At 39.8% G+C, this 71,849-nt stretch overlaps 1 protein-coding gene and 1 long non-coding RNA gene across 2 annotated transcripts; both read right to left on the bottom strand.

Moving 5' to 3' along the window:
* Window positions 1–13,065: 13,065 nt before the first annotated feature.
* On the bottom strand, window positions 13,066–52,485 carry DYNC1LI1 (dynein cytoplasmic 1 light intermediate chain 1). Its single transcript, XM_057704756.1, has 13 exons — window positions 52,222–52,485; window positions 51,980–52,053; window positions 28,500–28,616; window positions 27,537–27,767; window positions 25,497–25,666; window positions 23,135–23,228; window positions 20,854–20,989; window positions 20,140–20,251; window positions 17,913–17,972; window positions 17,758–17,802; window positions 16,973–17,093; window positions 15,844–15,999; window positions 13,066–14,018 (listed from the first exon to the last, which is right to left on the bottom strand). Exons 1-13 carry the CDS (start codon window positions 52,365–52,367, stop codon window positions 13,906–13,908), a joined length of 1,575 nt encoding a protein of 524 aa, XP_057560739.1. The 5' UTR covers window positions 52,368–52,485; the 3' UTR covers window positions 13,066–13,905.
* A 7,573-nt stretch (window positions 52,486–60,058) lies between these two features.
* LOC130834563 (uncharacterized) lies at window positions 60,059–65,281 on the bottom strand. The gene is made up of 3 exons (XR_009048687.1): window positions 65,081–65,281; window positions 60,684–60,813; window positions 60,059–60,425 (listed from the first exon to the last, which is right to left on the bottom strand). It is a non-coding gene; the product is annotated as an uncharacterized LOC130834563 (long non-coding RNA).
* Window positions 65,282–71,849: the final 6,568 nt, after the last annotated feature.

Genomic DNA, 71,849 nt, shown 5'->3' with positions numbered 1-71,849 from the left:
CAACACTCTGTAATAACCTATATGGGAAAAGAATCCGAAAAATAGTTACATGTCTCACAGAATCAAGCTGCTGTACCACCTGAAACTAACACAATGAAGTTCAACTACACTTCAATCTTAAAAATTAAAATAAAAATAAAGACAAAAAATTATTTGCAGCTTATGTATCTTTTTTTTCTAGTTGGGGTATAGTTATTTTACGATGTATTAGTTTCTACTGTACAGCAAAGTGGAGCTCCCTATGCTATACAGCAGGTTCTCATTATCTATTTCATACGTATTAGTGTACAGCTTATGTATCTCCTATATTTAACATGTAACATTACAGACTCTGAGCCCAATTCAATAATAAATAATGAGTATGTCAAATTATCTTTCCCTAGACCATAGATGACCCTTCAGAGGGTTTGCGGGACCATGCTATAGTTCAGGGGTTGCAAACTTTTTTCTGTAAAGGGCCAGATGGTAAATGTTTTAGGCCACAAGGGCAATACAGTCTCTGTTTTAAGTACTCAGTTCTGTTGTAGAGTGAAAGCAGCTGTAAATTATACAGTAAATGCCATATGTAAGTAAATGCCATAATGCAACCGTACTCCAATAAAACTTCACAAAAGCAGGCACTGGGCTGGACTGGCCCACAAGCCAGAGTTTGACGATCCCACTCTAGTCTGGTAGTTCTTACCTCGGATTCTCAGCAGAATCACCAGGAATGCCTGTCGAATCACAGATTTCCAGGGCTCCACCCCCACAGTTTTGACTCAGGGGATCTTGAGTGGAACCAGGGAGTTTGTACTAGGGTGAGTCAAAAATGACCCGCACTCTGGCTGTAGAATTTATAGAAGTTTTAATATAACCTGTGTGTGGATCATTTTTGACTCACCCTCATGTTTATATCAAGTTCCAGCGTGCTGCTGATGCTGCGGGTTCAGAGCCAGCTTTCAAGAAGCGTGGCTCTAGTCTGATACATGGCACTGAGAGGGCACTTGGTAATCCTTCTGCCTCATCTTCAGGTTTTGGATCTTTTGTCTTAACAAAGCCGAGATGAAGGACTCAGACCAGGACACATGGTGGTTTCCGTGCCAAAGGGTAGTTCAAGTGCAGTTCTTGGTACCTGGTTTCGGGTATGGATCTGGAGAAGATAAACATTCGGGAAATGCTCATTGAACTGACAGAACCATACAAATGTTCAAGGAAACGGAGTTCCCTGGTGGCCTAGTGATTAGGATTCTGGGCTTTCACTGCCATGGCCCGGGTTCAAACCCTGGTCGGGAACTGAGATCCTGCAAGCTGCGTGGCAAAAATAAAAATTAAAAAAAAAAAAATCCAAGGGAAGAACCTATAGAAAGAAGAAGGATTTAGGCTAGAACTTTGGCAGGCGTGGGAGAGAAGGTGAACAGGAGCCAGAGAAATAGGCATATTTAGAGAGCAGAACACAGGAAGTAGTGTCATGGAAGGTGAAGAAAAAGGTCTCAAGTTTTCCTTGTCGACGTTTCCAAACACCTCAGAGTATTTGGTGTTGTGTTGTGCCAAGAAAGCAAAGTTTGGATCAGAAGTCTCCTAGGGATGATAGTTCATCAACAAGACTAGACTGGAGGATAAGCAAATGACTTCATCAGTCGCCACATTTCACATATACCAGCAGAGGGCTGCACTGCCACAGGAATGCAAGTGATGCCTGCTGTTCTAGGCTTTCTGTGTGGAGTTAATTCCTCAGTGGTATTTGGGGGGAAAAGACTCTAGATGACTTAGCCTCCTTCCTCCACATCAGTTGGGTATTTTAGTTCAGGACAGTCTGATTACTTGGGCGGGAGATGTGATGGAGAAAGGTGGAATCTGCTGACTGCTTTGGGAAAAGAGGGGTGGGGTCCATCTTGGGATTTGAATTACAAGTCGTCTCTGTCATTACAAGCCCACTCTTAACAGGGGCTTGCCTCATACTGAATGTCATTAAAGCTTACAGAAAACAATTAGGTTTCCCCTCATCATCGATTAAATATTAGTTTTTGAAAATGCAAAGCATGAGCAAAGGTTCCAGAAGTAAAAACATACAAAAAGGCATACTTGGGTGTTCCGTCTATCTGTTCCATCTCATCTCGCTCAACCACCCTCTGCAGGTAATATTTCGTTTCTGTTATCTTCCCTGTGTTTCTTTAGTGGAAAGAGATATATACTATCCTGAAGTCGCTGCATGTCAGTTCATAGAAAGCACCTTCGTTTTTTTGTTTTGTTTTGAATAATTACACTGAGTGGCCGGACCTCAGTCTATCCACCCAATTTCCTATGAACAGGCATTTAGATTGTTTCCAGTATTTTGCAATTACAAATAATGTCGCAACAAATAACTGTGTGAATATTTATTTTTAAATTGTCAGAGATGTATCTTTGGGGTAAGTTCCTAGGTAGGTTTAGTAAGTTTAATGAGTTTGTAAGTAAGATTAGTAAGCTTGTGTGGTTCTGTTAAACCCAGTGAGTTTCCCTTGCTAGAGGTTGTACTGTTTTGTGCTCCCAGGAATGGTGACCATACCTGTTTCTCCAACATCTCCCACAAAGTGTATTATCAAGCTTTGACTTTTTTTCATTCAGATGGGGAGAAATAATATTTCGGTGTAATTTTAATTTGCATTTCTCCCTGAGGAAAACTGAACACAGTTACATGTGTTCAAGGGCTATTTTTATATTATGTTTTACTTGTCTGTTCACGTTTTTTGCCCATTTGTTTACTTTCTATAGGGATTTTGGATCCCCCACTTCTATTCTGAGTTCTTCAAAAATTAGGTATACCAGCTGTGATAGAACTACTGTCTCTCAGACTTTTTGCTTTGCTTGCCTTTTGGCTCTGCTTATGGTGCTTTTCGCCATCATGCTTTTTTTTTCCCCCAATTATTTTTATGTCGTTGAATACAAAATTTTTCTTTCATTGCATGTGGATTGAGTTAGAAAGCCTTTCCCCACTCCGGTACAAAATAACTTTGTTTTCTTTTAGTAATTCTATGGTTTCATATTTTACATTTCGGTCTGATACATTTGGAGTTGATTCTTGTGACTGATGTCAGGTATGGATCTAATTTTATCTTTACAAATAGCTAGCAGTTGGTCTAATACCATTTTATACATGTATATGTATAAATATACACATACGTATAAATATATATGTATATATACAAAACTATTTTCTTATAGAAACAAGCATACAAGACAATAGGCATTTCAGAAGTGCTCTAATGATACTAATGTATTTAGAGCAGAAAGCTAAAAATGCTTGAATAATCATGGGACTAGTACTTAAGGAATTTATGTAAATTAAAATTCCCTCCCTGGTGGCTATTAAAATTTGTGTAACACTTCGCAGTTTAGAAAGCACCCCCACATCCTCAATCTCGTTTACCCCATTTGTAACTCTATACCTAAGCAGTTTGTCCTCGACACTACACACATGATGGAACTAAGGCTACAGAACACTAAATGACTTACAGAGCCATGTGATTAGTAAAGGGAGTAATCCAACCCTTCCCCTCTTTCCACGGTCTTCCTGGCACCACAGTTCTTGCATATTAAGATGCTCGTGGCTTTACAAAGTCCATTTAAGGAGGTGGTGGCTAAGACGCTCACATGTCTTGCAAGGCAGGGTTGGATTAAGACTATTTTACTTGAAGGCTAATGCTCTCGAAATATTAAGCATCTACTGAAGTTAGAGAGCAGCAAACGCTTTGGGAGTATAGCAAAAGATGTGGCCATCGCTAGCAATGCCACTCCTGGGTATATATCAGGAAAAACCAAAAACACTAATTTGGAAAGATACATGCACCCCAGTGTTCACAGCAGCATTGTTTACAATTGTCAGATATGGAAGCAACCTAAGAATCCATCAACAGAGGAATGGATAAAGAAGATGTGGTACATATATACAATGGAATACTACTCAGCCATTAAAAAGAAAGAAATTTTGCAGCAATATGGATGGACTTGGATAGCATTATATTAAGTGAAATAAGTCACAGAAAGACAAATACTGTATGATATCACTTATATGTGGAATCTAAAAAATACAATGAACTAGTGAATACAACAAAAAAGAAGCAGACATAGATATAGAGAACAAACTAATGGTTACAGGGGTGAGGGAGTGGGAGGCACAAACTACCGGGTGTAAGATCGGCTCGAGGATGTACTGTACAACACGGGGAATATAGCCAATATTTTGTAATAACTGTTAATGGAAAGTAACCTTTAAAAATTGTATAAAAAATACTTTTAATTTTAAAAAATGTGGTTATCGCTTATAATCTTAATAGTATTTCTCATCTGAGTCGAACTTGAAAAGACCAGAGTACACACACACACAAAACACAGAACAATAGGTGACTAACCCAGTTAACTACAGCAAACCTGTAGCATTAAAGACAGAACACGTATTAGGGACTTCCTTGGTGGCACAGTGGTTAAGAATCCGCTTGCCAGTGCAGAGGACATGGGGGGTTCAATCCCCGGTCTGAGAAGAGCCCACATGCCAAGGAGCAACTAAGCCCATGTGCCACAACCACTGAGCCTGCGTGCCGCAACTACTGAAACCAACATGCCTAGAGCCCGTGCTCCACACAAGAGAAGCCACTGCAACGAGTAGCCCCCTCTCTCTGCAACTAGAGAAGGCTGGCGTGCAACAACAAAGACCCAACGTAACCAAAAGTAAATTTATTTAAAAAACAGAACAACAAAAAAATAGCACCCTTCTACATACTCTTTTTAATTCTATAAAGTTGTTTTGTAGAAAAAGTTCTTTTAACATGTAACGGATTTACTGTTATTTATAAATGAATATTTAAAAATTTTCAGCTTTTATTTATCACATGGCAAATATAGATTAAGTGGCCACATTAACAATAATTCTTTGGGGTTCTTAGTAAGTACAAATATAAATGAGTCCTGGGAATTCCTTGGTGGTCCAGTGGTTAGGACTCGGTGCTTTCATTGCCAAGGGCCCAGGTTCCCCCAGTTGGGGAACTAAGATCCCACAAGCCTCGCGGGGTGAGGTGGGGGGAATGCAAGGAGTCTGTGACCAAAAGTTTTGAAAATCACTGTATTTGAATTTTAGAAAAAAAAAAAAATCTTAACCCAAGATAAGACAGAGAACTGTCACCAACTAATCCTAAAAAGATTTTGGTGATACAATGAGATCAAGGTACTTCTCTGCCCCAAACGTCCGTGTGTATCACTCTCCCTCCCTCTATATAGTCATATTTTGAGAAATTGGAAGCATCATTTTATTTCTAAAAGTATAACTATCTCCATATATTCTCTAATTATATGATTGAGAAATACCTTTTAAAATACCCTTGAATTTCATGTATCTCTTCACATGAATTACTTCACGTTTTTATTGTATGTATGGATTACAGTTTTTCCTGTAATCCTCTCAAGTGATCATGAGCACAGGCCCACTCTCACACAGACAGCGAGCTCCCTGACACCACTGTCTACACGCCTAGGTCAGTGTGCGCAGCCGCTCTCTGACAAAGGCGCTAGTAAGGTGCTACACGAGGGACGGATTCCTGTACTCTGCCAATTTGCGGGTTTAAAAAAACTCAAGTATTCTCTAAAACAAAAGCCCGCGTAAGAACACTGTAATGGATATTACCATTTGAGCTACTGTTAAGTTCCACAATGGGCCTTATAAATTGATATCTGATAGTTTATCCCCCCAACATTTAAAAAAAAATATTTATTTATTGGCTGCGTTGGGTCTTCACTGCTGCACGTGGGCTTTCTCTAGCTGCTGAGAGCAGGGGCTTTTCTTCCTTGAGGTGCGTGGGCTTCTTGGCGTGGTGGCTTCTCTTGTTGTGAAGTATGGGCTCTAGGTGTGCAGGCTTCAGTAGTTGTGGTGCACGGGCTTGGCTGCTCCACGGCATGAGGAATCTTTCTGGCTCAGGGATTGAACCCGTGTCCCCTGCATTGGCAGGCGGATTCTTAACCACTGCACCACCAGGGAAGTCCGTGATAGTTTTAAAGAAGCAAAATTAACAAGTATTACACCAATCTTACATAAACTTAAAAAAAAAATTTATTTGGCTGTGCCGAGTCTCAGTTGCAGCACGCAGGATCTTCGTTGCTGGTGCAGGATCGCTTAGTGTGCCATGCAGCTCTTATTTGCCGCACGTGGAATCTAGTTCTGTGACCAGGGATTGAACCTGGGCCCCCTGCGTTGCGAACTAGGAGTCTTACCCACTGGACTACCAGGGAAGTCCCACAAACTCTCTACAAAGAATACAAAGAGGGAATACTTTCCAACTTGATTTATGATGTCAACATAACCTTGATATCAAATACTGACAAAACCATGAAAATTACAGGCCACTTTTTCTCAGGAGCATGATATAAAATCCTAATAAAATATGAGCTAACCAAATCCAGCAATATAATAAAACTAATACATCAAGTTAAATTTATTTCGGGGATACAAAGTTGGCTGAAAATTTCTAAAAGGTAATGTAACTGATACCTAAACAGAAAAATTATATCAATAGATAAACATTTTATAAAATTCAACACCCATTCATGATAAAACTTATAAAGTAACTAGGAAAGAAAACTTTCTGACAGAGTATCTACAAAAAGCATGCAGCAAATATATTCAACAGTGACATATTTACAGCTTTCCCTCTGAGACAGGGAACAAGGTAAAGACGCTTCCTCTCATCAGTTCTATTGAATGCTATTCTGGAGGGTAGGTGTCGCAAAGCAAGACATTAGTAAAGGATAAAACTCGTTATTTGCAGATGACATAATTGTATGTAGAAAAATACAAAATAAACTACAGATGGTGCACCTTTTAATAGCTCAGCTGGGAGACAAGAGGACTGTAGACTGGATGTGTGTAAAATAAACTACAGATGAACATTAATAAATAGATTTGAGTAACGTTGCTGGATAAGATCAATATGAAAAAAGTGTATTTCTACTTACCAGAAACAAAGAAAATGACACTTTAAAAGGATGCCATTTAAAACAGCATCAAAAAGGGAACTCCCTGGCGGTCCAGTGGTTAGAATCCCATGCTCTCACTGCCCTGCCCAAGGCCCAGGCTTAATCCCTGGTCAGGGAACCAAGATTCTGCAAGCCGCACAGCACGGCCAAAAATAAATAAATAAAATAAAACAGCATAAAAAATTAGCTGGGAAAAAAATTTACCAAAAGAAGGTGCAAGATGATACACTGAAAACTACAAAAACTGAGAGGAGGGACTGAAGACCTATACAAATGGAAGGATATTCCTGTGCATAATTTGGAAGATACTGTAAAGATGATAATTATCCCCAAATTGATCTATAAATTCAATGCAACCTCAATCAAAATGCCACTTCTTTGCTGTAGCAATTGACCACGTGATTCTAAAGTGTATATGGAAATGCGAAGGGTCAAGAATAGCAAAAACAATCTTAAGGAAAAACAATAGGGGAGGGCTTCGGCTGCTGGAGAAAGGCTTTTTTAACTACAGAAATTGAGACTGTAGTACTGGTACAGGTTAGACAAACCGGCAAACAGAAAAGACCAGAAAGCCCAGAAACAGATGCAGGGGTAACTGGACAGTCGAATTATCACCAAGGTGACACTGCAGTTCAGAAGGATGATACACCCCCCAATAATGGTAATGAATTAATTAAATACCACATTAAAAAAAAACTTTATCCCCTACTCCATACCATGCACAGAAATCAATCCCAGATGAATTGATGAATTGTAGAAAAGTAAAATTATAAAGCTTCTAGAAAAAACAGTCTTAGATTACCTTCATGAACTTGAGGGCAAGTAAAGATTTCTCCAAGACAGGTAAAAAAAAAAAAATCAATAACCATAAAGAAAAGCTGGCAAATGGAACATTAAAATCAATTTCTATTTACCAAAAGATAACAGGAAGAGAGTAAAAAGGCCAAACCACAGAATGAGAGAAGATATCTGCATCACAAATCTGACAAGGCCTAGTGTTCTGAATATGTAAAGAATGGGTTAGTAAGAAAACATCGGATGTTTCCCTATTTTTCTGAGGGGGAAACAAAAAAGAACATAAGACTCTAAGATTCTTAAACAGGTACTTTACAAAAGAGGATATCCAAATGGCCAGTAAACATGAACCATGCTTAATTTCATTACTTATTAAGGAAATACAATTAAAGCCACAATAAGAGCCTACTGTATAAATACAAAACCGGCCAGAATGATAGTTAATAGCAAGTGTATGCAAAGATGGAGAGCAACTGCAACTCATATATTGCTGGTCGTAATGTGAATTCCTTTTTAAAAAATTGATATATAATTCACATACCATAATCCACCCTTTTGAAGTGATAAGTTTTTAGTATGCTCGCAAGACTATGCACTATATAACTCCAGAACATTTTCTTCACCCTCAAAAGAAACCCTATACCTATTAGCAGTCACTCATTGCCCTCTCCTCTTGCAACCACTAATTTCATGTCTCAAAGCATTTGCCTATTCTGGACATTTCATATAAATGGAATCATACATTTTGACTTTTTTGTCTGGCTTCTTTCACTTAACATGCTTTCAGAGTTCATCCATGTTGTAGCATGTATCATCCCCCCCACCCTTTTTTGGCCACACTTCATGGCTTACAGGATCCTAGTTCCCTGGACAGGGATCGAAGCTGGGCCCTTGGCAGTAAAAGCACGGAGTCCTAACCACTAGACCACCAGAGAATTCTCCATTCATTTTTGTAACTGAGAAATACTCCATTGTTTGGACAGGCCACATTCTGTTTATCCATTTGCCTGTTGATGGATGTCTGCATTGTTTCCACCTTTTAGCTATTATAAATAATGCTGCTATAAACATTTGTATACAAGCTTCTGTGAGGACACACGTTCTCATTTCTGTTGGGTATATATCCAGGAGTAGAAATGCTAGGTCACATGGTAACTATATGCTTATTAACCTTTTGAGGAACAACCACACTCTTTTCCAAAGTGGTTGCACCATTTTACACTCCCACCAGCAATGTACAGGGGTTCTAATTTCTTCACTAAGACTTATTTATTTCGACTGTGAAGTGGTATCTCATTGTGGCTCTGACTGGCAGCTCGCCAACTACTAATGATATCAAGCATCTTTTCATGTGCTTGTCATCTGTATGTCTGAAGAAATACCTATTCAAATGCTTTGTCCATTTCAACATTGGGTTGTCTTCCTATTAAGAGTTTTTATATATTCTGAATACTAGACTTTTACCAGATATATAATTTACAAATATTTTCTCCCAGGAATGGGACCTCTTATAACTTTGGAAAAACTGTTCGGCTAAACATTTGATATCTGCTAATGCTGAGTATATGCACAGCCTATGAATCTAGCAATCTGTCTACATATACACCCAACAGAAAGGAGAACAAGATTTTTCCACAAGACACATTCAAGACTGTTCCTAACACCGATTCTTAACAGCAATTGGAAAACTGAAAACCACCCACACATCCCGTGGTAGGTTAACTACTGGCCCCCCCAAGGATGTCCACATCCCAACCCTGGAACCTGTGAATGTTACCTTACTTGCCAAAGGGACTCTGTAGGTGTGATTAGGATTTGAAGAGGGGGAAATCAGACTTCCAGATTCTGGTCCACCAAGTAAGGAGTTTGGAAGTCATCTCTCCATCCTAGCAAGTAAAAAGCTGAACTGAAAAAATCAACAGTTCTTCTTAGATCTGTCAGCGGAGTGAGGTCATAGGGCCAATGGCAGTCCCCCAAATTAGAGAGACAGGCAGGTGGACACAGAGAATCACAACTTACTGAAGCAGAAACCTCTAAGGGAAATAGTGCTGGGGTAAGAAAGCCTAAATTATAACTGACAAATTGCTGGAGGCTCAGAGTAGACAAGTCTGTGAGTTAAAAAAAAAAAACAAACCCCAGTCACAAGGGGATCCCCATCGCTGTGTGAGTTTTACCCCCTGGAGCCCTATCAGGGTCTCAAAGGGAAAATCAGAGTAAAATCCCCTGGTGCTTCTGGGAGGGAGAGGAAGAAAGTAACCATTTTGAAATAAGTCAGAGTATTCTGTTCTTAACAAGGCCTGCTCTCAAGAGAAGCCATTTTATCAGAGCCTCCCTATTTGGGGTTTATCAGAGCCTAAACAACCTGGTAGAAGGGAAATACCCAACTCCAGCTCCCTCTAGCTATCCTGTCCCACCTATGCGGTAGGGGGTGGGCCGAGACTGAGCACTTATGAAGTTCACAGCCCAGGGACACAGGTGCACTGAGACCTAATCATAGGACTATAGAATGCTTCCCCTCCCCCATACCTCACCACCACCGTGTTAAAAGGTCTATTCACTGGCATTCCTTTTACCTAGTGCATCGTGTCCAGCTAGCAACAGAAAATTACAAGGCGTAAGTAAAAGACAAAAAAACCACAGTTTGAAGAGACAGAGCAAGTATAGGATTCAGACATGGCAGAGATGTCGGAATTATTAGACCATGAATTTAAAACAACTGATTAATATGTTACGGGCTTTAAGAAAAAAAGTAGACAACACGCCAAAACAGATGGCTAATGGAAGCAAAGATGGAAATTCTAAGAAATAATTTTTTAAAAAGGTAGAGATTAAAAAAAAAAACAAATGATAAATGCTTTCCATGGGCTCATCAGTTGATAAGACATGGCTAAGGAAAGCATCTCTGAGATACACGACATGTCAACAGAAACTTCCAAAACTAACAAGCAAAGAGAAAAAAGACTGAGGGGGTGGGGGGAAGAGGGTACAGAATATCCAACAACTGTGAGACAACTATGAAAGATGTAACATATACATGAGGATGCCGGGAAAAGACAGAAAATGACAGAAAAAGTATTTGAAGCAGTGACTGAGAATTTCCCCCAAGTTAATGTTATTGATAATTTCCCCAAGTTACTGTCAGACACTAAGCCACAGATCCAGGAAATTCACAGAACACGAGAAAGGATAACCATTCCCCCACCCCACCCCAAAAAACCACACCTAGGCATATCATATTGAAACTGTATAAAATCAAAGACTTCAAAAAATCTTAAAAGAAGCCAAAGGGGAAAAACACCTATGGAGCAGCAAAGTGAGAATAACATCTAATTTATCTTCAGAAACCATGCAAGCAAGAAGAGTGAAGTGCTGAGGGAGCTTATACTGGATTGCTCACGTGGGCCCAAATTTAATCCCATGGATCCTCACATGTGGGGAAGCAGTAGGGTCAGAGTGAGAAGCAATGTGATGGAAGCAGAGTAGAAGATGCTATGCTGTTGGCTTGGAAGATGGAGAGGGGGCCAGGAACCAAGGAATTCAGGCAGCCTCTAGAAGCTGGAAAGGAAGGAAACAGGTGCTCCCTGGAGCCTTCCAGAGAAGCCAGCCCTGCTGACCCTTTAATGTAACCTAGTACAGCTGATTTTGGACATCTGACCTCCAAAATGGTATGATAATAAATCTGTATTAAGCCACTAAAATTTGATAATTTGTTACAGCTGCAATAGGAAACTAATGTACACCCATCAATAGCACACTGGAAAAATTACAGTGCATTTGCACAATGAAGTATTATGGTGCAATGAGAATGCATCACTATTGCTATAGGCAACAAAATGGAGGAAGCACAGCGCACTGATTACGAAGGCTGACTAAAAAATATAAAGGTAAGATTCCATTTATATAAAGCTTAAAAATAAGTGAAACTTCTCTATGGCTTTGGAAGAACAGGCAGTAGTTATTTGGTGGGTGGGAAAACTGACAAGGGGGCACACAGGAAGCACCTGGCATACAAACAACATTGTCTTTCTTGATACTGGTGCTGATTATATGTGGTCACTCTGAAATTTCAAGCCATACACCTGTAACTTGGACACTTTACTGTATACTTCAATAAAAAGTGCTAAAAACCAAAAAAATTTAGTTTAAAAACAAATTTCCTTGCAAAAATGGGGGCAAAAATTGAGACAAAAATAGGTTTAAACACAGTAAACACAAGATTTTCGATTAGTTAAAACTGAATCCCATATAAAGTGAACAATTACAATTACTCCAGGTAACAATGTAATTCTGAGGATTTTCTAGTACATCTCCAATGTCACACACACAAAAAAACATGAGCTGGTCTAGACATGCAAACACAGCAGACATACCAAAGTCACAGTATGCCATTCCCTTCATTAGTTTCACTCACGCCATCAAGTAGTTAAGAAAAACTGGCCTTTACAACACCGATTGCAGAACGCTTTCGAGACTGAAGATTTTATCAATGGCGTTTTTCATCTCATAGTTTATCAAACAAAATGATTTTGCAAATTAATTTTACCATGCCCACAAACATCCTAAGTTTCTCCCACACTGAAACAAATTACAACCCTCTCATATATTTTTAGTATTTACATTCAACCATTAGGAGCCAAATACTACTATAAAACTAAACAGATTTTAAAGTTCTAATGAAAGAATGATGTTTGAGAGTAGAGGTACTGTCCTCAAATATTTTGTTGAAAAAAAAAAAGTCTTTGGAATATATATATTTTAAAATTACAACAAAGACCAATGTAAAGGGTAGTAACCATTTCCCCCCAATTATCTGAAATTACACAACAGGTCAAATGTATATGTGTTCTTTAGTTGAACTTCAGTAAGAAAATCAAACTGTTCTTATGAAGGTTCCAAAACAAGCACTGAAAACTGAGTATTGAAAAGGCAGAACTACCACCAGGTGATCTCACCTGTAAGGGAGCAGCTATGTCTCAGTGCACTTGCCAAACTTTTAAAACAGCTTCTGTGCATTAAAAAATGGTAAAAGGCTCTATTTTTTTCTATTAGGAATGCTGACATAAGTTTCTGTAGTTCAAGACATGCTGATGGGGGAAATGTATTGATCAAAGTAAATTCCTGATTTAAGGAGACTTACAGGGTAATGAATCTCATGTATTCGTCTCTTAGAAAGAAGATCAGAGAGCTCAATAATCCTATTAAGTCAAACACTTTAAAATACTAACAAATCTTATTCATTATATAAATACAAATTTAAACGTAAGAGAATGCAACAAGTTATTTGAACCTGAATGCAGAGAATAAATACTTTATTAACTGATTACAACTGAAAGTCACAAACAAAAAAGGGGTATATTAAGGCAGAGCCATATATATATATATGTGTATATATATATATAGGTAGATATATATATATATATAGACAAATCCAAAGACTGTTACCTCTTTACATTTTAACAACCTCTGCATTTTTCTTTTACACATTTAGGCAGTGTGCTTTCTTTTACTCTCAGTTAAAGAAACAAATCTTGACCAATATTTCTAAATCATATTTTGATGACAACTTACAGGATCGTGGACTGAGACAATGACTAGTGTATCAAATGCTATCTGATAGTTTTCTTGGCATATTCCATGTGTGGTGGCATGTTTACGTTGGTGTGAAAAATCTGACAACTGATCATCTTCTCTTTTCCAGCAAAACTAACACATATTTTTTTTAATGATTTTTTTAATAGTCTTAACTAAAATAAGCTTGGATTTCCTTCCAAGTCAGTCAAATGCCCAAAGCATATTATTTTCTGCCATTCCCAAACCCTCCCATATGTTTTAAGCAACCTTTAGAATATGATCACATGGCTGTATTTCAGATCTATAAATTTGAGTTTTTCAAAATCCAAAATTACTTCCTTATTCAAAGTGGCAACGCAAATAGCAATCCTACATAGTGTAGAATAATTTTCTTCTGTATACTTCCCTTTTATAAAAATGGGCAACCACATACACAAAAAAGACATGAATTTAGTCCATTTGAAAAAGCACTCCAGCTCCCTAATTCCACTTTTGAAGGAGAAGGCAGAGGCAAGTTTACATTATCCCAGAAAACTGAATAAATGGCTTTATTTGGTATCTTCAAGAAGCTTCTCCTTCCGTAGGAGATGCAGGTGTTGTAGGAGAAACTGTAACTGGTTTTCGTGCAATTCTGTCTAGTTCCGCATGGACATCTGACAGGACAGGCTTCTGACCTATTTGAAGGAAAAGAAAGTAAGATTAGACGTAAGTCGAAATATCTTTTACACCAATGTGTCTTCATTTAACAACTGCCAATGATTTCATTAACTTTATCTAAAACACAAAGTTATGTAAATATAAACACCCTTAATTTTAAAACTCCCTCATTTTTATTTAAAAAAAAAAAAAAAAAATTTTTTTTTCTTTTTTGACCTCACCGTACTGCATACAGGATCTTAGTCCCCGACCAGGGATGGAACTGCACCCCCTGCAGTGGAAGCGCGGAGTCTTAACCATCGGACCACCAGGGAAGTCCCTAAATTCCCTCATTTTAAATTGTGGGGTCTGTTTTCAAACAGAAGTAAAACTAGCACCTACCATTTAATCTCATAAAGGTATTTTTTTTAAAGGCATAGAACAATAAGAACAGTAAAAGAGAAGACAGCAACAAAATTCTGTAATCTGGAAAGACGAGTGAGTGGTAATTAAATCGGCAGTCCTGAGAAGGTGATCTTCTACAGAGAGTAGAAGCCAGAAAATAACTCAGTTTATACCCAGAAACCTGTGAAGTGTTCAAAAATGGTAGCTGCAGGTACTTGTGGAAAAGGTGGCAAGAACATGTGATTAAAAAAGGAGAATGGGTTAAAAAGTCTGTTTGAAGAGCTTATACAAACAAAAGGAAAAGACTATCAAAATTCAAAACTTGTGTGCTTCACAGGACACTCAAGAAAGTGAAGGGATAACCAACACAAGCGGAGAAAACGTCTGCAAATTCTGTCTCTGATGAGGATCCAGTAAATAGAATATATTAAAAAACACTTAGAACTCAACAATAAAAAGATAAATAACTCAATTTTAAAATGGGCAAAGGATCGGAACAGACATTTCACCAAAGAAGATATACAAATGGTTATTAAAGACATGAAAAGATCCTCAACATAATTAACGTTAGAGAAATGCAGATCAAAACCACAATGAGATAGAACTTCACAGCCAAAAGGATGACTCTAACCAAAAAGGACAAGTGGTGATCGTTTTGTAATGTATAAAAATATCAAATCACTATGTTGTACACCTGAAACTAATATTGTAAGTCAATTATATTTCAATTAAAAAAACACAAACACAGACACACACACACACACTCTAATAAAGAGACACTTTGGACTTGGTTAAGCAAAACCAAAAAAACCCAAAACAACAGAAAACCAAAAAAACACAAAGATGAACAATAACAACTTTTGGAAAGGATGTGGGGAAACTGGGGCCCTCATAAACTGCTGGCAGGAATGTAAAATGGTGTAGCATTTTGGAAAACACTTTGGCAGTTCTTTAAAAATTTAAACATAGAGTTACCAATTTCACTCCTAGATATATACCCATTTTCACTCCTAGATATATACCCAAGAGAAATGAAAACATATGTCCATCAATGGAACTTTTTCAGCAATCCATACAATAGAATTTTTTCAGCAATAAAAAAAAAATGAAATATTGATACATATGCTACAACATGGATGAAGCTCGAAAACATTTTAAAGAAGGCATATGCTGTATGACTCCATTTATATGAACTCTCTAGATCGGCAAATATAGAGACAGAAAACAGATTGCTGCCTAGGAGGACTGCGGGGGAGGGAAGGATAACTGCTAATAGGTTGGATGTTTCTTTTTAGGGAGAAGAAAATGTTCTAAAATTAGATTATGGTTATGGTTTGCATAAGTCTGTAAATACACTAAAACTCTGAATTGTACACTTTAAATGAGCAAATTTATGGTATGTAAATTATATCTCAATAAAGCTTAAAAAAAAAAAAAAAAACCTCCAGATAACTATACCTGACTTTTTGGCAGATGGTGGTAAACCACTGCTTCCACCTCCAGCCCCACCTCCAGGGCTACCACCACCAACACCAGGGCCTCCTGGGGAACCAGTCTTTTTACTCAACAAACTATTGAAGAAATTTGCCAGGACACCTTCGCTCGTAGCTCCAGCTATAAAAAAACAAAACAAAACAAAAAACAAAGATAAAAACTTGTAGTCAAAGCACTGAACTTTTCTATAAATTATTATTATAGTAATTATACACAGAAAATGAATCACACACAGAAAATGTTCCAAGTTCAAGTCAAGTTTAATCTTTTGTGGCGGGGTAACTTCTCTATCTACTCACATATAAAACAAAATATGAGTGTTAAGAGCATAAGATAATTATTAAAAAATTAGTCTTATTTTTTAAAGGCCAAAAGCATTTAAAATAGATGTTAGTTATGAATATATCTCCCTTTTGAAAGGGATTCGTCAAAAATATAACTGTTGAGAAATACGTGCTTCAAGTATTACAAAAAGTTACCCAATACTATATAAAAACCAGCACAAGTTCTAAGAGATGAATGGACAAAGGACAGCAATAAACAATTCACAGAAGGAAAATACTAACAGAAAGGAAATACTAGCAGGGAAAGCTCTTAGTAGTTAATACTTAGAGAATGCTGATTAGGTTGTAGGCAAACTGCAACACTCAATGTTCATGACATGTAAATTGAACAATCCATCTGAGGAACATCATCAAAAGGCATAAAAAGGTACAAACTCTCACCTACTAATCCCACGTATGGCAACTATTCCTATAGAAATAACTATAAGGTATGTAGTTTTTTCCTTTATGTTAACTGCAGATAACCCGTTATAGGAAAAACATGAATTTCTTCAATGACCTACCATGGAAGAATGATTAAATATAACAGAGCTTTCATAAAGTTCACACCACAGAGATGATATGTTAAGACTACATTGTAAAATGGTTCACAGTCTGATTTACTATGAGATTGTATCGAGAGACACAAAGCTTAGAAGCTATTGCATAAAAATGAAAATAGCTACTAAGGCAAAAGGTGGGATGACTCTAGGTAGATTTCTATTGTTAAATGTATTTTGTGGCTTTCTCTAAGAAAGGGAGAAATGTACCTTTCATGTTTGGATCAATTTTTTTTGACCCAGCAGGGATGGGTGACACGCTGGCAACATTGGATGACACAGATCTGTTTGGTGTTCGAGGGGAGCCTCCTGGGACTCTCGGCGAGGCATCCTAAGTAAAAATAGGAAAGCCATAATTATAAAACCATGAAACTTGCAACTTCACAAAAGTTATCACAAAAAGAAACTACTTTGCAACTGTCCCCGATAACTTCTACCTGTCTCTTTATGCTGCAAGCCCTGGACAGAAGTGTTTAGCAACGGTGTCCTCATTATTAGAATACCAGAGACCCATCGCATTTTAGAACTTTCCCTTCAATGGGAAAAGAAAAACACACTGAATATAAGGTGTGGTTACGAGTATAAGTTTAGGAGTCAGATCTGGACAGCAATCTAGACTTGCATCCCGTCCCACCAGCTGTATCATCTCAGGCAAGCCGTGATGTCCTCCAAAGCCTCCACTTCCCCACCAGCAAAATGGGGATAATGACAGGACCTGCCTCATCTGCCTGCTGTGAGGGTTTATAAACTCATGTATATAAATGGTTCAGCACAGTAACTGATACGGCACAAATGCTGCAAAATAGATCTTTATGATTTCAATATTCTAAACGGGAGTGAAGTTAATCTTTTAAAATTTCACCAATTCCAGGAGAATCCTTAATTCAAGTTTATATCAAAGCATACCCATATGAGATAGGTATATAATTAAGAAAAAAGAACTAAAACAATATGCACTACGTTTTAATAATTTTGTCAAAATCTATAATACTGACCACAGGCCTCCCAGCTGCAGTTGGTGGTTGCTTTGCTAAAAGGGACTGAAAAATATACAAAAACTCTAGGTTAGACATTCAGGCATGTATTGCTGTATTTTTAAAGAAAATATGCACAAGAAAATACTAAGTCTGTTTCTGATGTAATTTCATACCTGCAGCTTCATAAGAAACACTTGGTCATCTTCTGCCACAATTTCCTTCTCATGCACGAACTGAAATAAGCAACACATAAATGAGCAAGCCTCATATATTATGCTAATGTCACTCATAACTTACTCCAGATTAGAATAATTTTTTAAAAAACACCAAGAATATGGACATTACCTAAATCATATTTAAGTGGGTGCGCTGCCCTCCCTAGGGCCTACGGCTGAGCTGTCCTGTCCCTATCTGTCTAGTACGTTAGCCTGCGGCTACTTTGACTGAGAAACTGAATTTTTTTTTTTTATTAAAAATTATTTAAAACGCATTTAATTTACCTTTAAAACCCGTATGTGACTAGAGGCTACTGTATGGACAGTACAAGCTGAGAGCCATAGGCCTATCAGTCATGCTTATAAGATGTGCTAAATGACTGTTAGGTGTGTTAAAAGGGCCAGTACTAGCTCAGCTGAGTGAAAAGCAACCTGCCCCTGATTTCCCTGAAATACAAATATAATGCCTCTTCTATCTGCTGAATAATTAGAAAAAAAGGAGTTGTGAATGTCTCCTGCTCCTCCTATTTCTGTACAAGGCACGCCATGGTCTATCTTCCACCCAGCAGGCAGAGCGATCATTTGAAAAGGTTAAGTCAGATCATATCACTCCTCTGTTCAAACTCGCCCCCCCATCACCTTCCATCCCACTCAGCACGAAATCCCAAGTCCTGACTGCAGCCTAATGAAGAGGCCTTTCTCTCCGACCACTCTGGCCCTCTGGGGGCTCTTTTCCAGCCTCTCTGGCCCCCTCACCCACTCCTGCCTTGGGGCATGTGCACGTCCTGTTCCCCACGCCTTCGGTGTTCTCCCCTCTCATCAGAGCTATCCCCTCACCATTCCTGAAACTGCAGCCCTTCCCACTTCCATGCTCTCACTCGCCCTCCCCCACACTCAGCTTTACTTCCACAGCACTGACCACCACTTGAGAGGGGGCATATACCCTGATTCACTACTGCAGCACAGTCCTATTTAGCACCTAGTTGCCTACACGGTAGCTCAATAAATACTTGCGAAATGAACAAAAGACAACTGAAAGCACAATTTTGCTGGTAAAAGAGAGAACAGGAAAAACAAATTTTTTTGGTATGCGCGTTTCTTTTAATAGACATCCAAACCAAATAACACACCAAGTGATTTTTCATTTGACATTACTTTTCTTATTTCTACCTGCTCAATGTAAATGTTTGGATTTTTATTTAAGAACCTTATTATATGTTAAATCAAAATTACTTTTTCCTGAAACATGGTCAAATTAAAAGTCAGTGAGAAGTACTACATGCAAACATTCATTTTTATACAACCTTTCAGAAGTATCTATACTATCTACCCATAAAACACCATATACTGCTTAGCGAAACCAACATATATGAAAAAAGAGTAACTTCTGGAACTGGATTTAATAGTCATAAGAATCACACGTGGGCTTCCTAGGTGGCGCAGTGGTTAAGAATCCACCTGCCAATGCAGAGGTCACGGGTTCAATCCAGCTCCAGGAAGATCCCACATGCCGTAGAGCAACTAAGCTCGTGTGCCAAAAAAAAAAAAAGAATCACACGTAACAGTAAAGACTAAAATTAAATCTAGGAACCTGGCAGCCCCTGGACAGTTGTGGACTAGTATAAATAACTAATGACCATGAAGAAGATGCAAGATCTGCCTAGACAGACAGACACTAATACAATTATTCTAGCAAAGTGTCCTTGGCTTTTGGTTGAGCTCTAGGTTGTAAAGTTCACAACTTGGTAGAAAAGGACCCCCTTATCTTTCTACCTACAATCTTTTTTTTTAATTTATTTTTTTTAATTTATTTATTTATTGGCTACGTTGGGTCTTCGCTGCCACATGCAGGCTTTCTCTAGTTGAGACGTGCAAGGGCTACCCTTCATTGTGGTGCACCGGCTTCTCACTGCGGTGACTTCTCTTGTTGCAGAGCATGGGCTCTAGGTGTGTGGACTTCAGTAGTTGTGGCACACGGGCTCAGTAGTTGTGGCCCACAGGCTTAGTTGCTCCGCAGCACGTGGGATCCTCCCAGATCAGGGATCAAACCTGTGTCCCCTGCATTGGCAGGTGGGTTTTTAACCATTGTGCCACCAGGGAAGTCCCTCTATCTACAGTCTTAAAATCAAGGACTTACCCTTAGTTTAAAAGGCTAAATACTGAGACTGTATACTAAAATTCTTACCTTTCGGACAGGTGGTTTAGTTATGATGTCTTCAAAATTGTCTTCTGCTTTTAACGTTTGAAAATTTTCATGTAATATTCCTATTTTCTTATCATTATCCCACCCTGCTGGACTAGAAAGAAATGCACATGATAAATTCTCAAGCATTTATATAGTCATTCTTTCATTTCAATCCATGATCATATTAAGGGAAATATTTTAATGAAATTAAATTTGTCCAATTATGGAAAATTAATCAGTGTTATTACAGAGCTCAAGTTTACTAATTTCTACTTCAAATTATTAAGCTTCCCGATTTTAAAACTGCCATTATAGGTTTTTTGGGGGTGAGGGTGGTAATTATTTTTACCTCCCAATTTATTTAGATAAGTTTTCAAAGCATGTCTAGATTATACATTGGGTCCTTATGTATCATAACCAATTCAAGAGCAGAAACACTGATATATACACCCAATAGATGCTTTAGTTACAACAGCAAGCCTTTCAAAAGGGCTCAGGCCAGCAGTAAATCTAAAAGGCAATGATAAAAGAATCAAGACAGGTTATAAACAAAACAATCTAGGAACAGATTCTCCCCTACTCATGGAAAAGGATACTGGTCTCACTTCCCATGAAAATGAGATGATGATGATGAAGATGCACCAAAAACGATGATGCGCCATTAGTTTGCAGCAACAATACCTGATAAAATGATATACTTCAGCGTATACTTACATAAATACTGCATCTTTTTCCACAACAATAGCAGGAATCTTATAGGGAAATCCGTAGAGTTTCTGAACGATGTATTTATATACTAAATCTATATTTTTGTTTTCTTTTACTGAAGTGTAAATAAGTGCTGCACCATCTGAATAAAATCGTTAAAGAAATTTTTGGACAAGCTCCATGAACAGGTACCATAAAATTCTGTGTTCTCAGCTTAACATTTATGCATATTAGTTTCAAAAATAATTTTACATGATAATCAAGAATTTCAAAAGTATAAAATACTTACATATAGGCTAAAATGCAAATAAAACAATCTCTACATAACTGATTTAACTTATTTAGGAGGGCAAAAATCTCATTAGCCAAGAAAGAAAGGGTAAATTTAATAACTGACACCACTACTACCTCTATATTTAAAGCATATGAGGAGGCAATTTCTTTTTGTTTTTTACCTTTCCAAACTTCATGAAGGAGGGATATTATTTACCAAAAACTGTTTTGCCTTTTCAACAAAAATGGTTTGCACTAGTGTCTCTTATAGTGTTTACTAGTCCAGGAACTAGGACTCAGGAGATCAGTGAACAGAGAAGATGAACTATTAAGAACCAGCAGGAAGCTTTCAAGCCTGATCCAAGGCAAAAGTAGATTTCATGGCCAAAACGCTAGCACTAACCACTGGGTCCCAAAAGAGATAGTGACTCAGGCCAAGAGGAAGTGCTGAGAATGGTTTAACTTCTGAACTAGGATATTCATATTTTCTAGGACACGAACCAAGGCTTACAAACCTTAAAATGGTATTATTGCTAAATACTACTTGTCATAATACTTAATTTGGTAGAAACAAACATCATAATCTTAATAACAGCTTAACTGTATGAACTTTTCATGAATGATCTTTCTCATACTGAGAACCAATTTATGATAATTTGGGAAATTTATATAGCTGGAAAATTTGCAATGCAATTAAAATTTTTTAATTTTTAAAATAAAGATGATTTTGAATTGTTGCCCTCACTCACTGACACACACCTCACTATCTTGAAGTGATTTCTTGTTTTGTGTTCTTATAACATCAATCAGCTCTACTAAAGGTCTGTAATTACTGTAGTGAACAGTCTCCTTCCTGGTTACATCTCTGTATGTACATTTCCAAGTGTAGCTTTAAACAACCGTTTAAAGAGACTGTTCTCAAACTTTCTAATCTGCAAAGATAACAAAAAAGGCTATCAACACCTACTTCAGTCATTCCCACTTTTTGTTTTCTTTCGCAGACAAATGCCCTTTAATTCAATTCAACCAACTATTATGTGACATGAGAAGAGAAAGGGCCAAGGAGGACAAACTACTGAAGGAAAAAGGGAAAAGGAAACTCCCAGTGTCAAGTGATCTTATTCATTATTCAGTGAGGCTCTTGCCAAGTGGTCCTTAAACGTCCATTAATGACAATGAAAAACTGCAGACACTATAAACACGTGTACTTTACTTATTATTCCTGTCTACTCCTAATGTCTATCACTTCTTCACTTTTCAGACCCAAGAGCTTTGACTGGGGAATGCAACTGCAAAACATCTGATCCAAGGGGGCGAGTGAGAACACCTCTCTTCAGTGCTCTCAAGCTGTTTGAAGTTTTCCACAGGAAATTCTCTTAAAAGCACTCACTTACTCATTTTATCCTTTGTTTAGCTGTAAATGTTCTTCACTGGCTCATATAATCCTTGCAACCTAGACTACACAAGATTCCTTATGCTAGGTTTTCCAACCTTGTGATCATCAAAATTACCCAGAAAGCTTTTTTAAAATTGAGCTTAGATTCTCCAGCCTCCCCTTGGAATGTTCCTATTCAGTAAGTCGCAGATGGGCACAGCCAGATTTAAAAACCACTGCATTAGACTACAGTGGAGATAACATACTAAACATATTAAAAATAAGAAATCACTAACCCAAATACTGATCTTGCCCTACTGCCCACCCCCACGAAATGAATACCAGCTTTTAATGGGAATGTTTACAATGCCACCTCATTAGAATTTTCTACATAAGTCTGATCATAATTTTTCTTAATCACAGTACTTTAAACACAGCAAGTCAAAGTTACATATTTCAATACTTGCTTTTATATCTCAAAATACCTAGATATAAATGATTTGGGAATTGAAATTTCCAGCTGGAGGCAGGAAGAAGAAAGTTTATGGAATTTTTGAAGTATATCAATTTATTCCTTTACTTAAACAACCATGCAAACAGCTAAGGAACACTGCATCAATCAATGTATTAAAAGGATACACTGTAAACAAAACTTCCGGATATGTGACTGAATAAAATCAAAATGCTCATCTCTGTAGTCATGTTCTTTCTCCAACACACTAATGGCATCACACTAATAAGTTAAAATAATTTAAAAAAAAATAATATTAACTTTAAATAATAATACAATGATTTAAACAGTTCAATGTTGGGTGGGGGAGTATCATGAAACTACCACTCTGACCAGAAGAACCTAGAATATTAATTACTTTTATCTGTCTAGAGACTTTCAGTTGGAGTCTTAAGACTAATGACTATTTTATTTCTTTAAAAAACATTGATTTCTATGATATACTGAGCGTGATGAAGACATCAAAGAGAAAGTTTCAGTACATAAAGGAATGAGGAATAACAGACAAGCTTATAATGAGCGGTCATACTTGCTAAACTCAACGACTTATGTCCTAGAATAGAGTTTTTAAGATCTAAAATCTATTCAAGTTCTATAAAATACTCTGCACATCCAGGCAGTCTGCACCTCTCACTATTTCCCCTTTATTCCTCTGCTTATTTGATAGCTTTTAACGGACCTTCACTTCTTTCCTGGTGCTTTTATTTACTCTCACTTCAATTTCACCAACAGCAAAAAAGGGGAATTACAGGCTATTTCTGAAATGTCACCTGTACAATCAATGAAGCAATTCTGAATTCTGCTTCCTACAAAAAAAATGTTAGGAAAAAAATTAAGGTATGTTCAAACATTATGCATGATATCCAAATAACTTCACCAAAACTTTTCTGAATTGAAGGTTATAAAATGTAGAAATAAACAATGTCCATTATACCTAATATTAGTTTGGGGTCAAATTTGATATGTCATTTTTTTGATATGTCATTTTTTATTATGCAAATATACATCACAGAACAGTCTCCTTGTATAAACATGATATAGTATATTATCCATTTTATGGAACACAATAATTATTTCAAATTATTAAAGATATTATAATTATTATACTGTTGACTTATGACACTTTTCGTGAAGCATGATAGTTTAGTAAAAAAAACATTTTTAACTGAAATATGAGGATCTGGTAAGAAACTTAGTCTCTCTGAATCTCAATTTCCAGGGTCTTTAAACTGAGTGGAACCAGCATTCTTCATCTATCCTGAGATACACATTCTCCCACCCCCCCCACCCCCCCATTTTAAAAGGTCTTAAACTGAAGTAGAACTGACAGTGTCTCAGATTCTGTGAAATACTGCAGATGATCTCTTTTGGCTTGAAAGTTTTATGAATCTATGACTCATCTGATACTGATTCAGGTCCCTCTAAAGCTTAATATTTTTCCTTTGGAAAATAAGAGCTTTTTATAAGTTGTGGTGTAAAAACAGGAAAATATCTGCCAATAAACAGCTCTTTGCCAAACAAAATGAAACCAAAATAAACTACACACAAAAGGATTCTATTGTGAGAGTTTAGACATAGTTTTATGGAAAAGGTATAAGTAACAAATTAACTACATCTGAATCACCATCTGAAAAGCAGAAAATAGACTGACTTCATCATTTTAAATGCTACTCCTCATTCCTTTGTTATTAATAATTTCTGTAGCGTTTAAAGTAAAATTTAAGCTCTATTTAAATATTTTTTGTCATTTTTATTCCAAAGATGAATAAATTCCACACCCTCCCTTCAATCACATGTGCAAATTTCACATTACAAAAAACATAATAATTTTAGATCTCAAAAGTGCTTCTATGTTCTGTAATTTTCTTAACTATTCCATGGTTTACACAGTAAAGACATACTACTTAGGACCAAATGGGGAGAAGATACATTATTTTTTTAAGGAAATTTGATTGTAATATAAAGTGTACACAATGACAGAACTAAATTAACAGAATTTTTTAATAGCAATCCTACCACAATCTCTTTAATAAGTAAGTAAAAGGCCTTTGATAGCTACATAGCAACTTTTTACATAATGAGTACTGATAGGTCTTTAAAATTAAGTCTATTTTAAGTAAATTTTCTAATATCAAGATATTAGTACATAAAACTTACTGTAGAAAAATATTTTATAAAGTTGATAATTATCATCTTACCTGTAATTATTTCTACTAAACTGTCTATACAATTTGAAGTCTAATTGGAATTAGGAAAATGAAATTTGATCACAATAGAATTTCTGAAGTAACATTTTCTTTCAAAGAAAACTATGATTAAGATCACAAAATAAACGTGAATATCATTCAATATTTTAAACTATTATTTCTATTTATTAAGAAAAGTTACCTAGAAAAACTAATGCATCAACTCCAAAAGGAGCCTAGAAAAGAAAACAGTTGTTCATCCTTGGTTAGTATCAGTAGCAGAATCTGTAGGAAGCAAACCAACCTTTGTGCAGACTACTAGCACTGGAATGCCCAAGTTCTGTGTAAGTGTATCTGCACCCAGAGGTAAAACCACACTGTCATCTTTGTCCTCCTGTGACGCAGTATTTCTTCTCTGAGGAGAAGCTGGGAAATCTTCTCCTGGCTCTACATATTCCTGAAAGTCTCTAATCACTGAAAACCAAAGTAAATAATTTAATACATAGTTTAGAAATAGCTTTTTATTTCAGCAGGCAGCTTTTCTGCAGTCTAAATACATACTTTACTAGAGTTCATACTTAGTCTTGTGTGAGGAACAAAAAGGTTTTGAGGAATCCATTTCAAAGACAGTACAGAAAACACTGGACCCACATTAATTATCAGGAGGCAGAATAAAACACTGAGTGGCTCCAAAGAGTGGGGTTCAATGCAGGACTGATTTAGTCTGTGCAAATTACTGTGGGCAAGTCACAATCGAGCTTTGTCCCTCTTCCCTCTCTAATTCTCAAAGGGCACTGAAAGGATAAAAGGAGAAATAAATATTGAGGGGGTGGGAGAGGGCTGGAGAATTTCCACAATTTAAAAGACAGTTCCAGATGGCTTTCTAATATTAACTTCCCTTCCCTAAACCCTTTATTCAGGTCTCCTCCTCTTTACCCAGGTGCAATCTCGAGCCATATTTACTCTATAATCCCAAGAACTAGTGAGATATTACCAACACTGATGAATTTTTTGAACTCATCTGCAAAATTGTCAAAACCTTCACTTAAAAAAAAGTTAACATGACTATACCAAGAGGCTTAACAATGTATACTTTGATTTAGTAATTAGTCTTCAAGGAATTCTTAAGGAACCAATGACACATACACACACACAGGGATTTCCATACAATTCATTTTCACGTTTCAAGGCAAAATGACAAATTTGGAAACAAATTATCCACAGCACAGGATTAAAACAGTATATGAGGGAATATTATACAGAGCCACAAAGGAGGAAAACTGTCCTAAACTTACATGGGGTCAAGGAAGAGGGGAATCTTGAACAGCTGAGTGTGGTTCCACCAGGAACACAGGCCATGAGTATACCTTTAGCAGCTCTGGTAGCTACTACCCTTCAAATCAGGGGCTGAAATCTACCTGGTTCTCATGTTTTAGCATGCACCAGAAGTCTCTGATTCAGCAAGCAGGGCCTGAGAATGTGTATTTCTGACAAGCTCCCAGCTGTACTGAGACTGAAGCTGCTGGTCTCGGGATCACACACTGAGAACCACTGACTGCTACAGCAGAGAGGGGAGAAGCCCCACAGGCGATGGCCAGCAAGGGAAAAAAGGTGTAGATTAAAAACAGACATCTTCAATGATTTAGGACATATATTCTCTTAAGGTTTTACTGTTTCCGTGAATATAAATTCCAGTAAGCCGTCAAATTTTCCCTAAAAGTTATCAGCTAACAATAGCAAAGAAGAGCAGCATACCATCTGTATATTTTCTTAAGCAAAGGGCAACACTGACATATGAAGAGGCTCTCAGTGAAACTAAGAACTGTGACAAGTGGCTTACGACTTGTTAGAAATGACCCATATCATTTTCATAATTTCCATGAAAATTTCCAATTTACATGGGCATGTACAAAATAAATTAAGTACTTTGTAAAACATAAAACCAGATTAACATCTTTACATTTACGTGTTAACATTTTTCGGACATACTTCATTTTGACAAGGTTATTAAGATTGTTTTACTTATCAAGAAACGAAACTACTGAAAATGAGCAGCTGAAGAAAGATCCAAATTTTTTTTTCCTGAAAAACTGCTCTCCAAAATGAACACATACGGCCTTTTGGCAAAGGAGAAAAGGCATCTTTACTAAAGAGTCTGCCATTATGTATATGTTTTCAAGGTAAAACTATAGTAAAACCTAGCACATTATTCAAATTGAATTTCAAAAGCAGTACTCACATTGTTTCCTTCATTAAACCTTATTCAAAGTCAAAAGTTCCTAACAATTATGATAGTCAGCTAGGGCATTTTGTCTTTGAAATCTATATTTTCTAGACTACTCACACTTTTGTTCCATTTCTTTCATTTCTTCAGGAGGAATTTTCAACTTGTCAATATGTTCTCTAACAACACTTGCCCATTTCTGTAAAGAATCCAAAGCAGTCCAAGGCTTTGACATATCAACAACCAACATAACTAGAGTGTCCTTCAGAGAAATGGCATCCAGTGAAAATTTAAGGAGGCCTTTGTGATACGGGTCTCCATCCAAGATCCATACATTACATCTAGTTTGATCTACAAGAGACAAAAGAAAGTTAGCAAGGTAACAGGATATAGTCATTTCATCATCCAACAAACAATGCTACTTGGTATTTTAGGGCATCTCCACAGAGATATCTCCTTGGGCAAAGTTCAACTACTTGCGTTATGTCTACCAAGTCAGTAAAGTCCTAATGAATACTCAAGAAGATGATTTAACTGCCAACACAGAAAATCAGCATCCTCTACTTCATACTTCTCAATCCCAAACCAGAGACTGAATAACATGTTTCTACTCTTACCATCAGCAGACAGAGCCATGCATATTCAAGATATATACAAAAATGAGAAGGCAAGTGATCTACAGGAGAAAAAAATGGCCGGTCAGATGAGAAAAGCTGGGCAGTAAATGACACTTACATGTCAAAAAATGAGAAGATGGTAAAAAGAGGGTAAAACAACAATAGGATACTATTATTTCACTATCAGAGGGAAAATGAACTGAAAATTTGAGATTCTTTAAGGTTAGCAAGTAAGCTAAAGTCTGCACACCAATACCTTAAGACATTTAAAAATAACACTATATGAATCCCAATACCAAGCCAATAAAAGTATCCCCCTAACATAACTATTTACTGACTGGCATGACATAGTAGGTCTCCTAGTAAAAAATGACACACTAAGAAAAGTCAAAGATTAATGTTAATATGGACAGCAGTGCAACTAGGAAAAACTTCAGGAAACTTCCATTAAATAAAAAACACTCACCATCCCGGTCTTCATCATGAACATTTAAGTACAAATATTCCAATCCTCTTCCTTTCTTGTACTCCTCTATTCCCTGAATTTTTCTTATTAAGCTTGTTTTTCCAGCTCCATCTTCACCTGTAAAAAAGGACGAATCTTTAAAATTATAATATGGATTATTTAAGGATGTCTTCTAGTGTGCTGAGTGAAAAACCCAACTGGAACTATGGTAATTTGATGGAAGATAACTAGGTAACTCTATACAGGTGAAGATGCAGACTTCACCTCCAGGATTCTCTCCCTTGGTATCTCTACTCCTCTGTTAAGTCTCATTTTATCCTATTACAAATGGCTTCCTCCATGGGTACTCTTCAGGAAGCTCAGCTCTTATGCCATCTCATTTAATCTACAAGGAACAAAAGACTCTGTCAGTTTTCAGTCTGAAGACTCTCCAGGTAAAGACTCTTAGTTGGGCCAGTTGGGATTACGTGCACACCCAAGAGCCACTCGTGCAGGAAGGGTAATACATAAAAGCTGGCCGCAGGGAACTGTGACCGTAGCCTTGCCAAAACCACGATGTCTAAGAAATACGTAGCAAAGGAGAGGGGTGAGGGTTGAGGTTATCGAATTGGGCAAGAACAAGGGTAGAGAGAACACAGAATAGGCAAAAATAAAATGTAGACTTAAAAAATATTAATAGCAAAAAATGATGTGATTTAAACTTGGAACAAATTTTAAAGTTTAAAACTAGGCTGGCTATTCAATGTTTTGGTGAGGTTTTCTTTGTATTGTTAATTTATCTAAATACTGCATGTTACTATTTCATGGACTTATTTTGTTATTAACAATATGGTGTTATTGGTACTTAAAGGTGAGTTTCTTGGATCTAAGGACTTATTTCTGGAGACTCATGAGTTCTCTGAGAATTTAAAAGTTGTTTTCACGTTAAGCATTTAAAAAATTATATATGTCCTGGATCTTCTGAAAAACTACCTTTATATCTAAATGCTGTCAGAAAATTGCAGTACCTAGCTCTACACTGGTGTTCATCATGCTTCTGGTACCAAGCTGAGGCCAACTGATGCAGACAGAGCAGAGAAGAGAGTGGCCACAAAAGGTATGCCAAACTCAAAATAAAGTGTCTCAGAGCAGTCAGGGCTATTTTCAACTGTACTGGTCAGAATGGTTCTGAACCATTTCCAACATTTCACAGCAATAAGTGTGGCCTTAACTAGGCAATAAAGAACTTGCCATTAAATGAGTACTTATTTTTCAGTACTATTTTTGCAGTGAACTATTAAAATGGCCCATCAAAATAACAGATTGGGTTGAAAACAGTAATATCTATGATAATGACATGAGTTCCAGGATGATCAATCATGCTTAAAACGGAGAGCAAAAAGTTAGCCAGTGAAAAATAAAATACATAAATACATCTGCTATTAAATTCATTTAATTTCAGCAAAACATCGTGTTATACGGACCAGTAATTTGAATTTTATCAATTCCACAGCTTTTATGGCATTTAATTTATAATTACTTTTTGTAGTTCAAGAACTATAAAAAAAATTCAAAGAATTTATATCTAGTCACCTCAGTAGGCATGAGCATTAGACATAATAAAAATAATCTAACTCATCGTGTGAGATCTATGAAAGCCTTCTTTTAAAGAGTGTCGAAATAGGCCAGAGCAGAGGATTTTTAAGACCTATTTTGTATGGTACGATAATGGCAAATACAAGTCATTAGACATTTGTCAAAATCCATATAACATACAACACCAAAAACAAACCTGCGTGTGCACTACGGGCTCTGGGTGGTAAGGATGTTGTCAGTGTGGGTACACTGACTATAGTGAATGTAACACCGTGGGGATGTCAATAGCGGGGGAGGTTGTGCATGTGTGGGGACAGGTGATATCTGGAAACTCTCTGCACTTCCCACTCAATTTTGCTGTGAACCTAAAACTGCTCTAAAAAAATAAAGTTTATTAACTTAAAAAGAAAAAGTCTGAGTCCGTTCTATAACTTGAAAGAAAAGAATCAAGATTTCTCTTATGACAGGCTACTTTCCTGAAAGGAGTCTTCTAAGTTAAAATGACACCAATTGAAAATTGATTATCCCACAGAAACAGTGTTATGTATCATAAGCAAACACTTAGTTCCCAGACTTATCATAGAAGCTTAAATCCACAACACAATATTCAGTAAGAATGTTCAAAGTACAATATACAGATATCCATAAAAATAGGTAGTAATTAATCAGATAAAACTTCACTTAATATGACCCAGGATTTATCTTCTCTTTAATTTCCAGTTTTTGCATAAGCAAAAAGAATAAAACCCTAAAAATATCAGAAATAATCAATAATTTGCTTAACCATAAGCAAAAAGAATGAAACCATAATAAAATCAGTTAGAAATAAACATCTGATGGTAAAATTATGAGTGATTCCTTAAGAAATAAGTTTATGTCTGCCTTTTAGTTTATCTAATTCTAACTTTAAAGGTTTAAATAGATTTTGAGTCCAAATTCATGATATCAAAAATACTGTCACTATTCTAAGTTTTTGCAGCCATCACTACAGTGTGGTTCTTTCCTTTTTCTAAAGTCTGAATACAAGTGGAAGGGTTCCCTCCCACTTATCATAAGACCAGATTTCAATGGACTAAATGGTTCTCAAAAATGCATCAGAAGGACTTCCCTGGTGGCGCAGAGGTTAGGAATCCACCTGCCAATGCAGGGGACACGGGTTCGAGCCCTGGTCCAGGAAGATCCCACATGCTGTAAAGCAACTAAGCCTGTGCACCACAACTACTGAACCTGTGCTCTAGAGCCCACAAGCCACAACTACTGAACCCGTGTGCCATAACTACTGAAGCCCAAGCACCTAGAGCCCATCCTCTGCAACAGGAGAAGCCACGGCAAGGGGAAGCCTGCAAACCGCAACAGAGTAGCCCCCGCTCTGTGCAACGAGAGAAGGCCCACGCACTGCAATGAAGACCCAACACAGCCAATAAATAAATAAATAAATAAAATTTATAAAAAACAAAACAACAAAAAGAAAGGTGCCAAGGAATGACTGACAAGGGTAAGTTTGGGAGTAAGGAGACTAGATAATAAACTATTACTGGAGTCCTAGCAAGAAATAAGGTAGGCCTGAACTAACATGTTAGCAGTGGGGTGCGTACAGCCGGACCCAAAGGCTGATTTGGTTGGGAGTTGGCAGAGAGGTAAGGGAAACACAGAGGTCAGAGAACACTCTCCCTTGCCACAGCTACAATCACAGCACCTTCTCCTGTTCTACCACTTACCTTTAGGTGACTGGTCCTAAGTCTTACTTGCACGCTTCCATCCCCACTCAACATTTGTGTTTCCCCCAGGGTTCCTTCTCCAGACCTCTTTTCTTCCCACTTTACTTATAATTCTAGGGGAATCATCACACATGCCTTCAATACCAGCTACAATCTGGTGACTCACAGACTTCCTTCAAGCCTCAGTCTCTCCTGAACTACTTACTGGTCATCACTATTTGGATGTCCCATAAATAATTCACATTTCAACATGCACAAAAGTATTAATATCATTATTTTGCCACCTTTCCCTCAAACACTGACTTATAATTATTAATAAAAGAGTTCAACCTCAAGGCTTTATCCACTGTTCCGCCTATCCAGAATATACTCTTCTATGTGTTACCTAAGCTTCTTCCCAACTTCCCTCAAATATCACTTCCTCAGGTAGGCTGTCCTTAACCACCTCCTTTAAAATCACAACCTAAGGACTTCCCTGGTGGCGCAGTGGCCAAGAATCCACTTGCCAATGCAGAGGACACGGATTCGATCCCTGCCCCAGGAAAATACCACATGCCACAGAGCAACTAAGCCTGTGAGCCACAACTATTGAGCCCCTGTGCCACAACTACTGAAGCCCACACACCTAGAGCCCATGCTCTGCCACAAGAGAAGCCACAGCAATGAGAAGCACGTGCACCACAATGAAGAGTAGCCCCTGCTCGCTGCAACGAGAAAAAGCCCGTGTGCAGCAAAAAAGACCAATGCAGCCAATAAATAAGTAAATAAAATAAATTTTTTAATTTAAAAAAAACCCCACAACCTAAAAAAAAAACAAAACACAACCTCCTAACACTCCTGTTGCTTCTTGTTTTCTTTTTCTCCACTGAACTTACTAACATAATATGGCTTTTTTTTTTTTCCTTGCTCACTCTCTACCCCCAAAACTCCACTGGAAAAGGCATTTTCGTGTGTTGATGACTGCTGCATCTGCAGCACCTATTCACTCTTTTTTTTTTTATATAATGTTAGCTTTATTAGATTTATATCATGTATATATAATATCATATATTACATATAATTTATACATTAATATACATATAATACCTATTCACTCTTGATAGTGAAAAGTATATTCCTAATCCTCCTACAGAGCAGCCACTGATAGACTTGCCCCAAAAAACAAAAAAATGTGCAAATATATTACTAAGAGTTTCACAAATCCCTGATTGAAAGATAAAAGTTCTATAAGTTCTATCCCCTTACCCATTTAGGGAGGGTTTTCCCTTTTTTGGCCATGCCCTGCAGCATGAGAGAATCTTAGTTCCCCAACCCGAAAACGTGCCCCCTGCAGTAGAGAAGTCCCAGGAGGGTTTTTAAACTTTATTGTGTACTAATGGGTTTGAATGCAAAAGCCTCAGAAGTTGAGACAGAAAAGGGATGAAATTTCAAGTCCATTCAACATGTTTCTATGTAAGAAAAATTAAAGGACTGTTATTTACCTCTTTTTGCCCACAACCTAGTCAAACAGAACCATCAGCAGCTTCTGTTTCCACCTCTACGGAAGCAGCAGTAGCAGCAAACACAGGGTGCCTAATGTATGCATTTAACCAGCAGTAATTCCAACACAATTACAACTCTAGGGGAATGACGATTACCTCCCATTTGAGGATACTGAGGCCCAGAACTGTTGAAGTATCTTATCCAAAGTCTCAACTGGTAGGAAATGACAAGGCCAGGATCTGAATTCATATAAACTGAACTCCTCTTTCTAACATACAACAAATAAACAATTAAGTCTTTAAAAACAATTAAAAGTTAAACACACTGATTATTATTTTTGTATTATGACAAAAGAACAAGGTATTTCTGCTTCCAGGGGCCACTTATTTTCAGAAGAAAAAGAAAAGCAATTTAATGCATTCCTTTCTGTGGGCTACCTCTGAGTGATGGGTGGCTATGTTCCCATTCTCCTGATTCTACCTCTAAGGACTGGGAATGAAGTTTGTTTCACTATACTAGTATGTTCTTCTCTCCTGGTATTTTAAACCTTGGGGACACATTTTAAGAAAAATTTTACAACATTAAATTTGAAAAAAATAGTATAGTGTCAAATAAATGGAATATAGTAAACATGGTAGTTAGAGATTTTTTCCCCCATTCTGTGATTTTAAAATTTATCATTACTGGTAACAAATTACAAGTGTTCACAATGAGAATAAAGAACATTTCATAAACACACACAAGCTATAAGGAACCCCAATGACATCCTCTCTACTTACAGATAAGGAAACTGAGGCCAGGCCACAGTCACAAAGATTGTGGGAGGGTGGTGACAGTAATCCAAATCTCCCAAGAGAATCCAAGTCAACCTTCTTAATCAAGAGTGCAACTACTCCTCTGTCCTCAGAAGAAAATATAATGAGGGAAGAAAAACAGAAGAATAGCTTATTCTCAAGAATATTCTAAACCTAACTAACAGAGATGATTCTCAAGATGTTTGAAGATGCACTTTGCTTGCTGAAACAAAATCTTCTTGGGAACAAAATTTCTCCTCTCTTCAACTTTAATGACATTTTGAAGTTATAACTGATTGAAAATTAAACATTCATATTTTATACATTTTAAAATAAGTTTTAAGCCCCAATTATAATGACCATTTTCTTTTTTTTTTTTCAAGAACTTTTATTGAGCTACAGTTAGCAGACAATAAACAGCATATATTTAGAGTGTACAATTTGGTATCCCAATCTCCCAATTCATTCCCCCCAAGCCTCCCCGCTTTCCCCACTTGGTGTCCATGTGTTTGTTCTCTACATCTGTGTCGCTATTTCTGCCTTGCATTTCCTCTTTCATAGTTGTTAGCATTTGCCTTATGTGTTGAGGTGCTCCTATATTGGGTGCATTTATATTTATAATTGTTATCTCCTCTTCTTGGATGGATCCCTTGATCTTTACGTAAAGTCCTTTCTTGTCTCTTGTAACATTTTTTATTTGAAAGTCTATTTTACCTGATGTGACTATTGCTACTCCAGCTTTCTTTCGATTTCCATTTGCATGGAATATCTTTTTCCATTCCCTCACTTTCTGTCTGTATGTGTCCCTAGGTCTCAAGTGGGTCTCTTGTAGACAGCATATATATGGGTCTTGTTTTTGTATCCATTCAGCCAGTCTGTGTCTTTTAGTTGGGGCATTTAGTCCATTTACCTTCAAGGTAATTATTGATATGTATGTTCCTAGTACCATTTTCTTAATTGTTTTGTTTCTGTAGGTTCTTTTCTTCTCTTATGTTTCCTGCTTAAAGAAGTTCCTTTAGCAGTTGCTGTAGGGCTGGTTTGGTGGTGCTGAATTCTCTTAGCTGTTGCTTGTCTGTAAAGCTTTTGATTTCTCTGTCAAATCTGAATGAGATCCTTGCTGGGTAGAGTATTCTTGGTTGTAGGTTCTTCCCTTTCATCACTTTAAATATATCTTGCCACTCCCTTCTGGCTTGCAGAGTTTCTGCTGATAAATCAGCTGTTACCCTTATGGGAGTTCCCTTGTATGTTATTTGTCGTTTTTCCCTTGTTGCTTTTAATAACTTTTCTCTGTCTTTAATTTTTGTCACTTTGACTACTATATGTCTTGGCATGTTTCTCCTTGGGTTTATCCTGCCTGGGACTCTCCGCGCTTCCTGCACTTGGGTAGCTATTTCCTTTCCACTATTTCCTTTCCCATGTTAGGGAAGTTTTCAACTAGAATCTCTTCCAATATTTTCTTGGGTCCTTTCTCTTTCTCTTCTCCTTCTGGGACCCCTATCATGCGAATGTTGGTGCGTTTAACATTGTCCCAGAGGTCTCTTAGGCTGTCTTCACTTCTTTTCATTCTTTTATTCTTTATTCTTTTCCACATCAGTGATTATCACCATTCTGTCTTCCAGCTCACTTATTCACCCTTCTGCCTCAGTTAATCTGCTATTGGTTCCTTCTAGTGTATTTTTCATTTCAGTTATTGTCTTGCATATCTGTTTGTTTGCTCTTTAATTCTTCTAGGTCTTTGGCAAACTTTTCAATCTTTGCATCCAATCTTTTTTCAAAGTCCTGGATCATCTTCACCATCATTATTCTGAATTCTTTTTCTGGAAGGGTGCCTATCTCCTCTTCATTTAGTTGTTATTCTGGCGTTTTATCCTGTCCCTTCGTCTGGTACAAAGTCCTCTGCTTTTTCATTTTCTCTATCTTTCTGTGGCTGTGGTTTTCAGTTCCACAAGACGAAATATTGCTGATACTGCTTGATACTGCTGTCTGCCCTCTTGTGGAGGAAGCTATCTAGGAGGCTCGTGGGTGCTTCCTGATGGGAGGGACTGATGGTGGGTAGGGCTGGGTGGGGAGAGCTCAGTAAAACTTTAATCTGCTTGTCTGCCAATGGATGGGGGCTGTGTTCCCACTTTGTTGGTTGTTTGGCCTGAGGCTACTCAGCACTGAAGCTTACAGGCTCTTTGGTGGGGCTAACGGCGGATTCTGGGAGGGCTCACGCCAACGAGCACTTCCCAGAACCCCTGCTGCCAGTGCCCGTCTCCTCGGTGAGCCACAGCTCCCCCCCACGTTTACAGGCAACCCTCCAACACCAGCAGGTAGGTCTGGTTCAGTCTCCTATGGGGTCACTGCTCCTTCCCCCCTGGGTCCTGGTGAGCACCATTTTTTGTGTGCCCTCCAAGAGTGAAGTCTCTGTTTCCCCCAGTCCTGTGGAGGTCGTGCAATCAAATCCCACTGGCTTTCAAAGTCTGATTCTCTGGGGATTCCTCCTCCCGTTGCTGGACTCCCAGGTTGGGAAGCCTGACCTGGGGCTCAGAACCCTCACTTTAATGGGTGGACTTCTACAGTATAACTGTTCTCCAGTTTGTGAGTCACCCACCCAGAATTTATGGGATTTGATTTTATCGTGATTGCACCCCTCCTACCATCTCACTGTGGCTTCTCCTTTGTCTCTGGAGGTGTAGTGTCTTTTTTGGTGAGTTCCAGTGTCTTTCTGTTGATGACTGTCCAGCAGTTAGTTGTAATTCTGGTGCTCTTGCCAGAGGGAGTGAGTGCACGTCTTCCTACTCCGCCATCTTGATCCTTTCTCATAATGCCCATTTTCTGCTGCTGTCTTTTTTTCTTTTTTTTTTTTTAAATCTAAATGAACTCTGACATGATTTGTCTTGACAACAAATGTGAACATCTGAAAACGGATTTCCTAAAAGGTCTAAAAAGGCCAATGAAGACATGCTCTGTAAACAAAATCTTATTTGTTACCTGTTATTTCCAGAAATCTCATCTGAAGTATTTGCAAAGATACAGTCTTGTTTTAGGGTTATACACATCTTCCAACCACATTTGTTAGACTTTTTTCTCTCTGTCTTAACCCACAGCCACCTCCCCGTTCTCTTCTCTCATTATATAAACACACCACTCAAAAGTGAATATGCACCAAGTTCATACCACACTCTAATCCATCCCGCACCCTGCAGCTAAGTGATCTTCTTGAAACAACCACGCCACTCTCCCTCTTAAGACCCTGAAAGGGATTCTAGTTAATGATATTCATGCTGAAGTACTTAGGAGGAAATATACCAACATCTGCCAATTTACTCTGAAATGGATTTTTTTTCTAGACTGCATGGTGGGGCACATATGATGAAGAAAAAAGCAGTTACATTGTTAGCAGCAGAATCTGGGTTTGGGTATACTGAGTATTAACTGTAACATTCCTTCAACTTTTCTGTATGTTTGGAATTTTCAAAAGATGTCAGAAAAAACCCTTCAGGGTCTTCCTGCTGTTCTCACAGTAAAGGGCAAACTGTAAAGGCCAATGTCCCTTACAAAGGCCCCCTCACCTTTTCTGCCCATCTCTTACCATGTCCCACCACCCTCATGCTAGGCTCCAGCCATTCACAACTCAGTGCAAAAGAGAGGCCTCGCCTTCTCAACTCTAAAACTTCACACATGCTGTCACTTCTTTCTGGAATATTCTTCCCTTCCCCTCACCACACTTGGGAGAACCCTACACCTTATCCTTCTGGGTCTATTTAGTCACCTCTAGGAAGCTTTCCTTGACTCCAAAAATCTGGTTAAGCACCTTCCTTTGTACTTCCAACAACATACCGCATACTTCAGATACTTCATTGTAGCGTGTCAGGTTATTTGTTTCCTTCAGTGTGTCACGTCTGTCCCCTTCTTTTCTTTTTTAATAAATTTATTTATTTATTTATTTATTGGCTGCACTGGGTCTTCATTGCTGCACACAGGCTTTCTCTAGCTGCAACAAGCAGGCTTCTCATTGTGGGGGTTTCTCTTGTGGAACATTGGCTCTAGGCATGTGGGCTTCAGTAGTTGTGGCACATGGGCTCAGTAGTTGTGGCTTGTGGGCTTAGCTGCTCCACGGCATGTGGGATCTTCCCGGACCAGAGATTGAACCCTTGTCCCCTGCATTGGCGGGTGGATTCTTAATCACTGTGCCATCAAGGAAATCCCCGTCCCCTTCTTTCAATGAATATTCTCTGGACAACTTCTCTTAACAGTAAGCAGGATATAAATTCCTTGCTTTTATGATGTTTACTGGAAAGAAATCATCCCATTCTTCACAGGCACTGTCCTTGCTTGCTTACCGAAACCAGAAGCCATGTCTTAGTCTCTTTGGGCTGCTATAACAAAATTTCATAGGCTAGGGGGCTTTTACATAACAGACATTTATTTCCAACAGTTTTGGAGGCTGGAAAGTCCAAGATCAAGGTGCTGGCAGGTTTGGTGTCTAGTAAGGGCTGGCTTCCTGGGTCAGGGATAATTTTCTCACTGTGTCCTCATATGGCAGAAAGGGTGGGCATGCTCTCTGGCATCTCTTTTGTAAGGGCCCTAACCTCATTCATGAGGGTTCCACCTTCATGACCTAATCATCTGCCAAAGACCCCATCTCCTAATGCCATTATATTGGGGGTTACAATTTCAACATGAATTTGAAGGGACACCTGCACTCTACAGCACCTGTCCTATACACAGAAGATCTTTTACCAACATTCTTATCTCTTAATCACAACCATGTAGAATCTTTATTTTCATAACTATACCTCATCTGTCACTGCTTATCCTGGGCCTTTACTACAATCTACTATAATAATTCATCACCCATATCTATAAAACTCAAGTGGCTACCTCTCATCACTAACAGATCATAAAACATACCTCCTTCACTAAACTTAGGAAAACATTCTAGTCACTGTACTGAGTTGTCAGTATTCAGCTGCCTTGCCACAGCCAAGATGAGCTAAGTTTGAAGATACTAAAAAGTCCATTATGAATCTTCTCTCTTTGTTCTACTATGCAATTAGAAAGATAAAAAAATGTTAAAATTCAGGATGCCTATGTTTGGAATTGACGGACATTTAAAAATCATCTTTAATGGCCAAACCATTCAGAAACAAAAGCCACTAAATTCTAAGTTATTTTAGGAAAACAAAACACAGAGCCCAATAGTATGAGTAAAATAAGATAAGAACTACATACACACTTCATTCTGTACACTGAATACACCTTTAAAGCGGCAAGTAGGGCAATGGGCCTGTGTAGCTTCAAGCAGGGCACCCACCTATCACCTGTGAGTTGTAAGAAAGCTCTCCCTTCAGTTCCTCAGCCTGCAGCTGGCAGTGAAACAGACATACCAGCATCAAGTGCGCCAGCCAAACAGTTAATGATCTGTAAACAAACACCTGTACAAGTAGAGAATTCCTGTTTAAACAGACTAAAATGAAACTCCTTCTATAACACACTCTTCAGGGATGATGTTAAAATTATTCTATAAAGTTTACCTAAATTTGCATTTCTATATTAGATTTTCTTAAAGAGGGCATATTTTAAAGGTGTTTTTAAAACAACCAGGGAATTCCCTGGTGGTCCAGTGGTTAAGACTCCATGCTTTCCCTGCCGAGGGCCAAAGTTCAATCCCTGCTCGGGGAACTAAGATCCCACAAGCCACAAGCACAGCAAAAACAAAAAACACCCAAAACAAAAAAACAAAACCACAACCAGAACTCTCGAGACAAAATGGCAGAGTAGAAGGACATGAGCCCACCTTATCTTACGAAAACACCAAAAGCACAACTGCTGAACAGCCACTGACAAATAAAACACTAGAACCTACCAAAAAAATATACCTACATCCAAAGACAAAGAAGCCACAATGAGACAGTAGAAGGGGGTGCAATCTCAATAAAACCAAATCCCACACCCACTGGGTAGGTGACCCCCAAACTGAGAAATAATTATACCATAGAAGTTCTTCCACAAGAGTGAAAGTTCTGAGCCCCATGTCAAGCTCCCCAGCATGTGCGTCTGGCAATAGGAGGAAGACCCCCAGAGAATCTGGCTTTAAAGGGAGTTTGACTGCGGCAATTCCACAGGACTGGGGGGGGACAGAAACTCCACTCTTGGAGAGCTCACACAAGGTCTTGTGCACACCAGGACCCAGCAAAAAAAGCAGTGGCCTCATCATAAGAACCTGGGCCAGACCTACCTGCTGTTATTGCAGGGTCTCCTGCAGAGCCGGGGGGCAGCTGTGACTCACTGCAGGAACAAAGACCCTGGCGGAGGTAGTCCTGGGCAGTACTTAGTAGTGTGACTGCCATTTTTTCACCAAGGCCCCTCCCAACAGTCTGTAGGCTCCAGGGCTGGGATGCCTCAGGCCACACAATCAACAGGGTGGGAACACTGACCCACCCATCAGCAGACAGGCTACTTAAAAGTCTTCCTGAGCACACAGCTGCCCACTAAACACACTCCCTGACATGGTCCCACACACCAGAGGAACAAGACCCAGCTCCACCCATCAGTGGGCAGGAACCAGTCCCTCTGACCAAGAAGCCTCCACAAGCCTCTTACCTCTTATACAGCCTCATCCACCACAGGGCAGACAGCAGAAGCAAGAAGAACTACAACCCTGAGCCTGCAGAATGGAAACTGCAATTACAGAAAGTTGACAAAATAAGACAGTAGAGGAAAATGACCCAGATAAAGAAACAATTAAAACCCCCAAAGAACAATTACATGAAGTGGAGATAGGCAATCTACCTGAAAAAGAATTTAGAGTAATGACAGTAAAGATGATCCAAGATACCAGAAAAAGAATGGAGGCACAGATTGAGAAAATACAAGACATGTTTAACAAAGACCCAGAAGAACTAAAGAGCAAAGATGAACAATAAACAACTAAAATAAAAAATACACTGGAAGGAAACAATAGCAGAATAAATGAGGCAGGAGAACAGATAAGAAAACAGAATGGTAGAAATCACTGCCACAGAACAAAGAAAAAAAGAATAAAAAGAAATGAAAACAGTCTAAGAGACCTCTGGGACAACCTTAAATGTATCAACATTTGCATTACAGGGGTCCCAGAAGGAGAAGAAAGAGAGAAAGGACCTGAGAAAACATATGAAGAGATAATACCTGAAAACTCTTCTAACATGGGAAAGGAAACAGTCACCCAAGTCCAGGAAGCTCAGAGAGTCCCAGACAGGATAAACCCAAGGAGGAACACACCAAGGCACACAGTAACCAAAACGACAAAAATTAAAGACAAAGAAAAAAATATTACAAGCAATAAGAGAAAGGCAACAGATAACATAAAAAGCAATTCCCATACGATTATCAGCTGACTTCTCAACAGAAACTCTGCAAGCCAGAAAGGAGTGGCATGACATATTTAAAGTGACAAAAGGGAAGAGACTGAAACCAAGGATACTCTACCCAGCAAGGCTCTCATTCAGATTTTACAGAGAAAACAAAAGCTTTACAGACAAGCAAAAGCTAAGAGAATTCAGTACCAGCACATCAATTTGCAACAAATGCTAAGGGAACTTCTCCAGGCAAAAAAAGAAAAGGCCACAACCAGAAACAAGAAAATTACAAATGAAACTGGTAAAATCAAACATGCAGTATAGGTAGGAAATCATCCACACACAAATATGATATCAAAACCAGCAATCACGAGAAGAATACAAATGCAGGATATGGAAAATGCATTAGAAATTAAAAGACCAGCATCTAAAAAAACTCTGTTTATATACAGACTGCTATATCAAAACCTGATGGTAACTGCAAACCTAAAATCTATAATAGATACACACACACAAAAACCAAAAAGGAAGCCACACAACACCAAACTTAGTAATGCAATCACAAGAGAAAAGAACAAAAGAGGAAGGGGAGAAAAAAGACCTACAAAAACAAATCCAAAGCAATTAAGAAGCTGGCAGTAGGAACATACATATCAATAACTACCTTAAATGTAAGTGGATTAAATGCTCCAACCAAAAGACACAGACTGGCTGAATAGATACAAAAACGAGACTCCCATATATACGCTGTCTACAACAGACCCACTTCAGGGGACACATAAAGACTGAAAACAGGGACACATACAGGGACAGGTACAGAATGAAAACAAAAGGATGGAAAAAACAATTCCATGCAAATAGAAATCAAAAGAAAGCTGAAGTAGCAATACTCTTATCTGATAAAATAGACTTTAAAATAAAGATTGTTACAAGAGACAAAGAAGGACACTACATAATGATCAAGGGATCAATGCAAGAAGATATAACGATTGTAAATATATATGCACCCAACATAGGAGCACCTGAATATATAAGACAAATACTAACAGCCATAAAAGGAGAAATCGACAGTAACACAATAATAGTGCGGGACTTTAACACCCCACTTTCATCAATGGGCAGATCATCCAGACAGAAATTCAATAAGGAGACATGGGCCTTAAATGACACATTAGACCAGATGGACTTAACTGCTATTTATAGAGCATTCCATTCAAAAGCAGCAGAATACACATCCTTCTCAAGTGCACATGGAACATTCTCCAGGATTGACCACATGCCAGGCCACAAAACAAGCCTCGGTAAATTTACAAAAACTGAAATCATATCAACTGCAATGCTATGAGATTAGAAATCAACTACAAGAAAAAAATGTAAAAACACAAACACATGGAGGCTAAACAATATGCTATTAAACAACCAATGGGTCACTGAAGGGAATCAAAGAGGAAATCAAAGAATACCTAAAGACAAATGAAAGCAAAGCATGATGATCCAAAACCTATGGGACACAGCAAAAGCAGTTCTAAGGAAGTTTATACCAATACAATCTTACCTCTGGAAACAAGAAAAATCTCAAACAACCTAACATTACACCCAAAGCAACTACAGAAAGAAGAACAAACAAAACCCAGAGTTAGCAGAAGTAAGGAAATAATAAAGATCAGAGCAGAAATAAATAAAATAAGAATAGAAAAGATAGAAAAGATCAATGAGACTAAATGTGGTTCTTTGAAAAGTTGATAAACCTTTATCCAGACTTATCAAGAAAAAAGGGAAGAGGGCTCAAATCAATAAAGGAAGAAATGAAAAAGGAGAAGTTACAACAGAAACCACAGAAATACAAAGGATCATAAGAGACTACTGTGTACAACTATATGCAAATAAAATGGACAACCTACAAGAAATGGACAAATTCTTAGGTATAATCTCCCAAGACTGAATCAGAAAGAAACTGAAAATATGAAGAGACCAATCACAAGTAATGAAATTGAAACTGTGATTAAGAATCATCTTGGACTTCCTAGGTGGCACAGTGGTTAAGAATCTGCCTGCTAATGCATGGGACATGGGTTCGAGCCCTGCTCTGGGAAGATTCCACATGTCATGGAGCAACTAAGCCTGTGCGCCACAACTACTGAGCCCATGTGCCGCAACTATTGAAGCCCAAGCGCCTAGGACCCGTGCTCCACAAGAGAAGCCACTACAATGAAGAGCCTGCACACCACAATGAAGAGTAGCCCCTGCTCGCAGCAACTAGAGAAAGCCCGTGTGCAGCAACAAAGACCCAACGCAGCCAATAAATAAATTAAATAAATTAATTTTTAAAAAATCATCTTAAGGGTTAAGAATCCACTTTCCAATGCAGGGGATGTGGGTTTGATACCTAGCTGGGGAACTAAGATCCCCCATGCCACAGGACAACTAAGCCTATGCACCACAACTACTAAGCCCGTGCGCTGAAACTAGAGAAGCCCACATGCTGCAATGAAGAGCCTTCATGCCACAATGAAAGATCCCACATGCTGCAACCAAGACCAACACTGCCAAAAAACCAAACAACAATAACAACAAAACAAAAAACAAACACAACTCCCAACAAACAAAAGTCCAGGACCAGAAGCTTCACAGGTGAATTCTATCAAACATTCAGAGAAGAGCTAACACCTATCCTTCTGAAACTATTCCAAAAAACTAGAGAAAGGAAAACTCCCAAACTCATTCTATGAGGCCACCACTACCCTGATACCAAAACCAGACAAAGTTAACAAAAAAAAAAAAAAAGGAAATTACGGGCAAATGTCACTGATGAACATAAATGCACAAATCCTCAACAAAATACTAGCAAACCAAATCCAACAACACATTAAAAGGATCATACCCCATGCTCAAGTGGGATTTATCACAAGGATGCAAGCATTTTTCAGTATCTGCAAATCATTCAGTGTGATACACCACATCAACAAATTGAAGAATAAAAACCATATGATCATCTCAATAGACACAGAAAAAGCTTGACAAAATTCCATACACATTTATGATAAAAACTCTCCAGAAAGTGAGCACAGGGGGAACATACCTCAACATAATAAAGGCCATATATGACAAACCCACAGCTAACATCATACTCAATGGTTCCTCTAAGATCGGGAACAAGACAAGGATGTCCACTCTCACCACTTTTATTCAACACAGTTTTGGAAGTCCTAGCCACGGCAATCAGAGAAGAAAGAGAAATAAAAGGAATACAAATTGGAAAAGAAGTAAAACTGCCACTGTCTGCAGATGACATGATATGATACATATAAAATCCTAAAGATGCTATCAGAAAACTACCAGAGCTCATCAATGAATTCAGTAAAATTTCAGGATACAAAATAAATACACAGAAATCTATTGCATTTCTATACACTAACAACGAAAGATCAGAAAATTAAGGAAACAATCCCATTCACCACTCCATCAAAAAGAACATAATACCTAGGAATAAACCTACCCAAGGAGGCAAAGGCCTGTACTCTGAAAACTGAGACGCTAATGAAAGAAATCAAAGATGACACAAACAGATGAAAAGATAACGCCATGTTCTTGGACTGAAAGAACCAACATTGTCAAAATGACTATACTACCCAAGGCAATCTACAGGTTCAATTGGTACTGGCACAAAAATAGAAATATAGATCAATGGAATAGGATAGAAAGCCCAGAAATAAACTCACACACCTATGGTCAATTAATCTACAACAAAGGAGGTGAGACTATACAGTGGAGAAAAGACAGTCTCTTAAATAAGTGGTGCTGGGAAAACTGGACAGCTACTTGTAAACGAATGAAAATAGAACATTCTTTAACACCATACAAAAAAAACTCAAAATGGATTAAAGACCTAAATGTTAAGACCTGATACTATAAAACTCAGAGGAAAACATAGGAAGAACATTCTTTGACATAAATGGCAGTCGTATCTTTTTTGATCCATTTCCTAGAGTAACGGAAATAAACCATACCACCAAAACATTATAGAGGTAAAGGTGTGCTCATGATATTGTTTTACTGCGTCAACAGATCTGTAATTCAACAACAGGATATATTGGCCATAAACTTTATAATAGTAATTAATGAATTAAATATACAAAGATCTAGAAGATGTGATTTCTAACTATAACATTGTCACCATTAGTTGTATGAACCCAGACAAGTCAGGTATTTCCATTTGTTCCCTGTCTTCTAAACAGAGGTTGAGGGGGTAAATCCCTGCCTTCTAAATAGAGGGGCGGGGGTAAATCTCTACAGTGATGGATTTAAAGTTCTGTGACTATTACAATTCATACCTTCTTGATCTGTGATACACTAGAAAAAAATTTTTTATAAGACATCAATAGTGTTTTAAAAAGATAACATAAAAACATGAATCGTGAAAATGAGCAGTCAAGACACTAAGTATACACAGTACGTTAGTGATAGCTATCTTGAACAATTCCCACGTATGCCACTGTTTGAAGTGTTTCACAAACATTATCTCGTATAATCCTCACTATAATCCTAAAAGGCAAACAGTATAATCTGAAAGATTAAGCAATTTGCTAAAGAAGGGTCACGCTTTGAACCCAGCAATGCTCCTCCACACTATTATCACTGTCACTGTTCAGAAGCAGCTTCCAGTCTTCTCCCCTCAGCTCAAGACAGTCAGGGACGACAAAAAATAAAATTATGCAGCACTCTTCCTCCCTTTCCTCCCAGTTTCCTTTCCTGCTGTCATGGAAGGCTGAAGCACTGTACCCTTCTTGCTCAGCACAGGTTTGTGCACCTGATACCTGCTTTCTATACAGACCTTTGATTCACGCTTCCATGCCTCTGATGGAAACTTTACAGCCCATCATGATACTAATCATAACAGAGAATTGTAGCCTGCCATACTCCTTCTTTATCCAAGTAAGATATCGACACTGTAAAATTAACATTGCTGATTTGGCTCTGCATGATATAAAATAAATCATTCTATTTCATCTGAAAGCTCTGCTGACAAGAGCCATGAGGATTCATCACTGGAGCTACTTCTGGGCTTGGACCTTCTGCATGGCCTTCCATAAGTTATCTGATGACTCAGGTGGGGGGGTGGTTTTGCTGTCCATCTCACAAAGAGCATCTCCTGGAGAAACTGTTAACCAGCTGTAGCACCTGCACCAGGTGATTCAGGACCACCTCCCTCCTATATGTCAAGGAGTGCATGTACAGTGGAAAGTTAGACAAACTCAACCCTGAATCCTAGCTCAGCTGTGTAACCTGGGGTTCAAAGCTCTCTTCTGCAAAACAGTGACCATGCTACATGGTAAAGCACCTAGCAGAACACTCAAGTAATAAGCATAATATATGATACTCCCAATTCATAAGTTGGCCAAAGCCCTACCTTTGAATATCATCATTCAGCAAACCACATCACAGTAACAAATAGAACTTATTCTTTATCATTTCTCTCACTCCTGCAGCCTGAGTAGACAGGAATTGAAAACCACTGATTTTAATGCAATAAACATTCACCAAAGCCAACAAATGCTGACCCCAATGGTTATCACCAGTTCCTATGTTCCAGAAGGTCAAAGTCACACTAAGGCAATAGTTCTTAATTAACAAACATGGTATATAGTCTACAGTAAAATTGCCTTTAAATTAACACACCAATTTTTAACCTATCTACCAGATAGGCAAAGATTAAAATGAATAATCTTCGGTGTCAGTGATGGTGCTGGACAAACAAGTAGTTTCACATACTGATGGTGGGAATGTAAAATGGTACAACTTTCCAAGAATACTGTTTAGTAATGTATAAAAAGACTTAAAATATGTATACTTTTGACCCAGCAATTCAACCTGTAAGAATTTATTCCTAAGATAATACCTGGCAAATGGAAAGTGGGGAATAACAACAATAATCTACCAATCAATTACAATTATGACAGGCATATGTATTGTTCAGCCACTAAAAGGGAAGAAATCTGTATCTACTGCCATGCAAAAAAGCCCCTCTGATCCACAAAGAAAAAAACCTGATTTCAAAATACACGGTATGGGCCTATTTTGTTTAAAAAACAAATATACACAGAATAAATGAACACTGATTACCTCTAGGTGGTGAGAATGTGTTATTTTCATTTTCCTATCCTCATAAATTTTTTTCTCTCTAGCAAGAAACATGTATTACTTTCATAATTTAAAAGAGTGAATACTAATTTTAAGAGGAATGTGAGTTACACATAATTTCTTTCAGTTCTTTTAATCCTAGGAAATATGAAAGAATCTCAGTTAACAGGTCAGGAGGCTGTAATCTGCCCACAATCCCACAGCTTCAAATGGTAGGAAGGACTGACTCCCACACCTGGGGCCTCTAGTTAAGGACTCTTCAACAACCTGAGCAGCCCTGGGCCTTTTCACCAGGTTTTTAGCTACAGCAACACGTTCCCTTAATCCTGCAGTGTCCTCCACTCCACCTTACTTGGCAAAATTTTACTCAGATACCACCTTTTCCATAAAGACTGACATTTGACTTTTTACTATATACTTTGAGTTTTTCCCCACAGGAAGTTATAAGCTCCTGGAGGGCAGGGAACTAGTGAGCCTTGTCTTCTCCAGATGACCCAGCAGAACATTTTATGCACAGCACACTCTGACAAATAAATGCTTGATGAACAAATAAATAAAGAGGTTACCTGTGAGGTCTAACAGCCACTGCCCTGACTTTACAAACAAAATAAGCCCCCAAAAGGTTAGTCCATGGTCACTCACTTAATAGTACAGAGTCCCACGCTGAACTTTTCTTTTTCCTAACTCAAGGCTCCTGTCTGTTTTGCATTTTCAAAGTGCTTTTGCTGACCTTCTCTCACATGGACTTCATACCAGCTGAATTACCACTCTATCAGCCAATATCTGTAGTGCTTCCAGCTCTTTCTGGTTTTGACAGCAGCACTGAGGGGAAATATATGACTTACTTTTGACATTTCTTAAATCTGTGTTGAGACTATACTACTAGCTGGAATAACAATGAATCTTTAAATAAAAGCTGGTCATCATTCATCCAACATTTATTTACTGAGCACCTATTAGGGGCCAAACATCATATTCCATTAACCAGAAACCTCTATTAACTGGCACCTGTGCTTAGTGATAAAACTGATGCCCATAATAGCCTAAAGCAGGGGTCTACAAACGAGCCCACAGGCCAAATCTGATCTGCTGCCTGTTTTTGTAAATAAAATTTTACTACATACTGCACACCCATTCACTTATGTATTATCTGTGGCTGTCTGGGGGCTACAAGGGCAGAGTTGAGTAGTTACAACAGAGACCATACGGCTCATGACAGAGACCACACAGCTCACAGAGCCTAAATTACTTACTATGTGGCCTTAAAAGGTTGCTGACTATCATAAAGTATCAATATGCTACTGGACTCTTCAAAACATTTTATATTTGGTATATTTTTAGCAGTAGTAACACATAACAGGCAATAGTTCTGTTAATCCTTTGAAAATTACCAGTCCAGTATCATATATGTGGTAACACTATTCCCATAATCAATCACGCCAGAAAACAGCATCAACTGATAAAAATCTGTGTTTCCCACACGTCACACACGTTATACAACCTTGAGGATCTTTAATCCCAGCTTTTCCCAAAATTAAGTTTCTTTTTTTTTTTTTTTTAATTTTTTATTTTTTTTGGGGGTACACCAGGTTCAATCAACTGTTTTTATACACATATCCCCGTATTCCCTCCCTTCCTTGACGCCCCCCCTCGAGTCCCCCCCACCCTCCCTGCCCCAGTCCTCTAAGGCATCTTCCATCCTCGAGTTGGAAAAATTAACAGTTTCTGACTGAACAATCTCATCATTTTTAGAGTAAGAAAACCATTCACTTCCTTGACAAGTTACTTCTCTGAACAGATCTCTAGTCCAGTGTATATCTTGAGGTTTCCTACTTGCAATAATTCAAACATAATAAAAACTAGTTTTATTCCTAATGATGCTCAGTATTTTGTGGGACTTTTTTTGGGCTGCATACTATCCTGAATAAGTGTCTTCAGGGAAAAATGCAGACTCCAGATTTCTTCCCCCAGTGGAATCAAACAGCCCACATATACAAAGAGATACTTTATTTAAACCCAATTGCAATATGTTTTCAAAACATTTCTTTAAAAATATACAACTCACAACTTTTACAATCAGAAATAATTATAGAATGTAAGAAGAGATAAGACTTCAGAGATCACTAAATCCAATATCTTAATTTACAGGTGAGAAAGATGAAGCTTGCATAACTTGATACTAGATGGAGCTTTATGAACCATTAATTAAGCTCATGTAAGGAACTTCCTGGGTGGTCCAGTGGTTAAGACTCTGTGCTTCCATTGCAGGCGGCACAGGTTCATCGCTGGTTGAGGAACTAAGATCCTACATGCTGCACGGTGCAGCCAAAAAATAAAATAAATTTAAGGGAAAAAAAAAAGTTCATATAAAAGGAAATTTAATCTATTCTAAGTTTGGAGGGATGGAAGTCCAGGACCTCTAAGTATATTCGGCCATATGCACTGACCCAATGCAGGGTTTAAAAAAAAAAAAAAAAAAGCATGGTGCAACTTCAGTGCAAATTAGGAATATCAAGAAGTGAAGAAAACTGTCACTTTTGTTTCACTAGAAACAGAACCATATAAGTAACAACTAATGCACAGGAGTAACTGTGAGGAACTTATAAAATGAAAACAAAATTCAGGAATCTTATCTTTACAATGGCAGTATTTGAAAAGAAGTCTTATTTAGAGTATTTAAAATAAAACCCACTTCAATGAGGTCACTCTGTGTTAGGTCCATTTTAGTTTAGCACTTAAATAGTAATTGTTTAGACTAGTAATTTGAAAACATTTTCTGAAATTTTTTTTCTTTTGGATCCTAATCTATCTCTGCCCTATAAATATCAGTTATGTAGGCACTAACACACTTTTTAAAAAGAGTTCCGATAAAGAGGAAAACAAATATCGTATATTAACACATTTATGCAGAATATAGAAAAATGGTACAAATCAACCAGTTTGCAAGGCACAAATAGAGACACAGATGTAGAGAACAAACATATGGACCCTAAGTGGGGAAGAGGGGGCGGATTGGGGTGGGATGAATTGAGAGATTGGGATTGCCATATATACATCACTAATAAGAAAAAAAATCAAATCGTACATTCAAATATATGCAGTTTATTGTATGTCAATTGTATCTCAATAAAAGTTCTTTAAAAAAAAAGTTCTGATTAGAAAATATTTTCTAATCCAGTTAAGAGAAACTCATCACAAGAAGTCGCTGTGCTGTTACCCCTTTACAAACATTGTCTCATTCAGTTCTCCCCATTAACACTAGGAAGTAGGCATATTATTTCTATAATATCCATTTTAAGGAAGAAGAAATTGAGGGTCACAGAATTTAAAAAAAACTTGCTTAAGATCACAGGACTAGTATGTGATAGGGTCATGAGTGAACCCAGGTGAATCCACAGTAGGTACTTTCAAATCATATTAAAAACAAAGGTAACACTAATTTTTCAACTAGCTCCATTAACTTTAAATAACGTCAAGAATTACGTATTGGAGATTGGCAGCAGTTCATGAAAAGCAATTTGTTTCTATCAAAACATTCCCATTAAAAGCGGACCCTGACAAGTAGCATTTGACTTTTGTTTCCTTTCCTGTTTTTAAATGCACATTAAAAAAGTCTTGAGACATCAATACCAAAGTTTTAAAATTTAACCACCATCCTATCAGCCAAACTTCAAATTTTCACATCTAAAGAATATGAAAGAAATCTCTCCTCTAAATGACTTTGGAGCTAAGCCTGCAAAAATGTCAACCTGTGAATTGTTCTCCACGCCCTCCCCCAGAGTCGGCAAAGAAACAAAATACACAACTTTCAGAGAGCAGAGGGGATATAAAACAATCAGGACATATGAGACGCTGGACCATTTCTCCTTATTACATCCATCTGACCGAAGGGACTGAACAAGAAAGGTGTTTACTGTCCTTTACAAAATTTCAGAATTGTAAGTGGCAGTGAAAAAGGCAGCTGCAACATGAGCCCACTGTACCCATAAAAGCTGAATCAAATACGAACATTTATCAAGACTACACCAGGTCTCACTGCTAGCTTCTCTGTCAATTATACAAAGAGCCAGCTATTAAATATTGATGGCTATGCCATTTGCACTGGAGCTCTCGCGAAGAGCCTCCTGCTACCAGTTTTTGTTGTGAAAGAAAAACCGTCCGTATTTTCCAGGTAAACCCCGAGCCACTCGAGTCTCTCAGATGGGCTATCGCGTTGTCCTTCCCAGGGGAGGCTGTCAGGGCCGCCCTCACACACCCCGGGGAGGAGAGAGTACGGGGGAGGCCGGGGGTCCCCACGCGCCTTCCCCCGCGGCCGTCAGCGACAGGTCGCGCGGCGGGGCGGGGCGGGGCCGGGCCGTCGGCACAAAGCGAGCCAGAGAGCGGCGGGCGTACCGGCCCCAGGCCGCGGCGGCGGGCCGAGCAGGGCGGAGCAGGTGGGGGCAACTCACCCAGCAGCAGCACGTTCTTCCCCGCGGGGAGCTTGGAGCGCGAGCGGGTAGAGACCTCGCTGAGGATGCAGGACCTGGCGGGGAGCAAGGCACACGCTCAGGCCGGGGCCCCGCGCGCCCGGGCGGGGGCTGCCGAGAACGCGGCGGCCTGGGCCGGGCGCCCAGCTCCGGCGGGCACGCGACCCCGGGGCGTAGGCGGCCCGGGGGTGCCAGCGGGGACCGGGCGGGGGTGCGGTCCTTACCAAAGGTTCTGCCCGTCCTCGTCGTCGCCTACCGCGGCGCCGCCGTTGCCTGACGCTACCTCGTTGGCCAAGGGGCCGCCCGTGTAAGTCGAGGCTAATCCCGGCGGGGAGGAACCGAAAGAGCCGACTCGCCCCACAGCCGCCATCTTGGTCGGGAATCACACCGCTCCCGGCAAAACTGAATGAGCGAGGCGGCGGCGGCGGCGGCGGCGGCGGGAACCCGGATATGGAGCGTTCGGCGCACGGGAGCGGGGCGGGGCCTGCGGAGGTGGGGCCCAGGCCCTGCGGGGACTGCCAGAGGGAGCGAGGGCGAACTGCGCGTGCGCTGCGGGCCGGCCGGAGCAAGCGAGGGCGAACTGCGCGTGCGCTGCGGGCCGGCCGGCGCGGCGGGGATGCGCGTGCGCAGGAGGCCGGGCTCGCAGCCCTGCCCGCAGCCCCAGTCTCCTGAGCTCAGCGGGTTGAGGAGCTGCCTGCGGCTCCCCTCCGCAGTCCTGTGCTGCACCCGGGCGCATTGGGGTGTGTCAGGTGAACAGTGCTCCCTGCCACTCTTCAGTCGGGTCCACAAACCCCGCAATGGGTGTGGTATTCCTGCACTGTCATTGCCGTCGCGCCTGCTGCAATTAGAATTGGTTGTTCTGTGTGCCTAATACACAGCTTTTATCCTCGAATCTCCTTTTACCATTGTTGTGCGGATTCTCTTTGCCTCATTCCTGTGTCATCTTCTTTCTTACTTCAGTGGAGAACTTTCCCCATTAGTTTTATGAGAAAAAAAGTGTATGGCTATATTTTTGGAGACCTGTGTATTCCGGCAAGGTCCAGATGAAAGCTTAATGAAGGAACTATTTACAAAGGTGTGAATGATCCTGAGAGATGGGGCTAGCAACAGCAGGAAGATGAGGGCTGAAGGGGGAAAAGGAAGGAATGTTTATTAGAATACAGAGAGGTGCAGCTATAGGAAGGGTGTTGATCTGCAAGATCTGTGGCTTTGAGTTAATGAACACAGAACTGACCTCTTTCTGCCCCGTGGCATCCTGCCAGCGTCTCGCATTTGCAAACCCACCAGAAGCCAGAGGGCAAGGGAACTCAAGCAAAGCAATCCATGGAGGTTTACCTATCTAAGCACAAAGAAGGATACAGAAGGGTGGAGAGTGGATCTGGAGGGGCAAACAGAAGATATCCAGCTCACCTTGTCTGTTTGAAGATGTATGTAGTGATAGTTTGGCTGTGTATAGAATTCTTAGGTGGCAAATTATCTTCCCTTAGGTTTTTCAAGGCCTTGACCCCTTGTCTGCTAGATTTTAGTGTTGTCCTTGAGAAACCCAAAGTCATTGTGATTCCTAATCCTTTGTTATGTGTTTGCTTTTTTTTTCTTTCTCTTTCTACTTGGAGGCCTTTAGAACTTCCAGAGATTTCCACTAACACATATACCCCCTTCCAGTACCTGCACTGTCATACTAATTATCCTGCCAGTTATCACAGACGAATAATCCATACTCTTACACTAAAGCAATCTCTTCACTTGTGCACTAGATTCCATCTCCTCTCTTCCGCTCAAGGACATTGCTCCAACAATTCTCCCCCTTTTTTCTCTAATCATTTACTGATTTCAACTGGATCGTTGTCTCTTAACCCTACTCCTTCACTAGCTGCTGCTACATTTCTTTCCTCCTTTTTACAGCAAAACTCTTTAAAATAGTTGTCTTTATATGCTGTCTTCAATTCCTCTTCCTCTTTGCCCTTAGAACCCACTTCAATCAGACTTTTACCCCATGACTCCACAGAAACTGCTCTTATTCTTCTTGTCAATGATCTCGTTGCTAAAACCAATGGTAAATTCACCTTCCTTGTCTTTCTTGACCTTTTAGCAGCATATACTACAGCTGATCACCCCTTCTAAATATCCTTCTTCACATGGCTTCCTGATCACCATGTTCTCTTGGGTTTTTTCCCTGCCTCACTGGCTCAGTCTCCTCCACCATTTCTTCATTTTCCTGACCATTAATGTTAGAGGACTCCTGGACTCAATGTTTGTTCCTCTTCTCTATCTATACTCACTCCTTTGGTGATCTCATGCAGTCTCATTACTTTAAATTCCATCTGTATGATTAAAACGCCCAGATTTCTCTCTCCAGCCCAGAGCTCCGTCTAGAACTCCAGATTAATACATCCAACTGCTTCTTCCACATCTCCACTTGGATGTCTAACAGCACGTCTCAAACTCAACATGCTCCAAACTAAGCTGCTGACTCTCCCCACCAAATCCTTCTTCAGCCATCACCTTCCTCACTAGGTAACGGCTCCTTGTTGCCTGAGCCATTCTTTTCACATTCCTTTCACAACCCACAGTTGAATCCATTAGGAATCCTGGAGTCTCTACCTTAAGAATACACCCACAATCCAACTTCTTATCTCATCCTCTGATACCACTTTGAGCTATCATTTCTTGCCTGAATTGCTGTAAAAGGCTCTTCAACATGGTAGCTGGAGGGATCCTTTAAAAACATAAGCCAGGGAGGCCCCTGGTGGTCCAGTGGTTAGGACTTGGTGCTTTCACTGCTGTGGCCCAGGTTCAATCCCTGGCTGGGGAACTAAGATCTCGTAAGCCAGCGCCGCCCGCCCCCCCACCCCCGACCCCCAAAAAAATCAGATCATGTTACTCCTCTACTCAGATCCCACAATGGCTCCTCATTTCAATCAGAGTAAATGCCAAAATCCTTACAATGACCCACAAGGCTGTAAAGAATCTGGCCCCTATTGCCTCTCTGGACTTTTCTGCTCCACTCTGTCCCTCATTTTCTCCTATCCAGCCACACTGGCTCCACTGCTTTTCCTTAAACATTGTGTTTCCCTTTGATTTAGCTGTTCCTTCTGCCTTGAAGGAGATAAGGAGCTACCCAAACCAATATCTCCCCCCAGACAGCCACCTGACTAACTCCCTCTCCTCCCCCAGTGTCTCTGCTCAGTTCTCAGCCTCTCAATGAGGTCTACCCTGACCACCCCATTCAATACTGCAACTTAAATCTTCACCCCTGCAATTCCAGGTTCTTCTTACCTTGCTTGCCTTTTTGTTTTCCATAACAGTTACTACCTTCTAACATAGTACAAGATGTATTGATTACTACCTTCTAGCATAGTACAAAATGTGCTGATTATTACCTCCCAACATAGTACTGCCGTCCCTGGATATCTACGGGGGGATTGGTTCAGGACCCACCCACAGATTCCAGAATCCACCCACAGATTCCAGAATCCATGGATGCTCAACTATATCAAATGGGGTAGTATTTGCATTTAACTAACGCACATCCTCTCATATACTTTAAATCATCTCTAGATTTCTTATAATAACTAACACAATGTAAATGCTATGTAAATAGTTGTAAATACAATGTACGTGCTATATAAATCGTTGTCTGCACATGGCAAATTCAAGTTTTGCTTTTTGGAACTTTCTGGAATGTTTCAAATATTTTTAAACCGAGGCTGGTTGAATCTGTGGCCATGGAACCTGCAGATACAGAGGGCCAGCTGTAGAATTTACTTACTTATTGGAACATAAGCTCTTGAGGGCTTCACTCATGTACTCCAAGAACTTTGTGCCTAGAACGTAGCAGATGTTCACTGAAGATTTGTTGAAGGTATGAATAAAGAAACAGGTTTACTCCTTGTCACCAGGTTTCTAAAATTTCGGGATGATGATGATGATGTGTGTGTGTGTATTTCAAGAGAAGGGGATACAAAAAAATTCTTCAACACTGTAAAGGAGGAGCTCTCTTACAATATTTTAACCTCTTTTTGATATAAAAGTATTCCATGTTCTCTTGCTACTTTAACAGGTTGTCTGAATACTGATTTACCTTTTCTTGGAGGCTCTGGGCCTCTTTAGGTTTCTCAGTAATATTCAATAGTAGTATCCTGCTGTTGTACGAGGAAGTCTTAGAGCCTGCTGGGATACCCCTGGGTGTACCCCAGATATCCTTTTAAGTTTCATTTCTAATTCAGCTGAGCCTGGGGGCCTGGAAGTGGGAGATGGAACACATCAGAGGAGAGACAGCTCCTCTCTCCAGCTGTCCATCTCTCGGGAGCTACATCTCTCCTCTCTCTGTCAGCCATCATCCCCTGCTTATTCATCAGCTTCCTCAAGGCCACAGTTACGTATTTCTGTATCAAGAAAAGCGATCATTTGTCAGGCACAAGAGCTCTGCAGAAAACTAGTTAGGGAGGGGAACCTTCCGGAGGGCTGAGGTGGGAGATGCAGGCCACTTCCTCGTTCTGCCAGGGATGCCTCCCTCTGTGTTTGAGAACTGGGACAAAGCAGCTACCCCTCGAGCTGCTTCCTGTTGTCCCAGCCCCCACAGGCTGCCTCTGGCAGATTTTCAGATACGAATTGCTTCACCCACTGCGCCAAATGCTGGCAGTCACAGTGGATACAAATGCCAGCTGAAAAGCCAAAACCAAAAGAAAAAGGAAATAAGCAAGGCAATGACTGGCCCCTTAAAGTCTGACTCTATGAACAACTCAAAAAATAAAACACGGTCAAAACGAACTTCAGAGGTTCAAGAGTCCCCTCCCCTACATAATGTATGAACTTTTTTTTTTATAACACCCCAGGCATTTGAGACTAAACGGTGCTGCTAGAATTGGCAGGGTCCTTGCTTACCACCTTTCCCAGCAAGAGATCCAGGGATCCAATTAGAGGGAAAACAGGCGCCCAGTCTTGGTTTTCCTGCTTTCCTTTGAATCGTGTTTACCTCACTCTAAGTACCGCCTTAGAATGAATACAATGATGGGTATTTAATTCACCTTTCAGTCACCAGTCCCTCTAAATTGCAGATCTAACCTCTCTCCTACCCCTCACCTCAGATTTCTATCAGGTGAGCCCTGACAGAACGTCATACCTTAGACAAAGAAAGAGATAAGGAACTACCTAACTGGGAGAAGACAGAAATAGACTTTCTTAGGGGCTTTTTTTTGCCCTCATAGAAAACACCAGAAAAGAATCTTCTCTATTCCTGGGTCTAAAGTGAAATCCAGGACTTCCCTGGTGGCGCAGTGGTTAAGAATCTACCTGCCAATGCAGGGGACACGGGTTTGATCCCTGGGCTGGGAAGATCCCACATGCCACAGAGCCCGTGTGCCACAACTAAGCCTGTGTGCCACAACTACTAAGCCTGTGCTCTAGAGCCCACAAGCCACAACTATTGAGCCCACGTGCCACAGCTACTGAAGCCCATGCGCCTAGAGCCCGTGCTCTGCAACAAAAGAAGCCACCACAATGAGCCCATGCACCTCAGTGAAGAGTAGACCCACTTGCCACAACTAGAGAAAGCCCGCGTGCAGCAAAGACCCAATGCAGCCAGTAAATTAATTAATCAATTAACTAATTAATTTTTAAAAATAAATAAAAGTGAAATCCTCCTTTTTACAAAATAAGTGCTTGTGTATGCATATGTGTGTGTGTACAAGCATACTTGAGGATTACATTTTACAAAGAAAAAAGTTCCATTTGCTTATAAATGTATCATTTATAAATAATATGCCCTGAATATTTTTTAAAATTTCAGAATAAGGCAATAATCAGAACTGTCTTTTCATTTTGTACTGAGATCCTCACCACAATATCCATGTTCATTCCTGGAAAATGGGTGATGAATGAATGAAAGGGTAACAGCCACATTCACGTGGAGTAGACAGTCGGTGACACAGGGAAAGCAAAGAGACAATCTTTTAGGCTAGAAGAATGTTTCTTCATTTAAGCGTTTTAATTATCTACTTATACATTTTTAATATAGAATAAATAGGACTTTAAGAATGCTTAGTTGTCATTGTTGTTTTAATCTGTTCTTTACCACTAAAAAGAAGAAAGAAAAAGGTTCACTGATGCATGTATTGTTAGCTGGGTACTTATTACACGTGTTTGGACGATCTCATTTCCTTGTAATCAGATACTCTGAAGTTCAAGTCCATTACCTTTTTAAAAGAATAATGATTTTAATGCCGCTTACTTCTTAGGTTTCCAGAATTACACTCTGCCAGCCTCTTTACTTCCTAAAGGAGAAGATATCTAATAACTGACTTTATAGACTGAGATCTGCCAAGACTAAATCATCAAGGTCGTTAAGTTTTTCTGCTCTAGGGACTCTACATGAGGCAAAAAATATGAAATTCTATGACATTTTTAGAAATGCACTCTTTTGGAGCTGCAGGTGATTTCATAGTCATACAATTTAGTCTACTTTAGTCTACAGCTAATTATGGTATCTTATTGCTTTTACTAAAAGTAAGCCTAGAAGCAAACCTATTATATTCTGCACCAACAAAAATATTACATATGTTTCTTTTTCTCCCCACATGGGAAAGAGGATGAAAGAGTTTCCCAGTGGGAAATTTCTTATAAGCAAAATGAATCTGTTATTTTACACCATGTAAGACTAACGGGTTGTTTATTTGAAGATGTTTAAGAAGATTCTAATGATCTTCAACTTTTTACTGTTAGAAAACAGAAAGTTAGAGTTGCCTAGTACTGTAAAGGTGAAATCGGGAAGCAGAATGTCTTGTCCCCTTCTTCCTCAGTAAATCTCAGGATTGTGTTGAAGAATCAACCTCATCTTTTATTTCAGTTCATTGGTAAATGATGACAGGTTACCTACTAGAATTTTCACCCTGGTACATATATATTTTTTAATACATTGGCTCTAGTCTAAGGAGTATATCACCATTGTGATCTCATGGTTTAAAATTTTGCTTTAAATAGCAATATTATATTGAGTCTGACATTTTAGACTCTGTCCACACCATCAAACCTAAGTATTGGATTAAACATTGTTAATGATAAACCGAGTGATAAGATAGCTGATCTGCACCATTTAGATGAAATAAAGTATTTGGATTCAGCATTTGGAGGGAGGTACATGGGGTCATGGGTTACAGTCCAGGCTCCAGAATCAGGCCAATCTGAGTTCAAATCTAGGCTCTGCCACTTACTAACTGTGTGACCTTGGAGTTGTTTAAACTCTGAAGCCTGTTTCCTCACCTCTAAAAGAGTTGCGAGAGGTAAACAAACAATCTGACATGTAGTGAGGACTCATTAGCAGAAATATTTACTGTTATTCTTATTTGAAATAAACTTACTAGGTATTTTGTAGAGCAGGGTTTCTCAATGTTGAAATGGTTTAAATGTGCACACGAATTCCTTGGGAACCTTGTAATAATGCAGATCCTGATTTAGTAGGACTGGGATGGGATCTGAGAGTCTGCATCTCTAACAAGCTTCCAAGTGGGAATCTATACTGCTGGACCACAAAACAAGGATATGTGGCAGAAAGAACACAGGTTTTGGATTTATTCATCTGCAGACTGGAATCCTGGCTCCAAACACATTAGCAATATGACCTGGGCAAGGTCAAGCTTTCTCATCTCTAAGACGGAAATAATAATATGTGTTTCTAATTAAATCAATCTTCTTTAAATAGAAAATAGTGAACTCAAACAATACCTGACATATTGCAGGTTCTTAAATCTTTCAGTTTTTCTATAAGAATTGCTTTACTGGTCCGCCCAGTATGGGAGACTTATGGTAGTTTTGAGACTATGGTAGTTTTCCTTTGCAGAAAAGCTGAAAATTCCTGTCTTTGAAAATTTCTTAGAATTTGATCATTATGAAATCAACTTCAACGTTGATTTAAAAATTTGTCATTGCATGGCAAGCAAATCAATTCAGACCAGATGTTGTGGGGACAGATTGGGAAAATGCCCCAGGCAAGTGGTGGGGCCTAAAGTCAGAGCGGGTAGAATTTCTGCAAGTAACCAAGATAACTGAGGAAAGAAGCTAGTTTGTGAAGCATTTTATTTTCCCAATAGTATTTTTTACTTTTTATAGTATGGAAAATGTCAAACATATATCACAGTAGAGAGAAGGTATAATGAACCCATCACTCAGCTTCAGTAGTTACCAACACATAGCCAGTCTTATTTTAGTTTGACTCTCACCCTCTTCTTCCATGTCTGAACTATGTTAAATCCAAGACATACAATTATTTCACCCACAGATATTTCAATACATATCTTTAAAACCCAAGGAATCTTTTTCTTTAAAAAATAACCATTATTGGGGACTTCCCTGATGGTCCAGTGGTTAAGACTCCGTGCTTCCAATGCGGGGCTGAGGTTCGATCTCTGGTCAGGGAACTAAGATCCGGCATGCCCTGCGGCACAGCCAAAACAAACAAACAAACAAACAAATCATAACCATTATACCATTATGATAATTATTTCAAACATACTGCAACAATTGAATTTATAGCATATATTTAAATTACCACCCAATTTTTACTGTAGTTAATGAGATGCATATGCATGTTAAAGCAAAATTCAAAACAGAACAAAGTAAAGACAAGAACAAAGTAAATAACACTTGTTTCCTAAACACAACTGTTGTCAGGACAGGGCAGTCATTGTCTTACCTGCAGGACTGACATCCTCTGCATCCTTCCCCTCACTGCTGGTTCTTAATTGATCCGCCAAGTCTAGGTGTTGATTTCCTCTCCACATTGTCCTCTGTATTCTGAGCCTTCCCTGCTTGATTCTCTCCAGCTGACAGAAAGAGACCGCTTTTAACTTTTGCCAGGAGCAGGCCCCTCCAGGCAAGCTGATCTGAGTTCTAAGCACACACAAGAGCTTAGGGTTCTAGGACCTCAGAAAACGTTAGACCTGGAAGCAACTTGGTTCAGCCACTAGATCTGAAAACTGAGGTGCAGAAGTGTTAAGTGACTTGCCTGTTTCAGGATTACCTAAATCTAAAATCTCTCAAAATAAGGGCAAATTATTGCATATCTGATCTGATTTTTGTGTAATGGTAAAATTTCAATTGAGGAATTTGATCTCCTATTTTACAACATTTGGTTAGTCTCTCTAGCTTCCTGCTAAGAGCCAAATTTTCTTTTTTCTTTTTTTGTCTTGGATATTTAGAAATACACATGATTAGAGCAAAATAAAGTTATTAAAGAAGAAAGGTTTTCCAGCATTATCTCATTGAAATCCTTCTTGAACCCATATAAAATTTCCATTTCAATTTCTAATTATAAAATATTTCAGGGTACTTCCCTGCTGGCGCAGTGGTTAAGAATCTGCCTGCCATGGGACTTCCTAGGTGGTGCAGTGGGTAAGAATCCACCTGCCAATGCAGGGGACACGGATTTGATCCCTGCCCCAGGAAGGTACCACATGCCGCACCACAACTATTGAGCCTGTACTCTAGAGCCTGTGAGCCACAACTGTTGAGCCCATGTGCCACAACTACCGAAGCCCACGCACCTAGAGCCCATGCTTCGCAACAAGAGAGGCCACAGCAGTGAGGAGCCTGTGCACCACAATGAAGAGTAGCCCTGCTTGCTACAACTAGAGAAAGCCCGTGTGCAGCAACGAAGAGCCAACACAGCCAATAAACAAATTAAATTAATTAATTAAAAAAAAGATTCACCTGCCAATGCAGGGGACACGGGTTCAATCCCTGGTCTGGGAAGATCCCTCATGCTGCAGAGCAACTGAGCCCATACACCACAACTACTGAGCCTGTGCTCTAGAGCCCTCGGGGCACAACTACTGAGCCTGTGTGCCACAACTACTGAAGCCCGTGTGCCCTAGAGCCCGTGCACTGCAACTACTGAAGCCTGCACACTTTAACAAAGAGTAGCCCCTACTTGCTGCAACTAGAGAAAGCTCATGTGCAGCAATGAAGACCCAACAAAGCCAAAAAAAATTTTTTTAATATACATGAGAAAAGAAAAAAAGAAAAAGAAGCAGTATTGTGGGTGACTTCCCTGGTGGTCCAGCAGGTAAGGATCTGCGCTCCCAATGTGGGGGCCCTGGGTTCAATCCCTGGTCGGGGAACTAGATCCCACATGCCGCAACTAAGAGTCCACATGCCTCAACTAAAGAAGTTTGCATGCCACAACTAAGAAGTCTGCATGTCACAACTAAGAGTCCACATACTGCAACTATGAGCCCGCTGCAACTAAAAGATCCCACATGCTGCAAGGAAGACCCAGCACAGCCTAAATAAATAAATAAAAAAGAAGCAAGATTGTAACAAATTCAGAAAAGACTTTTTAAAAAAAATGGTCCACATCAAAACAATGTTAAAAAAAAAGATGAATTTCATTCTCATGCAGATTATATTTGTATATTCAATTGTATGTTTTAAATTTTTCCATGAATTTTATACTATGTGTACATTTCACAAATTGCTTTTTTTCAGTCAATATTATGTTTTCAAGATTGAGCCATGTAGATATATGGGAGGGACTTGGATCGTTCATTTTGGTTGCTATATAGAATTCTACTGTATGGATAATCCAGTTTATTTAATCCACTCTCCCTCAAAGGAGGAGTTGAATTGTTCTATTAGATATCTTCTGTCAGACTTATCACAAGGTACCCTATAGTTCTGGTAAATAGGCTAAATGGCATTGATTCATTTGTTATTAACTGTTATTTATTACTGGAATGATAATAAATTAAGGTTATGCAATTGTTGGTTTCTGTTATATCAGCACGCCATTGCTGTTTGTATGTTGATTCTATATCCATCCACCAATTTTGCTGAACTATTTTATTAATTTTGAGTAGATTTTCACGTGGGGGGATGGTATCATAGCTCACCACTTTCCTTAGGACTTCTTACTGTAACAAGATATAGAAATTTGGATTTATCAGAATTTTAGGGGAAAGGGTGGCTGAAAACTAGAGAAACAGATGGCCGGGTGGGCTCGGTCCTCTTGAGAGAAGCAGCCAGAGCTTGGGGACTGCCCACCCAAGGCTCTGTGTACGGAGGGGATCATGTGTTTGCCAAGAGAGGTGACCTGAGGTGCTGGTCAGGGCCTCATAGATGGCACAGGCTGCGTGGCCTGCAATGTGATCCCCTCCTCTGTGTCTTAACATGTTTTCAGTAAAAACAGAAAACAATCACGTGCTTGGTCTCATTGATATTTTTGCAGGAACCACGGAGGAGGTGGAGTTTTGCATCTGGACACGATGCAGGAACAACAGATCCAGATCCAGACAAGCATGAGGCGATGGGCTCTGAAAGCCTGGGGAGGCACCAGGCAGGAGGCCCCCTCCCCCCGACACTCAGGTGTGCACTGACAGTCATGTGATTTGCACGTTCCCCGTGTGGAGAAGGCAGTGTCCAAAGACTGGGTTCACTTACTTTTCTGTCAAAATGTCTGCTTTCAAGGTCCGAGTTTGCTTATTCTTTGGCCCTCCTTAAAGTTAGAATGTGATCTGACGGGCATGAGAAAAAATACCACCTTCAAGTGATCTCCTTAGTAGCTTGTCACAGGGGGACATTCCATCATTAGATTATTAGATTCATTTCTTCAGGGCCCGCCATACACGTAATGAGTGTGGCCTTATGGTTTGTTTTGTTTATTTTTGTTTGTTTGCTGTTGTTTTGGCCACGTGGCATGCAGTTCCCTGACCACAGATGGAACCCACACCGCCTGCAATGGGAGCGTGGAGTCTTAACCACTGGACCACCAGGGAAGTCCCTGACCTCATGTTATCTGAGGAAATAATAAACCAATACTGGATAACTAATTAATGTTAATGGAGATTAGTTGATTCATTCAACCTACCACTAAAAAGGAAAAGACCACGGCAAAGGGCTTGGAGTGGAGGTCAGACGGCGAGGGTTGAATCCTCACTCCTGCACTTACTAAGCCTGTGCTAGTTGGGGCCATTACTTAACTCCTGTTGCCTTACTTTCTTCATCTATAAAATGGAAACTAATAAACAGTACTTACCACATAGATGGCTGTGAAAATTAAATGAGTTAAACTTTGTCAAGCACTTAAAACATTCGTAGAAAGCACTATTTATTATTAGCTTTAGTTATTATCATCATAGGAGAGGAAGTAAAACTCTGAGGAATCACCCAAAGGACAGCTCCTTTTGAAGGAAATAAGGAGATGGAGAAAATCTACCCATAGTGTATGCCTGAAACCAAACAATCGGGGGCAACGGAAGGAAGGGACAGGGAGAGTGAGACCAGGTAGAAATGGTTTCTCTTTTGAAGTTTCACACAGAACAGTGTCTAGATGCCTGCTCCTGGCATATGGAAATTATAACAGTTTTTCATCAGATGTACCTGGTGGTCAGCTTTTGCTGCAATAATGCCACATAAAAGGGCACCCTGAAACTCAGCAGCATACGACACTACGTTTGTATTTATGGCTGTGGGTCTGCAGGTCAGCTGGAACTGGTTCCAGACTGTGGAGCAGAGCCACAGGGCTCCTTCTGTGGTCCAGGCTGAGGGCTGGTGGCTACCTAAGTCATGTTCTTCTTCCGGTGGAATCAGACACTTCCAGAGGCCTGGGTGCAGAGCTCACAGACACACAGCACACACAGACACAGAACTGACAGTGTGTCAGCTCTGCCCACGTTCCATTGGCCAAAACAAATCATGTGGCTAAGCCCAGCATCCATGGGATGTGGAGGTACTATTTTCCCGTGGAGGTGGGGCAGAGAAGGACGGAACATATCCTGAACAAAATTCTCACTTTTCACACCTTCTGTCTAAGATTTTATAGTTCTGACTGTGTCTCCTCTCAGCCTTTATTTTCTTAGACTGAAGAATTTCAGTCTCTTCTCTCCTGATAAAGACGTCACTCCCTTCCTGCTTTGCTTTCCTTTTTGGTCTCCTCACCTTGTTAGATGTGACCCAGTTTGTTGGTCTTCTCAATTACATCCCTTCTCAATTATATGTACACATTGAACTATCGGGCTTCAGAGTAAAGCTGGAAATAGAGGCCAATGTCCTTTCCTGGGTCAAGATGAGTGAACAGAGTGAAAGGAGACTCACATGTTTGGAATCAACTGCAGGCCAGGCACCACGCTAGATAATCTTCATTCCACGTTGGGGGTTCTTCACACACGGTCTCTCAGGCCTCACAGATCAAATACCCGTAGGCGTGAGGCAGGCACCCGAGGGAAGGGAGTGGGATGTTCTCACCCTTGAGTGAGCATGAGAATCAGCTGGAGAGCCTGTGCAGACAGAGCGCTGAGCCCCACCCCAGTTTCCCATTCAGGAGGTGGGCGTGCGGGCTACGCATGAATCTGCATTTATAGCGACTTCCCAGGTGATGCGGTTCCTTCTGGGCTGGGGACACACATTAAGAACCACGGGACTAGAACTGGGTCCTGGCTCCGAGAAGCAGCCCAAACCACAAATGGACAACTTTGGGAGGGTCCCTTGGTCTCTGAGTTTCTGTTGCCTCATGAGTACAATAAGCATTTTGGATCAATTCTACCATTTTATGAGTCTGTAATTAAGAACTATCTTTAAAAAAAACAACAACAAACATTAAACTACCCGGGGCTGGGAATTCCCCAGCAGTCCAGCGGTTAGGACGCGGCACGTTCCCTGCTGAGGGCCCAGTTTCAATCCCTGGTCGGGGAACTAAGATCCCAAAAGCTGTGCAGCGCAGACAAAAAATACTAATGATAATGATAATAGAATAAAATACCTGGGACACGTGGCTGGGTGAGGGGGCACATGTTGACTGGGAAAGAGCATGAGGAAGACTTCTGGGGTGCTGGAAACGTTCTGGTTCTTGATCTGGATGTTAGCTGTGTGTGTACATAGGTAAAAATCCCTCAAGCTGTACATTTAAGATTAATGTACATCACACAGTTTAATATATGCATGTTGGCCTTAATAAAACGGTCAAGAAAATGCTTCTTGCCAAAGAAAAAAAAATTAAATGCTTTTACACTAATTCTAATTTTTAGTTTTAGTGGGATACAGCTAATATACTTTCTTTTTATTACCTTGCACAAATAATATCCACCAACATAACAAAAAGTGATGGAAAGTAAAGTTTCAACATCCACACGTTTGTGTAGGTAGGAGATATTAACGTTGCCGCCAGCACGAAGCTGGCTTCTCATTCTGTTCACCTGGAGAGACTGAGGCAGAAAGGAATCTGAGGGTATTGCTGAGACTGAGGTGGAGATGGGAGAACACGTTCTTCTTTGATTCGTAAGTTCCACCTGGCCATCACAGGGACCTTTGGTTCCCAAGTGACCTCAGTGAGTATCGTCTAAGTGATCCACTTTATCTGAACATGAAAGATTTTACCTGTTTCCCAACTGAAGGTGAGACAGACATCAGAGGTACAATTCATTTGCATTGACTCCATCGAATGCATTTGACCAAAAACCGAAACACAAGAACAAAAATATTCAATCATGCTGCTAATTATGTCTGATATTCAGCACGTATGCCCTGGAATTCTGAAATGAGAGGACAGTGGGAGAGAGAACCCACGGATCTCTGAGTCAGGCAAGTCAGTCCTCGGCTCTCAGTCGGCTGCCGAAGCAAATGTGAGCATCTCTTCCCAACTCTGTGTTCAGTGACATCACGGTGGTAGCTTGAAATTGGCTATGATGGGAGTATTCACCCCATGGATGTCACAAATGCTACAAGTCAGGATGCTTTATTTCAGAGAGCTGGCTAACTGGCATATCACTGCTCACCTGCCTCTCGTAGGGTGCTGTCTGGCCATACTGAACGGGCTTCTAGTGTCTAAAGGTGTTTTCATACAACATGAAGCCTAACGGCAAGCTACTTTATCTGGTGCTTAGTGAAAGAAACAGCTCACCGCTCCTGCACTGCAAAAAAAGCTGGCTGCCTGGGGCTTACATATAAAACTGGTTTTGTGTCTACAGCTCTGTAGAGTAATACTTATGTCTAAAGCTATGTAGTGATTGATTTGAGGCTTTTTTCAAATATCAATTCAGGGTAGTTCAAAGGTAACCACACGCTGATTTAAGGCAGCGGCTGCTGTGCAAGCTCTGTCTTCTGAGTGGACTAATTCCTGTATTAACATGCGGGTCCCAGAGCAGCCAGTGCTTCATCTTGGTGTTAATCAGTGGAAGTCTGGCCCAGATCCAACTAGCAACCAGTGTTGCATCTCGATACATAAAGTAGGGATACTTCTTTATTTTTGTCAAGATAATGTTGTGATAACATGATCTGCTTAGGACTTACTGAGAATCATGGTGATGTTTTAGGAGGAGTGTTCACTCTCCTGGAAGTAAGGGGTTTGGGCGTATAGTCTAGGGCCTGTATCTAACTAACTCTGAGATCTTGGATAACTTGTTTCACTTCTTTGTGTAACCTGCAGCTGTAAAAAGACAGCTGCACATGTAAATATGTAAAGTCTACATGATGTGATGGAAGAGGATGTTATGTGCCACTTCCCCAGTATATCCCCTCTGGCCCCATTAAGTGAGTCCCTGCATAGGATTAGAGCAGTGTGGCACTGTAGCCAGGAGCCTGGGTAATTCTACTACTTCCTGGCTGTGTGACTGTGGGCACATTACTTAACCTTTCTGAGTCTTAGTTCCCTCATCTATAAATTGATGGATTGAATACCTACTCACAGGGCTATTGATGATTAAAAAAACTAAGCATGTGAAGGGGCTTTGTGAGGCAGAAAGCATAAAACAAGTATCATCACTATCGTTAGTAACTGTAGTTTGGAAAATAATTTAAGATGTCAGAATTACAGTGAAATTCTCCATGCTTAATAATAACAATAGTCTTCAAAAGAGATGCTCTGTCTAGAATATTGATATGTTTATAAAGACCAATAACTCTTCATAACTCAGAAAATAGTTTATAAATAAATTGATTATTAGAGATTGAACAATACATTATTCTGTCTGGAATTATTTAGGCTTTTAGTTTCTCCTTCTTCTTGCTAATAGTATTTGCCAAGGTTAGAAGAAACACAAAAGGCAAGAGAGAGGGGTGCTGCCTGGAAAGGGACCAGCTGGCCACCTGGCGGTCCTCCTCGGCTGACATCCTTACTGCCCTTCCCCCAACACACAGTCACCAGGTCATTTCTCAGGGACAGATTCACATTATCAGAGTTGAGAGACTGATGTATAAACCAGAATCTCAATCTCATTAATTTACAAGGAGAGATTTAACTGCTAAGGGGCTGAATATTTACTTTTTTTTTTGCCAATAAATTCTAGACACTTACCCAAATAACAACTACAGGTAACAGAAAACCCCAAATTACAGTGGCTTAAACAAGATAGAAGTTTCCCATAAAAGAAGTCTGGATATACACAACACATGATACAGAATATGATACTATATCAGTATACCCAGACTGATACAGTAATTTCACCGTGTCTTCTGGGACATAAGCTTTCATCTTTCTATTCTGCCATTCTCAGCCTGTAATTTCCATTTTCAAGGTCGCCTCATGTCCCAAGATGACTGCTAAAGGCCAACTGTGATGTCCATGTCACAGGCAGCAGTAGGGAGGAAATAAGAAAGAAGGACATACCACCTGGTTTTCAGAGACTTTCCATTAGTCCCATAAACATTTCCACCTACATGTCATCAGTGAGAATCTCACAGCCTTATCTAGCTGCAAGGGTAACTTGGGAAATGTGGTCATTTAGGCAGGTATATTGCTTCCCCAAATAAAATTGAAGTCTCTTATTAAGAGGGCAAGGAGGGGGCTTCCCTGGTGGCGCAGTGGTTAAGAATCCTAGAGCCTGCGAGTCACAGCTACTGAGACCATGCACCACAACTACTGAAACTCGTGTGCCTAGAGCCCATGCTCCGCAACAAGAGAAGTCACCGCTCCTCATTCCCGTGCACCAGAATGAATAGTCCCCACTTGCTGCAACTAGAGAAAGCCCGTGTGCAGCAACAAAGACCCAATGCAGCCAATAATAAACAAACAAACAAATAAATAAATAAAAGGCAAGGGGGGGGGGGGCTTCCCTGGTGGCACAGTGGCTAAAAATCCACCTGCCAATGCAGGGGACACGGGTTGGATCCCTGGGCCGGGAAGATCCCACATGCCGCAGAGCAACTACGCCTGAGCACCACAACTACTGAGCCTGTGCCCTAGAGCCCAGGAGCCACAACTATTGAGCCCATGCACCACAGCAATTGAAGCCCACGCACCTAGAGCCCATGCTCCACAACAAGAGAAGCCACTGCAATGAGAAACCTGTGCAACACAACGAAGAGTAGCCCCTGCTCGCTACAACTAGAGAAAGCCCACGCACAGCAATGAAGACCCAATGCAGCCAAAAATAAAATAAATAATAAGTCTTTAAAAACAAAAAGAAGAAGAAGGCAAGGAGGGAACTTCCCTGGTGGTCCAGTGGCTCCCAATGCAGGGTGCCTGGGTTTGATCCCTTGTTGGGAAACTAGGTGTCACATGCCACAACTGAGTCCGCATGTCGCAACTAAGAGCCCACATGCTGCAACTAAAGATTCTGCATGCCACAATGAAGATCCCATGTGCCGCAACTAAGACCCGATGCAGTCAAATAAATAAATAAATATTTTTTAAAAAAAGAAGGCAAGGAAACGGATATTGGGGTAGGCATTTCTGCTGCCGCAGTCAAATTATAATCATTAGGTGGCTGAATGAATGAGCAAAGAGAGCTAGATTTATGATTTATGATTTAAGGTGCTAACATTTAAGGTTGAGCTTCCAAACTTCAATGTGCATTTGAATACCAGCAATGTTGTTAAAATATAGGTTCTTATTCAGAATATCAGAGGTCAGGATGGAAATTCTACATTTCCAACAAGTTCCCAGATGATGCTGGTCTGTGGACCACACTTTGAGTAGCCGGGCCTGAGGCATCATTCCTAACGTTATTGGTTCCAACAATTGGAGGAAAACAGCAGATGCAGCTGGAGTATTACACGGGGACCCAAAGGCTAGGGGTGCTCTGGAGTCTGAATTTGGAGTGAGTAGAAACTGGCTAAAGTGCAATGCACAGTTTGCTTCAACTGAACCTAATACAGCAACTTTTCCCGTAGAACATCTGCCCTGTCTGCAGACAGACAGAAATTCCCTACAGGACAGAGCTGAGAAAGAGGGAGGACCGGGAGCAGTTAGGGGAAAGCAGGCTCCCTGGATGTCACGGTCTTGACTCAGAATTGCTGTCTGTTGCCCTGCCTAAGAGAACAGACCTTGGCTATACTGAGGCAGGTGTTTAATTTTGCACTGCCTTTGTAAGTGTCTCTGGAAGCCCTTTGGGTAGGGTCAAGGTCATCAAAAGGCCTCTGGCCCCAAGATATCCACCTTCTACCACCCATGGGTAAAACCAAAACTACAGCATCAAACATCTCGTGCTTTGCCTTGTTCCCACCTGGCCTGTGGGTTTCCCTGGATCACAGAGAGCTTGTGTTGTATGTGAGGGCCCACAAGTCCATCCATGGCCCGTCACCACCACTTAAGTCACTGCAACAAAGCCAGAAAATGAGAGAGACCTGGGATATGTTGTAAACTCCTGGGAAAGAAAAGTGAAGAAAAGTCAAAAGAGAATTATGGGAAAAATGTACTATATATCTCAAAATATTTTTTTAATTTTTAAAAAATGATTAAAAAAAGAAACATTTGGCCGCACCACACAGCATGTGGGATCTTAGCTCCCAGACCAGGGAACAAACCTTCGCCCCCTGCAGTGGAAGCGTGGAGTCTTAACCACTGGACTGCCAGGAAAGTGTCCTCAAATATTTATTTTTAATAAACTTACAATTTAATATGTATACAAAATGCAACGATTGAATATACATAAGGTCAAAGGACAAAATCTGAGGCCCTTTGTGCCAGTGAGGCCAAAGCCATTGGCCCTGTCTGGTCCCCGCTATAAGCCTTGGGAAGCTTGAGGCCAGACACCTGCTCCCTCCCCATTCCCGACGTGCTTGATGGCATGAGCTAACAATTGTTTATCCAATATCCACTCCGCTCAGCTTCCTCACTAACAACACTGCAATTTTGTCTCAGGGGTAACGTGCCAGTTAAAATATGTCGTCTCCCAGTCTCCCTACAGGGTAGGGCAGGCCAGGTGACCCATTCCTGGCCAATGGGATTTGCTCAGAAGTCTATTGTATGGGGCTTCCACAAAATTATTATTTTATTTTTTTTATTTATTTATATTTTTTTTTGCAAAATTATTATTTTAATGACAGAGAAGGAAAGACTCAGCTGACATATGGATTTTGCCCTTCTGGCTTCCTTCTTTGAATACAGATATGATGCCTGAAGGTAGAGTAGTATTTTGTAGTTAAGAGAATGAAAGTCAAATGCCAAGGATGAAAGAGCAGAAAAGTGCAAGAGATCTGGGTTCCTAGGAGCATTGCGAATTTGCCATATTAGGCTTGAACAACCTACCTCCGGACTTCTTGATATTTGAGAAAAATAATTCTTTGGGACTTACTGTCAATTCCCATGGAGGTGTTGGGCTGGTCTGGTGTTCCACTCATGATAAACAGCAGTGACATCTGTATAATCTTCACTGAGCAAGCTCTCTGTGTAAACTGAGTGGTAATCAAGTGTGGCCTCAGTGGCTTCTTCCAGGAAGCTGGGAGAGTCTGACTCCACTGGAAAGCCTGTGTGTTCTCCAACGACCTGTCAGGGGTGGAGTTGAGGTCAGTAGTGAATTCTAGGCCAGTGGTCAAGTCCAGGGGTGGTGTGGGGAAAGTCACAGCCAGAGTGAACAAGGCAGAGAGGATCAGAGCTTTCCTGGGTGAAGTGCAGAAGGCGAGTGCGAGGCGCTCTCCAAAGGTAAGCAGG

Source organism: Hippopotamus amphibius, chromosome 13, assembly GCF_030028045.1.
Source record: "Hippopotamus amphibius kiboko isolate mHipAmp2 chromosome 13, mHipAmp2.hap2, whole genome shotgun sequence".
Classification (NCBI taxonomy): Eukaryota; Metazoa; Chordata; class Mammalia; order Artiodactyla; family Hippopotamidae; genus Hippopotamus; species Hippopotamus amphibius.
This window is presented reverse-complemented; position numbering and strand designations above follow the sequence as displayed.

Bases quoted from the DNA above. Each gene is read 5' to 3' on its own strand.
- DYNC1LI1 (XM_057704756.1), bottom strand. From the start codon at position 52,367: ATGGCGGCTGTGGGGCGAGTCGGCTCTTTCGGTTCCTCCCCGCCGGGA. The intron at 28,617-51,979 runs GTGAGTTGCCCC...CCTTTTTTACAG, and splicing joins GAAGAACGTGCTGCTGCTGG to GTGAAGATGGAGCTGGAAAA. The intron at 20,990-23,134 runs GTATCCTTTTAA...GATTTTATTCAG, and splicing joins CCGGAAGTTTTGTTTACAGT to ATGGTGCAGCACTTATTTAC.